This window comes from Furipterus horrens, unplaced genomic scaffold (genome assembly GCF_987537825.1).
Source record: "Furipterus horrens unplaced genomic scaffold, mFurHor1.1.pri manual_scaffold_6, whole genome shotgun sequence".
Taxonomy (NCBI): Eukaryota; Metazoa; Chordata; class Mammalia; order Chiroptera; family Furipteridae; genus Furipterus; species Furipterus horrens.
In genome coordinates, this window is record NW_028327176.1 from 46,626,978 (window position 1) to 46,699,066 (window position 72,089).

The 72,089-nt window shown below is 40.2% G+C and overlaps 1 pseudogene; it reads right to left on the reverse strand.

The window, feature by feature from the left end:
* Positions 1-17,800: 17,800 nt before the first annotated feature.
* On the reverse strand, positions 17,801-19,195 carry LOC150006084 (large ribosomal subunit protein uL4 pseudogene; annotated as a pseudogene).
* Positions 19,196-72,089: the final 52,894 nt, after the last annotated feature.

Consider the following 72,089-nt stretch of genomic DNA (forward strand, 5'->3'; position numbering starts at 1 on the left):
GGGGGTGGGGAAAAATAAAGCTTTAGTTATGATTAATCAATGTTTAAGAGGCTAGGGAAATTATTCTATCTTTTGGCTCTTTAATCACTGGATCACAGCATTTAAGTGAAGAAAAGTATGGATATTTACTTTATTCTAGAGAGGAAAAATATTTCAATGTCAGATGTTTTTGTTTGGTAGCTTGTTATTTGTTTGTTCTTACCACAAAAATCCATGAGTTGAACTAAATGAACTACTGGCTTGCTTTAGACTTATTTCAGAGTGTTCTGTTGTGCCATATTTGTCTAGTTCAATAATATGAGGAAAATATATAGGTTAATACCAACTGAACCAAGACAGGGCCGAGTCTAGATTTTTTGGGAAAAAATACTTTGTGGTTGGTCACTTCACTAAAATGTATTTGCTGCATTTTACCCTAGTTTTGTCTACCTACTTTGGTAGATTTAAGTTTCTCATAGGAAATAACCAGAATATTGAAAATATAAATACAGAGCTATAAAATATCTTTAATTTATGATAGCCTTATAAAATTATTTTATTTTTGTAGCTATTTATTTAAGCATGCGTAGTGCCTCTCAGCCTTTTTCTGCACTTTACCACATGATGGTTTGTAGTCCTAGATTTATTTGACTCATGAGCCCCTCTCTTGCTGACAAATGAGAACCTGAGATACAGAATGTCAGTGCCTGGCTCACTAGCAGTCGCCTTCTTCAGGGGGCAGCAGAGTCAGATTCACAAATTCTGTCTACAAATCAAGCATGGATTTATCATCTAGAACTAATATGGGTACTGATTTGTTACGTTGTAAGAACCTACCATGCTTTTGGCCTGGAGTAGCTTTCACATAATTACCCACAGTAAAGTGAAAACCTGAAAAGTCTCCGTCTGGTCATCTTCTGAGGTAGGCATTGTGCCTCAGTGACAAATGTCCTCTAAATGGAAGAAAAATGTAATTACGTGGAGCCAGCCTTGTCTTTAAACCCTGACCTCAACCCTCTTCTGCCTTTTTAAAGGGTGGCATAATTTGTACCAGCGGAACCAAGAATATTGACACTGTGTCCCTTCCCCTAGCAGATCCTTCCAGAGAACCAGAAAGTATGAGGCCTGGAACAGATAATGCAGGGTATGAAGAAGGCTTTGGGTGTGGCAAGAGTCTAGCCTGGGGGGGTGGAGATTGTAGAAGTGGAATTATTCTACAAAATGAAATAAAATGGAAGAAAAAAAATTTTTTTGAACTATATGTCAGGAAGACTGGGAGGAGAGAAAAGAGTAATGCAGCATGACGTAATGACAAAAAAAAAATACCTCCAAGAGAAATAGGAATTTAATATTAAAATATATATTATTTGCAACACTGTGCTGCAAACTTTATTCCACATAAATACAGATCTTCAGTAAAATCCTCAATGCATACGCATTCTTTGTGACAGTGGCCTTTGTGTTTTGTTTTAGTGTTGTAGTGATTAAGAATGGTGTTGAGTTTTCAACCAGGAACGATACAAAGCATGTAGAAATGGGACAGTCATGCAGACGGGACTGCCTGAGATTGAACATGATCATCTCATAGCAGCTGGCACCCAGATTAGAAGTGGCTGTGTAAACACCAGGAAATGTGTGGACATCTTAAGGAGGACAGGAAATAGAAGCCCTGAGTCTCAAGTTTACATAGGTAGGTAGGTAGGTAGGCAGGCAGGCAGGCATGCAGGCAGGCAAATAGATAGATAGATAGATAGATAAATTTCCACCAGTGTGACTGCCATGTGTTGAGAACCCTCGCTGTCCTTGTTTCATGTTAGTTACTATGCAGTGATTGAAAAAGAATAACACTTGTGCCTTCCCCCAAAGAGTTCATAAAACAAGTTGGGAAAACCAGTGTATCATAAGATATGATAACAGCATTTCTTGATATATTTTTTTTTATATTTTCTAATATAATAAACATAGAAAGTGCTGAAGCAGAAGCACCTTGGAAAGAATTTAGTGTTCATAGTTTTGATCTTCTTTTTCTTAAGTAAGTCCCTTTAACATTTCATATAATAATGAACTCTTTTAGCTTCACCTTGTCTGGGAAGCACTTCATCTGCCCTTCCATTCTAAATGATAGCTTTGCTGGATAGAGTAATCTTGGTTGTAGGTTCTTGCTTTTCATCACACAGAATACTTCTTGCCAGTTCGTTCTTGCCTACAAAGTTTCTTTTGAGAAATCAGCTGATAGTCTTATAAGCACCTCTTTGTAGGCAACTCTCTGCTTTTCTCTTGCTGCTTTTAAGATTCTCTCTTTACCTTGAACTTTTGGCATTTTAATTATGATGTGACTTGGTATGGTCCTCTTTTGGTCTAGCTTTTTTGGAACTGTTTGTGCTTCCTGAACTTGTATGTACATTTCCTTTGCCAAATCTGGGAAGTTTTCCTTCATTATTTTTTCACATAACTTTTCAACTTCTTGCTCTTCCTCTTCTCCTTCTGGCACCCTTATGATTCAGATGTTGGCACGTTTAAAGTTGTCCGAGAGGTTCCTATGCCTCTCCTCATGTTTTTCAATTCTTATTTCCTCATTCTGTACTGGTTGACTGTTTTTTCCTTCCTTATGTTCCAAATCATTGATTCGAACCCCAGTTTCCTTCCCTTCACCATTGGTTTTATGTGGATTTTTCTTAGTTTCATTTAGCATAGCCTTCACTTCTTCCCTTATGCATTTGCCATACACAAGCATATCTGTCAACACTGTGAGCATCTTTATCACCAGTGTTTTGAATTCTGCATCTGTGAGGTTGGCTATCTCCTCATCACTTAGTTCTCCCACTGGAACCTTGACCCATTTCCCCTTTTGCACCATACTTTTCTGTCTCCTCATCTTGACAGACTCCTGTGTTTGTTTGTCTCTGTGTCTTAGGTGGAGTTGTTGCTCCTGTTACATTGTAAGCAGTGGAGTCTTAGGTATTCGTCAGTACAGGGCGACCTGTTTCACCACATTGTAGCGCTGTATGTGGGGGAGAGGTCAGAGAGGGAACAATGCCACTTGCTCAGCACTTGCCCCTTTTCCAGACACTCTTCCACTTTCATATGGGACTGGTGCCTCTCTAGCTGTAGCCCTGGCTGTTGCTCCCAGAGTGGGTGGGTCTGCGGACATTCTAGGACTGTGGGGCCCTTTAAACAAGTGGACTCTGCTGAGAGGCTGGCAATTTCTTCCTCCACCCCAGTCCCCACTGGTTTGCACAGTCAGAAGCAATGAGGCTTGATTTTCTCTGGCACTGGGACCATGAGCTGCGCAGTCTGGTCAGGAGCTGGGAACGCACTCCAGGTGTCCCTCCTCACTTTTTAAAATGTGTGACAGTGCTTTCTGCCAGCCTGCTGCTGCTGCCACCACCACACTGCATTCTCTCCACCCAGGCTCTGCCCCTCCTATCTGTCTGGATGAATATTTCTTCTTTATATCTTTGTTTGTTGGACTTCCATGCAGCTTGATTTTCTGGAACTTCTGGTTGTTTTGAGGTAGTTGTATTCCTTATCAGTTGTGGAGGGAGACCCAGTGTGTCTGTCTAGGCCTCCGTCTTGGCCAGAAGTCTACTAGGTATTTTATTCTTTTTGAAGCAACTATAGATGAGATTGTTTTCTTAATTTCCCATTCTGTTAGTTCATCATTGGCATATAAAAATGCAACTGATATCTGGATATTAATTTTATGTCTTTTATGGCTGTATTCATTTATCAGTTCTAGTAGTTTCTTGGTGGGATCTTTGGGGTTTTCTATGTACGGTATCATGTCATCTTCAAATAAAGGCAGTTCTATTTCTTCCTTTCCAATTTGGATGTCTTTTATTTCTTCTTCTTGTCTGATTGCTATGGTTAAGACTTCAAGTACTATGTTGAATAAAAGAAGTGAAAGCAGACATCCCTGTCTTGCTCCTGATCTTAAGGGGAATGCTTGTAGTTTTGCCTGTTGAGTATAATGCTGGCATTGGGTTTGTCAGATCTGGCCTTTATTATGTTTAGATATGTTCCCTCTATTCTCACTTCACTGAGAGTTTTGATATAAATGGGTGCTGGATTTTATCAAATGCTTTTTCTGCATGTATTGATATGTTATGTGGTTTTTATCCCTCATTTGCTTATGTGGTAAATCACATTTATTGATTTGTGAATGTTGTACTAACCTTGCATTCCCAGAATAAATCCTACTTAATCATGGTGTATGATAATTTTGATGTATTGCTGGATCCAATTTGCTAGTATTTTATGGAAGATTTTAGCATCTATGCTGATCAAGGATATTGGCCTATAATTTTCTTTCTTTTTATTGTCTTTATCTGGTTTGGAATTAGGATAATGCTGTCCTCATAAAATGAGTTTGAGACCTTTCTCTCCTCTTGAATTTTTTGAAATAGTTGAGAAGAAAAGGTGTTAGTTCTTCCAGAAATGTTTGGTAAAATTCACCTGTGAAGCCATCCAGGCCAGGCTTTGGTTTATTGGGAGATTTTTGATTACTGCTTCAATTTCATTAGGTGTAATCTCAATTCAGATTCTCTGATTCTTCCTGGTTTATTTTTGGGAGATTGTATGTTTCTAGGAATTTATCTGTTTCATCCAGATAGTTCGATTTATTGGCATATAATTGTTCATAATATTTTCTTACAATCCTTGTATTTCTTTGGTGTCAGTTGTTATTTCTTCTCTTTCCTTTCTGATTTTATTTATTTGCATCCTCTTTATTTATTTATTTTTTCCTTGATGAATCTGGTTAAAGGCTTGTAAATCTTGTTTATCTTTTCAAAGAACCAACTCTTGAATTCATTGATCTTTTGTATCTTTTTTTTTTTCACTCTATTTCATTTATTTCTGTTCTGATCTTTATTATTTCCTCCCTTCTATTCACCTTAGGCTTTGTTTGTTGTTCTTTTTCAAGTTACTTTAAGTGTGAAGTTAGACTATTTATTTGAGCTTTATTTTTTATTTATTTTTTTGAGATAGGCCTGTAATGCTATCAGGTTCCCTCTTGGGATTGCTTTCCCTGTGTCCCACAGATTTTGGATTGTTGCATTCTCATTTTCATTTGTTTCAAGGTACTTTTGCTATTTCTTGATTTTGTTGTTGACCAATTCACTGTTCAGTAACACGTTATATAGCATCCATATCCTTGTGTATATTTTAGTGTTCTTCTTGTGATTGGTTTCTAGTTTCATAGCATTGTGGTCAGAGAAGATGTTTGATGTGATTTCAGTCTTCTTAAATTTATTGAGACTTGTTTTGTGTATTAACATGTCGTCTATCCTAGAAAATGTTCTGATGCTTTGGGCTGAAATGCTCTGACGATATCAATTAAATCCATGTGACCTAGTATGTTATTGAAGGCCAATGTCTCCTCGTTGACTTTCTGTCTAGAAGACTTATCCACTAACATCAATGAGGTGTTAAAATCCCCAACTATGACTGTATTTATGTCAATCTCTCCTATTATGTCTATCAAGATTTGCTTTACATATTTAGGTGCTCCCATGTTGGATACATAATATTTACTAGAGCTATATTTTCTTGTTGGATTTTTCCTTTTATCATTAGTAGTGTCCTTCTGTTTCTCTTACTATGGCCTTGGTTTTAAAGTCTATTTTGTTGGATATAAGTATTGGTACTCCCCTTTCTATTTGCATAAAATATAATTTTCCATCCCTTTACTTTTAGTCTGTGTGTATCTTTCGATCTGAAGTAGGTCTCTTGGAGACAGCATATATATGGGTCTTATTTTCCTATCCATTCAGCTACCCTGGTTGCAAGCCTAGCTGGGGACAGCCTCTCCACCTGTTGGAATCTTGCCCAGATAATCAGACAGGCTTGGGTAGATTCTGTTCTGCTGGCTAAGGAGAGGCCTCGTTGGTGTGGTAACCAGCACCCCTGCTTCTCTAATAATAGAAGCTTAGTTAGCTTAGTCACCCCTGAGAGTACACACTCCACCCTGCTTGGAAGCATAGAAGAAGGGGAAAGCATACAGTTAGAGATCAAGTTAAAACCCCCTTCAGTAAACGCCCTTGCAGCTCCTCACATTGCATGGATCAGCCCTCTCTGACCAAGTCTGTAGACATGAAATTTTTAGAGTGAGCAAACTGTGTCTTCTCCTCACCGGTTTTAGGGCTTTAAAAAATAAGCACTTGATAGTATCTGTGGAAGGAATTAACGAACAAATAAACTTTTGTTAGCTCTCATTTACTCCATATATTCATTTCTTTACAGTTTCATTCGCTCACTCATTTATCCATCCAACAAAAATCTGCTAAACATTCACTCCATTCTGTGCTTGGGCACTGATTTAGCTGCTGGAGAAAGAGTGGTGGATAAGGTTTGTGCCCTCAGTTTGTGGAGGCAGACAAAGACCAGGAAGCAAATACACAGTCATGTACAGATAAGGTGTGGTACTCTTGAGAAAAATAAAATATGGGCTTTGGAGCAAATGACCAGAGATGGGGCTCATTTAGATTGGGCCATGTGGGAAGACTGCAGAGATGAAATGAGATTTGAGAAGATTTGAATAAAAAGGAGCCAAATTACTGCAATTCTCAGCAAATCACTGCGAATGCAATGGTAGGGGAGGAGCAACAGTAAGTGTCCTAAGGTAGGAGGTAAGTGGTGTGCCAAGGTAAGTGGTGTGCTCAAGGAACCAAAAGAAAGCAGGGAATCAGGGAGAGTGGGATAGGATGAAATGGGAAAGGCAATGGTGGGCCATGGGAAGGGTCTGATGTACTACAATTGTGGTAGGAAGCCAGTGGAGGGCTCCAAGCAGGGAATATTGTGATGGAGCTAGCCTTTCTTAAGGTAAGTCTTCTAGATATAAATGGATAAATTAATTGTGGCGTATTTATGCAATGGCATATACTACAAGAGAGAAAACAAATGAACTACAAGTCTGTACTGGGAACATGGATTAATCTCAAGAACCTAATGCTGAGTGAAAGAAGTAAGTCAAAGAAGAACATACATAGCATTATTTCATTTATGTGAAGTTAAAAAGCAGACAAAACTAAGCCATCAATGTTGGGGAAGCAATTTGGGTTCACTAAAACAAAAATAAATGGCATCTTTCTTTAGTACATCCATGTATATAAGTATATTTTTAAAAAAGACTAGACTGATTAAAAACCCAAAACTTATGACAGTGATACTCCAGATGAGGGAAATATAATGGGTGGGAGGAGAAGTGATAATCAAGAAGAAATACTTAAACATTATCTATAATTTTTGAACTTTACATTGATTGTGTATGTTATTAGTTTCCTATGGATGCTGTAATGAATTAGCACAAAATCGGTGGCAAAAAACTACATACATTTATTCTCTCATAGTTCTGGAATCCAGAAGATGGAAATTAGTTTCACAAGGCTCAAGTCAAGGTCCAGACAAAGCTGTATCTAAGGAGTGTCTCTTCCTGTCTCTTCCAGCTTCTGGTGGCTGCTGGATTTTTTGGCTCATCTGCATCACTCCAGCTTCTGCCTCCATGGTCACATCACCTTCTCCTCTTCTGTATCTGTCTAATCTCTCTCCACTTTTTTCTTATAAGAACACTAGTGATGCTATTTAAGGCCCAACTGGATAACACAGGATGCTCTCCTCTTATGTCACATTTACAGTCCCAGGATGAAGAAGTGGATCACTTTGGTGGGTGGGGCATTTTCACTCCCCCACAGTGCATTTATGTACTTGCTGCATAAATTTTTAAAAAGAGAATTTTCTGAAGGGTGGGTGGAAAATAATGCCCTCTGGCTGCTGTGTAAAGACCAGGTAGGAAGTGGTTGGATTTATCTGGGTGAGAGGTGACAGAATTCTGGATTTGGGAGATGGTGATGGAGATGAGAAGAAGGGAAGGATTTGAGATATAACCTGGATATAGTTTTTAGGAGTGGCTAGTGGGTCAGATGCAGAGGAAGAGGGACAGAGGAAGAACCAAGGATGATATACTCTATGGATTGAGAAGCTGAGAGGGGGCATGTGCTGAGATGGGGAAAACATGGAGAGGGCCAGGTTTGGAAGGACATTTTAGACCTTACATTATAGCATAGTTGTAATATGCTAAATATATTTCAGCCTTTTGAAAAATGACCAGAATTACTGAGTTAAGAGAGTTTAATGTTTTAATAAATTGAGTGGTTTTTCATTGTGGGCTAATAACGCCTGGGAAAAAGGTCTGATAAGATCCCTGGGTAGGCAGAAAATTTAGTAGATGGTTTGCAGAGAGCATCTGGTTCCTTCAGCAGATTGAGTGACACAAGGAAGAATTATAGACAATGGCTGCTCAAATGACAGCAAATGGAACCAAGCAGGGTTTGTGTTCTGAGGTTTGTAGGTGTAGCTTCCCTGAACCTGACCTCTGGCATTTGCTCCCCACTCTTATTATATAGCTTCCACCTGTGTACATAATGACAGGACAAAGGAATTTCCATTTGCATCTTCTCACCTTTCCCCCCAATAGCAACTATACATCATAGAGAACAAATTGTTTTATTTTGCAAATTCTGTCTTTCTGGCCTATCAGGGGCTTTGGAGTCAGACACATACAGGTTGCAGGTCTAGAGAACAGCCTTGCCGCCTACCATGTGCCTCTGAACTTGTTACCCAGTTTCCTTATGAGGTTGTTGTGAAGGTCAGATATGTGTTCAGTAAATGTTTGATGTTATTATCATTACCAGCTCAGCTTCCTAGCCTTTGGATGTCTCCCTGTAGTTTACTTTTGTTTGGAAGTGCTAAAATATATTATTTCCTTCCTAATAAAAACAAGCCAAAGACAATTCAGTTACCTTTTTTTCTCTACTCTGTGCAAAGGTTACTTTTAAAGGTTTTTCATAAATGAACAATTGTAATATTCCTTCAAATGGCTTCAACATTTTCTGTTCTAATAGGTATTCTTTTTCTACTCTGTCCAGGTAGACTCAGCTGCAGTTACCTGGAAAATTATTGCAAAATAACCCACCTGCTTTAGCTTGAGTTCTCTAGATCCCTGAGGCAAAAATGGGGATAATTACTGAGGGAGATTATCAGGGAACAGTGATATCATCACCTAACCCTTCTCTAGGATTCCTTAGAGCAGGCTTTGCAAACAAATCAGCAGAAAGCCTGTGAAATTTCATCTGATTGGAACTTTCTTTGTTTCTAAAGCTAAATAATGTCCCGATAATCTCTTTGGCCCCTACTCTTTCCTCTCACTTCCTTTTTTTTTAAACAGCAAATATAGCAAATAAATTCCATGCAATCATTGCTGTAATATGAATTACCAAACAAGGTCTGGCCTGAGTTTGAGGATGAAGACAACCCAAAGTGAATTTGGAAATGACTTACTTGTAAACATTAGGTAGCTGAAATATACAACAGTTGTTTAAGGATAAAACACAGTTACAGAAAAGGAGCAGCCTTAACCATCATAAACTGTTATTCCTCTTTTTTTTTTCTTCTTTTTCTTGCTCTCCTAATGAGTATGGTGACTTTAACAATTAGGCACCTTGGACTACTGGCCAAGATGAAGGCTTAGACTGACATGCTCGGTCTCCCTCTACAACTAAGAAGGAATACAACTACCTCAAAACAAAAGATAACTACATGGAAGCCCAATGTATGAAGCTATAAACCAGTGGTACTCATCTGGATGGGTAGGAGAGGCGAGATCAGAATTGGGACATAAGGGTCAGCGCCTAGCTGTCTGTGGTAGCAGTGGGAATAGAGGCAGGATTGCGAGAAATGCCAGGGGAGCAATCCCGGCTGCAGTCCAGACCGGCAGCTCGCGATTCCAACGCTGGGGAAGGAAGACCGCCCCATTGCCTTGGATGGTGAGGCTGTGGGGAAAGAGCCTCCCAGTCTCTTGGCAGAGAGTAATGGCAGGAATCCATCTTGGACTCCCATCCCCACACATAGCCGCAGAGTGGCAAAAAAGGTCACCGATCACCACCGGTTGCTGATCGCTGCCTATCGCTGGGCAGTGATGAGTGCATGGGGCTCCGCCCCCTATAGCCTGCCCAGAAAGAAAACTAAACACAAATCTGTTAGAATGAAACAGACAACGATTGAAACCCCAGTGACACAGCTCACCAGGCAGCAGATGAGAGAACTGACAGAGGAACAAATAAAAAACCTTTCGGAGGCTCAGTTCAGAGCTATAGTGATAAGGTGGCTTACAGAATTAACAAAAGATTTGGAATAAGACAGGGAAGGAAAGAAAGCCACTCATACTGAAATGAACGAAAACATATACGAGACAAGTGGTGAGAAAATAAAATCCAGAGATCAAATCAACAAACCAGAACAAAGGGAAGGAACAAACAGACAACCAGTGCAGAAAGAGGAAACAAAAAGTAAGGAAAGTGAAGAGAGGATCAGAAACCTCTGGGACAGCTATAAGCAATCGAACATTTGGATAATAGGATTGCCAGAGGGCGAAGAAGAAGAACTAGAAATTGAAAAATTATGTGGAAAAATAATCAAGCAGAACTTCCCGAACTTGGGGAAGGAAATAGACTTAAAGATCCAGGAAGCACAGAGAGTTCCAGAAAAACTGGACCCAGGGAGAACCACTCCAAGACACATTATAATCAAATTATCAAAAATTAAAGCTAAAGAGAGAATCTGAAAAGCAGCAAGAGAGAAGAAAAGAATCATGTACAAAGGGGTCCCAATTAGACTATCAGCGGATTTCTCAAAAGAGACCCTGCAGGCAAGAAGGAACTGGCAAGAAATATTCAAAGTAATGAAAATCAAAAACCTACAACCACAAATACTCTATCCACCGAAGCTGTCACTCATATTAGAAGGGCAGAGAAAGTGCTTCCAGGACAAAGTAAAACTGAAGGAGTTCATCAGATCCAAACCACTATTATATAAGATGTTAAAGGGACTGGTTTAGAAGAAGGAGGATCAAAACTATGAACATTAAAATGAAAACTGCATCACATCAACCAACAACAGAAGCTAGGGAATCGAAACAAAGGCAAACTAATAGGCAACAAGAGTGGAAAAAGAACTATAGGTATGGGGAACATATTGGGGGGAGGTCAGGAGGGAGGGGGAAGGGAGAAAGGGAGGGAGATGGTACATGAATTAAGAAGCATAGTAGGAGGGAGTGGAGGAGACAGGAAGATGTTGAGAAGAACTATATGCACAACCAATGGAAATGGACTAAAAGGGGGGGGTAACTGGAGGGAGGGGGGGCACTGGGTGGAGGGGAGCAGAGGGAAAAGGCATTGGGACAACTGTAACAGCATAATCAATAAAACATATTTTTTAAAAAGAGAGAGAAAACAAAAACAAAAACAAGCAGGCACCTTTTCTTCCAGATGCTAAAACTTCTCAGTTCCCACTGCGTCCCTTCCAGGTAAAGAACACTATCCTCATGGAGGCTGGGGGTTCATTGTGAAGACAGAGGGCCTTCCTAAGAAGGGATTGCTTTCTTAAAGCAAGCTTTAGATTTGGTCTTGGGGGACCTAGGTTTGCCCTTTTTCTCTCTCACACTTATTTCCTGGGACAGCTATGATGAAGTCTAAGAGCTCAGCATCCTTCAGGTCACAATTTAACTGTGTCTAAGGAAACAGAAGCCATAGGTTTAGCTCATGGATTTTCTAAAAGCAGTGCCAGGACCAGCAACATCAGTATCACCTGGGAACTCGCCAGAAAGGCAAATTCCTGGGCCCCACCCCAGAGTTCCTGAATCAGAAACTCCAGGGCTGGAGCCAGACTATCTCTGCTTTAACAAGCCCTGCAGGTGATTCTGACACATGCTGAAATTTGAGAGCCATGGGTCTAGTTCTTGCAAAAATTCAGATTAATTTAATTTAATTTAAAGTTATTTATTCTCTCACCTCCTCCCAGTTATAGTTTTAGAGATATACAAATTGGAAAAGCAGAGTCCATGCCAGGCGAAGTGTTTGATTTTGGCATGTCCCCTAAAGCTGGCAGAAATGCCCCTCCTGGGGTCCAACCTCTCAAGACAAACATCTGGAAACTTTATTTCTGTATCATCATCCTCGGTGAGTGGGTGGTAGATGGGAAACTAACTATTCCTCTTCTGTTTGAAAATATTTAGCTTGAGTGATGTGAAGATTTCAGTAGATCTGTGACAAGATCAAAGACCATAAATTATTTAACAGTGAAATTACTTTTGTGGAATTACTTAAAGTATCATAATTGCAGTTCAGCTTCCATCCTTCATTTTCGAGTCTGCAATTCTGTTGGGAGTTTTCACAATTACTCAGGAGTATAATATTACAGTCTGGGTATAAAAATATATTTTTAATGACTAGCAAATTAGTGAAATGTCTTGACCTGAATGGAGACCAAATAAAAGATAGTGTTTTTATGAAGGGCAGGGTGAGGGAGGAGACTAAATTGTCACCACATTGTTATTCTTGTTGAATTTTCCACTCCTTAAAATGTCAGTTGATTAGGTGTAATTTGTAACACAGTGCATCAATATGTGATGAGGGACTGTGTGGCCTACAGAGGGGTCTTAGAACTTCTGTACTTTTGTTCTGATTTTAATTTTAGCATGCAGAAGCTGAAAGTCAGTCTCAGGTGATTCATTACATCAATCCCATATGGACAGTTCTGAGGGCTCTTCTCACCTGACCAGGATGGTAAAACCAGGGCTCAGAGACCCATTCCTCACTCCCCAAAAAGCTTTCTAAAACTCCAGGCAAATGGGCCCCTTTGCAATTTCCCCCTGTAAGTCAAATAATTACTTGCTACACATATTTTCCAGTTTGTTATAACTTCTCTAACATTTAACCTAAGGAGTCATAAATTGAGTGTGGATTTATGTTTCAAAATAGCATGTGTTCTATTTACAGCAAAGGCAGATCAGGTTTTGCCAAGTTTATAACCTCACAGGTTCAGAGTTTTGAACCAAAAACTTGAAATTCTTGTGGTGTCAAGACTATTTACAAAATCAGAGTCTAAAAGATATGTCTCTTGACATCAATTAACTCTTTCTGAACCAGGATCTTAATGAGTTGATTTTAAACCAATCAACTTCAGATACATTGGAGTTGCCTTGGAATACTCATGCATTTAAAGTGAAGGGTCAAATACATCTAATTAACTCAGGCATCTGAGCCTTTATTGATTTTGTATGTACTTTCTTAAAAATTAAAAATAATTAACACAAAAAATGTCTCATATTCAGTGGGTCAAGGACAAGAAAGTAAGAATTTATTGTATAGCTTATAAAATGCTCTTTGCATTGTCTTTTAATCCTTTGTGTCTGTGCCTTGTGCAAATTTATTCATGGAAGATATGCTTTACTTAAAGCTGGAACACTTTGTTCAATTTTCCCCAAATGGTTTGTCATTGTGGTGCAAATGGCTAGTTGTGTCTTTCAGAGGACTGCCCTATACTCCCCTGGACCTACAGATGTCTGGCTCTGAGGGTGAAGAAAGGCCACTCCTGCCTATATTCTCTGTAGCCCTGTCACTCTTCCTTATCTGTCTGTGACTCCTCTGTTAGCCATAGGTGACCTCAGGAATCCATGGCCTGTGGGTCTTGTTCATCCTGAGGCAGTCAGAGTCAGAGCCATGATTCTCACACCCATGTGTGATCATCACAGGCTCCCAGGAGAGGAGGGACCTGGGAGTTCACCCAGTTCATTTGGTCCATTTAAACTAGCTCAGAAAGACTATCCAGAGACTCTAAGAAAGCCTTTGGTGATTCATTTTCCAGGAAGGGCTTGTTTTTTTTTCCCCTCCCATGCTACTACAGTAGCTTTGTACTAAGACATCTTAACCCACATCATCTCAATTAATCCCTCTGTTTACATATTTCAATTGGCTAATGGAGCCCAGATTTAGAACTAGGACTTTGATTCTAAGTTTAACTTCCCACTATGCTCTGCTGCCTCTTAAGTTCTAAATACATAGCAACTACTATTTTGAGGGTGCCTCCCAGTTCAGGGGCATTCCTATATAGAACCTGATGGATGTAACCCTCACAAGAGTCCCATGAGGTGTGTGTACTAATTCTGTTTCACAGATTAGGAATTTGAGGCTTGAGAGAGTATAAACTACTTGTGTAAACTTACCCCGCTTTGAGGTGAAGTTAGGATTTGAACTCAGGTTATTCTTATGGCCATTGCAAAATCCATTTCCTTTCATGTTTATATAGAGTTTTTTTGTTTTTTTTTTAAGGTTTTATGTATTTATTTTTAGAGAGAGGGGAAGGGAGGGAGAAAGAGAGGGACAGAAACATCGATATATGAGAGAAACATGGATCAGTTACCTCTCGAATGCCCCCAACTGGAGACGTGGTGCACAACCCAGGCATGTGCCCCGAGTGAAAATCGAACCAGCAACCTTTCGGTTTGTAGCATGACTCCCAACCAACTGAGTCACACAGGGCTATATAGATTTCTTAATGCCTAATCCAAAGCTCATCTGTCATCATTGTTTATTCTTATCCTTTCTTCTACAAACCCAAAACACACTCAGGGTAGAACGTCTGGGAGCTGAAAATGTACACTATTTGGTTATTTACTAAATTAATGAATTGCATATATTTAATTATGGGTATCGATTCATTAAATATATCACATGTATAAAATGAATGAAGATATTTGCATGCTTAGAAGGGTACCTAGTACATAGAACACCTGAATAAATATTAGTTAACTTTCATTCATTTATTTACTTATCATTTATTGATTTCTTGCTCTATGCCCATTACTGAGAAGTCTCTACTGGGGAAATCAAAGTAAATGATGTGTTACCTTCTACTTCCCTAACATTCCACTTGTCTCTCTTACCTCTAAATTAAAGTATTGATGGGGTCAGAGACATATCTGTATCATCCCTCTTTATATTTCCAATGCCTAGCATGGGGCCTAGTCGTCGTCGTCATCGGCAGCCGTCCGTCTCGAGAGACGATGGTGTAGCTTCTTAAGAGTCTATCTGCACCGCTGAGAATGGCTGTGCAGTCCGACTCAGGAGTGACACGGTATCTGTCTCCTCCTGTGTTGAATCGACATCTTGCGATGACGCTGGAGTGTCCTCTCCAGTGAAGCTGAAGCTACAGAGCCTGGGCAGGGTGATATGGAGGGTCTGCTGTTGCCCATGCAGCAGACCCCCCCTCTCTTCGCAGCTGAAGGGTCCAAGGGAAAGACGGAGTCAATACAGCTTGGTTTCAGGTGCGCCGCAGGAGTTGCCGGTGTTGACTACAACGTCAAACCGCCTTAGGGACTCCGGCTCCGGATTTTCTGTCGGGGTTTACTCCCTTAGCCTTTCCCCTGAAGAGGTATGCCGCAAGGCAGCGGAGGTTTTTTGGAGTCAGAGTTTTCCTTCTCTGATGGGGCCTAGTACATAAAAAATATTTGTGGAACAAATAAATTAATGCTTGGACATTGGAATTTGGTAAAGTTTTTAAATCATCTCAATCTAGAAACCGTCATATCATTCAGAATGGGTCATCATGATTATTTTCTTTGTGTTGTTGGCTGTCTGAATGGTACGTGTTCACGATGCATCTGGTAAACATCCTCTACCTTCTGTGCTGTGGAGATACACATTCCTCTTTGGCAATGCAAGGAGTGGTGGCCTCCAGGCCTAAATCTCTAAAGTCACTAATAGCCATAGGAAACCCAGGGTGGGGCCAAGTGTAATTGGGGCTTAAGGAAGTCTACTCAGGGCTGGAGAGGCATGCTTGGGAGTGATCTGTTTGTAGGTTTCAATCACTCCTTAAAGCGACAGTCCATGACTAAGCCTCCCCAGTCCTGAGATATGAACTTCATTCTGAAATGCTTCCAATAGTTTCTTGGCAAACTCCCTCCACCCTCTAGCAGTTCCCCCACTTCTCAGTTTGCCCTAGCTGGAGGGGTTGTTGTGCTTCTGCCTTTATAGGTTGGGGGACATGGAGCATGTAGGGCAAAGAGGTATTTCTAAATGCTTTGACATACTTTGCAACATTAGTTCCAAATAAACTGAGTATTAAGGGTGCAGGGTTCATTGCAGTTGCTGCCTGAGTGCTGTAAAGGCTGGGGTCCAACCCCAGCTTGTGTGCCTGCTTTTGTGTGCTTCAGTCCTTGCCAGTAGGACATCAACTTGCATAAATTTGCTGTGTTACCTTACTTTCACTGAACAAGGATTGCAAAGGCAGAAATTTGCCCAGGGGTTCCTCCCCTCCCCTTTCAATCCCACTCATGTCCCTGCCCCACCTCTGGCCCAAGTGTAGCAGGAAATAACAAACACGGTATAAGAGGGTAAAGAAGGTACTAGCTGCATCTTACAATCAAAACATGTGGCACAGAGAGAGAAAGTGGCTAGTCCACTCTGGCTTAGACCTGAGAGGAGGCCAAGGAACATAGTCTCTAACCTCATCACCATACCAGCTGCCATTTTGGGCATGTCATGCCCTTTACATAAATGTGTCATTTAAACTCTTTTTTCCCCCAGTTCTATGGAGTTTGAATTGTGAACCCTTCCCGCCTGTGTACATTAAAAAAATAAATAAATAAGTCAATTAAACTCTAGTGTGGGTAAATATTTCCCCTGTGGATTATAATGAAGAGCTGATACATGAACTAAGTTTTGACTCCAAAGCGCTGTGCTGAACCACTTTGCTTCATTTACCACCCAGCTCCTGATTAGAGCACCACTTTGAAAGCTAATATAAGAGCTGAGGACAGGTGTCTTTCTTCCTGTGGAAACTGATGCTGGGCCACGCAGTCAGAGCTGCACAACTGATCAATGTTTCTCTCTCACATTAATGTCTCTGTCTCTCTCTGTCTCTGTCTGTCTGTCTGTCTCTTGCTCTGTTAAAGGATAACACTTCTAGAGTATATTAGTTTGCTAGGGCTGCTGTAACAAAATTCTGGAGACTTAAAGTCCAAGATTGAGGTACTGACAAGGTTTGTTTTCTTCCAGGGCTGGAAGGAAGTTCCATGCCTATCCCCTAGTTTCTGGTAGTTTGCTGGCAATCTGGCATTCTTTGGCTTATGGAAGTATCACCTCAAACTCTGCCTTCATCTTTACATAATATTCTCCCTGTGTGTCTGTCTCCAAACTTCCTTTTTTTTAAAAAAAAAAGATTTTTATTTATTTGTTCTTAGAGAGGGGAGGGGAGGGAGAAAGAGATGGGGAGAAACATTGATGTGTAAGAAAAACATCTATCAGTTACCGCTCGCACATGCCCTCACTGGGGACCAGATCTGCAACCCAGGCATGTGCCCTAACCAGGAGTTGAACTGGCAACTTTTCGCTTTGTGGGACAATGTCCAACCAACTGAGCTACACTGGTCAGGGCCCCAATTTTTTCTTTTTATAAGAACACCAGTTATATTGAATTAGGGCCCACCAAAATGACTATTTTAATTTAATAACCTCTGTAAAGATCCTGTCTCCAAATATGGTCACATTCTGAAGTACTGAAGGTTAGAACTCTATGAATTTGGAGAGGACATAATTCAACCCATAACACAGGGCAAGTGGACATGGCACTGGTTGGAGAAGTAGCAGTATAATGGATTGGAATTTGAATGTTCATCTGGGGATTTTGTCTATGTTAGCTGCAGGCTGATTTAGCTACATAGTGATTTCCTTTATATCATGGCCCCTTTGGGAAAAATGGAGTTACTGCAACAACAGCAGGAAATAAATTTCTAGTAAGCCACAGGGACAAGCCTCATTCCTATAAGAATTAATGCTGACTTTACACACACCTTTAAGACAGGGCAGCCAGAATGAATATCATGGTTGAAGGTAGGCAGTTAGACCTACAGAAGGCAAAGGCATTGTAAATAATTGGTTTTGCTATACATTTTTGGTTAACATCATCTAACCCCTTTCTTTTTTTTTTTTTTTTTTCTCACTGCCTTTAACGTTTTTTATTCAAAACTAGCTGTCCACAGTGATCTGACAGTTATGGAATAAACAAATTTAAATTTATGCCACAGGCTTCTTTTCTTCTGTGGTGGGTTTCTTTTCTGCAGGCTTCTTCTGAGCTGCTGGTTTCTTGGCTGCAGCCTTTTTTCCCACCAAAGGCTTCTTTGGCTTCTTCAGCTTCGTCACATGAACATCCTTCTTTCCTTTCTTCCCTACCACAGGCTTCTTGCCTTGAACCCCCTTCTCATCTGATTTGGCTTCTAGCGCCGCTGCTGCTCTATCCACCCGGAGCTTGTGGTTCTTGGCCTGGCGAAGAATGGTGTTCCGGCGCATGCTCTTTGCATATGGGTTTAACTTCAACATGATTCTCAGGTTTTTCAGTGGATTCTTCTTCAGAACTCTGTGATGAATCTTCTTGCGTGGTGCTCGGAGGGCTCTTTGGATCTCTGGGCTTTTCAAGATTCTGCTAAGGTCTGTATTGAGCATCTTGTGCATGGGAAGATTGTAGTGACTCTTGAGGGAGACTGCTTTACGCCAAGTGCCATACAGATCATCTAACTTGCGGAAAGCACTTTCAGTACAAATGCAGAAACGGCCCACATGCCCACCAGGAGCAAGTTTCAAAATGTTCAGTTTGCTTACATTAAGCAGAGTAATTCCAGGGATGTTTCTGAAGGCTTTGATGATACCGTTGTCCTCATTATAGATGATGCAGGGCCCTCTGCGCTGGATACGACGACGGTTTCTCACCTTGCCCTTGCCAGCCCTCATTCGCTGAGAGGCATAGACCTTTTTTATATCATTCCAAGCCTTAAGCTTCTTAAGAAGCAAAACAGCTTCCTTGGTTTTCTTGTAGCTTTCAACTTTATCTTCAACCACCAAAGGAAGTTCAGGAACTTCCTCAATACGATGACCTTTAGACATGACCAGTGCTGGTAAGGCTGAGGCAGCTAGGGCAGAGCAGATGGCATATTGCTTCTGTGTAGTGTTCACTCTGCGATGCCAACGGCGCCAGGTTTTGCTTGGTGCAAACATGCGGCCCCCACGACACATATTTCCAAAAGCACCCTGGCCAGAACGATGAGTTCTACCACCTTGAACTCTGGGAATTCGAGACACAGCTCTGCCAGTACCCCAAGACTCAGCACTGGTTTGATGTCCTGCCAATTCACTGACAGCATAAGGCTGTCTATTGTTTTTACACAAGTTGGTGTGAACAAAGTTCACAATATCTGGTCGAATGGGAGCCTTGAACACAGTAGGCAAAGTGACATTTTTGCCAGACGATTCCCCCTTTTCGGAATACACCGATATCAATGGACGAGCACATGCCATGGCGTGGAGAGAGGAAGCCACACTCCTCTCAGGCCGGTGGCTCCCGCAGGAAAAAAGGCATCTAACCCCTTTCAATTCAATCATAAGATCATGGCCTTTTATAGGTGACACTTTTAATTGCTCAGCATGTAACAGGAACATTAATGTTATCTTGTTTGATCCCTAAAACAAGATATCTTTTTACAAATAAGGAAACTGAGGCACAGAGAGGTTAAGAGACTTATAGGTTGTGGGTCCTTTGCCTTTAAGTGCTCTTTTTATACCACAGTTGCCCCCAGTGAGGGGCTTTCCCTGGGTAAGTGACCAAGGAAGACATGTCCAGATACAGTAGCTAGCGCTGGCATTTAGCAAGCATCTCTGCTTTGACAAAAATTACAAGGCCTTTTGCATGTCACAGTATAGTCCATGAGAGACTATTCCAATTGTAACTAAGCCAATCTTATCATCCATGGTTTGTCTGCACAGTAGCACAATTGGCAGGAACACAGGAGTGCTGGTTACTCTGATTACAGTGACTTTGGGGACCATGACTGATCAGTTTAGACCAAAATTCCAGCCACAATAGTTCTGGAAACTTGTACCACCGTGGTGAATGTAGAAATAGTCACAGTTAGAAATTTCATTCATCACACATTCATATTGTTTACTATTGGAACCTGAATGGACTCATGGTTTTGACTTTCCACAGTTATCGTTACACCTAAGATGAGTTCCATCCTGCCGCGGAGTGAAACCAACTCTCTGACTGCCTTCAGGTCATGGCTTACTTTTGAATAAGATCATCAGTGACAGGCTTGGTACATGATGACCTTTGGATTTCTAATTGAGGTGGCAGAGAAAGGCATCTCATCTCCCTTGTTTAACATCTATGGACAGTGTTGCTATTGAAGACTCTTCTTGTGTTACTTTCTAGAGCTTTCTGGATATAAGACTTAATAAAACAGACTCAAAATCATTTTTTCTTTCTTATATTTTAAGCTTCAATGGGAACAAAGGATCTTAAAATTGGATAGAGCCACTTATTCCATGCCACAAGGGCAAGTTTTTATTGTTCTCTTCCCAAACATGGCAATTTGGTATTTTCTGACATTGAGATATCTCTGGTGCATATTATATCCTGTGAGATTTGGGTATGAGGTAAAGGTGGTCACATGGGATGTCTCAGGTACCGCACAGACTCCTGCCATTTCTCCTTTCCTTGACTCAGTCTCAGATTTAAGCTGACATTCCTAGCCACATGGGGTCCTTGTGGCAGCTGCAAAGCCCAGATGTCCAGCTGGGGAAATGCAGCCCATATCCTGTTCATCTGACAGACGTGTGAGCCTGGGATGAGGCAAGTTGGCAGCTGAGTCGTCGCTCCTTGTATTCCTTTGAGTTGGTCATGAGTGGGTATGTTGGGAGTTTCCAGTCTGGTTCTTTCACATGCAGAAATACACAATAACAAAAAATAGAATGAATTGTCTGTTCAAACCTAAAAATATTTTTTCATTGAGATAATGGTCAATGGTGACAACCCGATTTGAAGTAACTTTGTCCAAATGAGAAAGAATAGCTTTTAAATTAATAGGAATACTAAACCTAACTAATAAATATAATGTGAGCCAAAAAGGAGACTATGGGTTGTAAATATGAATATTTAGAACTGACCAGTGATTTAAAAGATTGATGCACTAAGTCAAAAGCTTGAACTCTAGTTCATGCACAAGGAGATTCACAGCCCTTTCTACCAGAGTCTCCAGAACAGTGAAAATGTCTTCAACATTGAAACTAAATATCATTCTTTCACTCTGCCAGGTTCCACTGCCTTTACAACTTAATTTTTTTTTAAAGATTTTATTTATTTGTTTTTGAGAGAGAAGGGGAGGGAGGGAGAAAGAGAGGGAGAGAAACATTGGTGTGTGTGTAGTTGCTTGCAACTATTAATAACAGGTAAATAAATAGATGTATCTGTTTTCTAATAAAACTTGATTGACAGAAATTGGGGCAGGGAGTGATAGTTTGCCCACACCTGTCCTATAATACTTTTTATACTCCTTGTCCTAGAATTTGTTCAAGAGTGTAATTAATATATTGCTTGAGACTAACCAATGCTTGCTCACGAACTCTCACTCTGGTACTGTGATTACAATGTAGGCAGCCATCTGTTTTGAGCTTGCCTTCTTTGAGAGTCTGCCCAGGTAATACATATAGTTAGTCCCCCTACAATGTCTGTCTTTGACATTATATAAATTGTTTTATTTTTAGTTCTATATATCTTAGAGTGCCAACCTCATGGAGAATGTGCATGAGTGTTAGGATGATATTTTTTTGTTTGGTTGGCTTTTGTTGTTATATCAAGGCCTACATTGCATGAACATGGCATATAAGCTAGTAAGACTAATTCTGCTTCGAGATGCTTTTGAAAGAGATGAGCTGCTACCCTGCAACAGCCACTTCTGTGCTTTTCCTCATCCCCACAGTGTACCAGCATCAGATGATTCTGGGAGTCATCCGAGGAGGCCCAGCCTAGCACCTGCTCCTTCTGCCCACCCAGTGATCATGAAAGACCCTCATTCCCTGTTTTAAGTCTCTTCCTGCTTAAAATTCCTAGAGTCTCTCTTTCCTACCCTGAGTCAACAGTGTATAATATTTTTATTAAATCTAAAAGTGTCTAAATTTATCATCTTTTTTAGAACGTTGTATCTCTTGATGAGTCTCCAGTTTCATTTTTCTGAACCCTAGGTTTACCTTTTCACAGTCTATTGGAAGTGTCTCTGATGGTACTCTTCACTCACTTCATGGATGGGGAATTCTTCACTGAGGGATGGGAGCCTGAATGCCAAATGACACTTGAGAGTGTTAGGAACGATTACATTCTATTCATATAAGCCTTGAACTAGATAGGAATGATGAAACCGAGTACTAAGGTCATGTGCTATAAGGCCACCATTAAAACTCATTTGAAGTAAACACCTATCAATCTTCGGTAACGTGTGTCCAGTACAGTCCTGTGACATAATTATGTGGTGAACTTCAAAGCCTTTGCTATGTTTGCAAAATGCATTAAAGAGACAACTCATCACCTGACTTTTATGTTTTCAAATTAGATTGTTTCTATACCCTGGGATCCAGTCAGCTCGTATGGATCTTTCCTTTGATCTGCTTACCATTTCCCGAAATGCCATCTTGACCCTCTTAGATCCCTGAAAGAGCAGAGGTTTTTCGTGTGCTCCTTGTGCTTGTCCAGAAAGGATTCCCAGTCTGAGCATTCAAATGATATTCACAATGCATCACAGATAGCCTTTTCTTTTTAATTGTGATTCAGTGGAATGCCAACCAGAAGTTAAAAAAAAAATACAAAAAGCCACATTACAAAGCATAAAGCTTTATGATTAATCACCTTGAGTTCAGATATAATTTAAATGTATTGACTTGTCTGAAATAAGTGCCAGACAGAGGAGCTGGGGAGACAGGAAGTGCCTGGGTGAGACTGCTGAAACAGGCTGGAAGAGAAGTCAAAGGGAGGTAAGGACATCATCATTTAACTGTTCTCCACAGCCGGGCAGAAAATGGCCACAACTGCTGATGGTCAGTGGAATCAAAGGGATAAATTATGGCTGAGCCCTGTCTTTGAAATTAACAGAAAGTGAGTCGATACTTCAGCTTTGCACAAACATAAAAAATTGTTTCTGAGACAATCTATTACAAATGATTTCCCTCCTCCCCTTTCATATACATGATCTGTGCAGAGATTTCTCTGAGGGGCTGGAGCTGCTTTGCTCATTTGCTCCTCTGTCTGAACTGGTGGGGTTTCAGAGTTCCTGCTTGGCCAAGGCCCCCAGGCTGCAGGTAGAATGGCACTGGTAGTGGAGATGGGATGAACATGATTGAAGCCTTTAAGATTGGCATGATGGCCCTTCATTTGGGGAATCAGGCTGTGCCCAGTGCTTTCCATAGCTGGTCTGTGAGAAAGAACAAAACTGAATTCTTTGCAGCAAACTGGGACCAGATGTATTTTTCTGTGTAGCAAGTTTAGAACTCCAAGCAGCTGCTTTCAGTTTTTAATAATGGATTACGGTGTTGAGGGGCCTGCACTAACTTTGATACCCACGCCTCGGAAAGCAGAATGGGAGTGTTTAGACTAACTTTACCAATGGGTTTTTAACACACCTGGGGCACATGTGATTCTGAGTTCCCTTGAAGCCAAGTGTAATTTTTTTTTTTTTTTTTTTTTTCCAAGTGTAATTTTTAATGCTGTCTGGACAAGAGCAATATCATCCAAGGATGCCTGGTCACAGTCTCCTGCTCATACCTTAGCCTGGCTCCATGGTGCTCGTAGAAGGTCTTCTATTCACCACTGAGAGCTCACTGAATTCTGATTCATGTCCCGGAAGTTTCTGGAGAGTTGGGGATCCAGCCTGCTGCTCTTCTCCCTCTCATCGAGGCTCCCTTGAAGCCTGCAGCTGTGCAAAAATTTCACACATATAGTGAGAGTAGTGGCATTTGCCTTTGGCTAGCTTTTCAAATCAACTCCTTATCTGTGATACTGAAATTCAAGTTCCAGGCAGTGGGGGAGAAGGCATGTCTGTAGGTGAATTCACTCTTTGTGAGGGACCTGGCAAAGGGAAGGAAGGAAGGGGCCCATTCAGCTTCTTGAAATCTCTGGCCAAGGCTGAGTGGAAAGGTGGGCTTCTGAATACAACTTTAAGTTAAACCAGAGAACCTAGAAACCTATACAGAACTTAGAGATTAGATTCCAGAAGAACTTCATCACTGATTAGATAATAATAAAATAAAATTTGGCCATCTTATTGTACAAAATTTTGGGTAAAAGACTGGTTTTAGTGTGTGTATCTATGTGTGTGTGTGTATTTAACTGGAGATTTATTAAGAGATTTATTTTAAGAAATCAGCACATGTGATTTTGGAAGCTGGCAAGTTTAAAATCTACAGGATAAGACAGTAGGTTGGAGATCCAGGGGAGAGAAAATGTTATAACTCAAGGTGGAAGGCAGACAGTTGACAAAATGCCTCTTCCTCAGGGGGCCTCCGTCTATTTCTTTTAAGGTCTTTAACTGATTGAACAAGGCTCACCCACACTACGTAGGATAATCTAATTTATTCAAAGTCTACTGATTTTCCATGGCAACCTCTAGCTGGTATTTAACCAAATATCTGAGTACTGTGAACTAGCAAAGTTGACATAAAATTAACCATCAAGTCCTAAATATAAGAATATTTATATTTGTTTATTTTCCCCTGAATACCAAAGGAACTGGAGTGCAAAGGAAGAAGTCTCCATATCACATGAACTGATAGAATCAAATGTATTCACATCTATATACGTACATGCACATATGTATACTCACACATGCACACATACATGCATACACACTCCCTTAGGCGACTCAAGCTCATCCATGTAAAAACATAAATGAGTTTCAGGGCAAAAGTAATCAGTAAAGAAAGAAAATCAGAGGTACACAGCCCCCTGTGTCCCATACATTTCCTCTGTCTGGATAAGAAATGAAAAAATTGGCTCTGGAAACTCTCCACAACCTTCACTGTTTCCTGTTGGAATTTCCTAAGGTGAAAGTCTGATTTTTCTAAACTGTTATAACTCAAAACCTTTACACAGTGATACTCCTTTTTGTTTTTGAAAGCCTTTAAGGATGATGGATCACCCTAATGAGAATTTTCTTCAAAGAATTCCAACTTAATTTTGAAGTGCAACAGTGATCCTCATTCCAATGGGGAAACTTTGTCTGAGAAATGACCAAGATTGTGTTTTTTGAAGATACATACATTTGTGTGTGCATGCATGTGTGTGTAATTAGATATACTTTTGTAGTGAAACTGAGTAGTGAACAAAAAGCTTTCTTTTTTCCCCTAAGTATTTAGAAGAATATATAGCAAACATTTGGTAACATTGAAAAAAGCTACCGGACAGTTTTCTTTTTTTCCTCTGACTTTTGGTGAAGATTTGGGCTGGTATTCTGTAGAACTAGCCTCTGAGTATTTCTTTATGTCTAGGAGTCCAGGGACCTATGGCCAGCCTTTTATGCAATGATGTTTTTAAATCTGGTTATAATTGATTAGTTTGGCCATTTCTATAAGATTTCTGCAGGGAGTGGGACTAGATGGCTTGTAAGGTTACCTCCCAGGCCCAAAGCCATTGCTTCTGTTCTCAGTAAGTACACTTCAGCCTCCTTGCATTTTTAATGGCTGTAGTATCCACTTAAATCAGGCCACTGAATGGAGCATCAAATATGGGAAATGACCACTAGTTCTTCACCTTCACATTAGGAAAAAATTAAATCTACAGGGTGCCACCAAGCCACTGGCTAGTTGTTCCCTGAGTAGGGTTGCTAGATTTTCCAACTTAAAATCTGTAACATCCAGTGAAATCTGAGTTTCAGATAAATACCAAGTAATTTCTTAATATAACTGTGTCCTATGCAATACTTGGTACATTTTTATGCTTAAAAAGTGTATTTAAAATTCATCTGTAATTCAAGTTTAATTAGAAATTCTGTATTTTATCTGGCAATCTTACCCTTGAGGTGTTCTTTTTGACTGTACATGGATAGCATGGATCTCATTTTATTGCCTGTGGATTTGTCTCCCAAGTCATTTTCCATGACAAAATTTCTGGTCCCTATTATTCCACAGAGTTTCCTGGAGTCTCTGATGTTTTACTATCTTGACATATCTTCCTTGCTTCCCAGTCATTGCATTGGCTTTATCTCCATTTGGAATATTTAAATTATCACTTTACATTCTTTGTTATGTTTTCCTGAGATGCCAAGAGAACTTGAAATCTGCAGGGATTCTGTGTTGTGAAAAGGGGTTGTAAATGCAAATCCATTCAGGAGCCATTAGGTGATATAAATGTTTGAAGCAGGACAGGTGCCATCCAATAGATAATAGTGGAGTTTGTGTCCAACAGCAGAGTGCAAGCCCTTCCTAAAGACATTTCCAAAAGCTTTATAAATCATTGTGCTAGCCAAACCAAGCATATTTGCTTAGCTAATGTGCTGCAATCTTGCATCTCATGGTTTAAGGCAAAGTACTTACCAGAGTCTTTCCCTTGGAACATTTTGTCTTGCAAAATATTAAAATAAGTCTGAAAAACATTGTATGACCCCTCTTGAGTATCAAAGCAAAGCTCACTAACTAGACCTAATTTCCAAGAAGCAGAAATGACATCTGTCATATTCTTCGCTTTAACCCCAGAACTTAGCATATAGAAGTCTCTCAATAAATGTGTTGAATGAATAAATGAAGAATGAAGTCTTAGTTTATCCTCCCCTGTCTCATTCGTTGTGAGAAACCAATATTTTAAATATAAACTTTGGATGAAAACCAAGCTATACAAGATTGTTAAAGATTCTTGTGGTTCAGAAATTAATTGAATTTAACATATGATACCTAAACTTTGAACCGTGGTCTTGCTAGCTGAATCTGGCCCTGGAATGTATTTTATTTGGCCAATGTAGTGGTTTAGAGAAATGTCAACTTTTATGCCTGGAGACAGACATGAGTTTATGGCTCACCAATGTCCTCACTATTCCCTATTGTCTCATTTGCTCCCTCCCCTTACATCACTTAGTTGGCCTCTGGAGGCATTTGCATCTCAATGTCTGTTAGGGGATGATTTGTCAACTTCAAGAACACAGATTTTGATGTAAGACAGTTTTAGGTTTAGAGTTGCAGATCTTTCATTCACTAATTGTATGACTTTGGATAAGTTATTTACCTAAGCCCAAGAGTCCTCCTCATTTGCAAAACGATGCTAATGATAACAGTACTTACTATAGAGTTGTTAAGACTACTAAATGATACAATAAATGTAAACTCACCACATATCTGGCATACAGTAAATGTCCTACAAATATTATTGTTATTTATATAATAATAATAGCTGTTGTTATTGTTGTTTTGGTTTCACATGCATAAAGGCTAGGGTCTAGAATTAACAGAATGACTTTCAAGAAGCCCAGAAATCAGAAGCTATCAATTTCTTCTTTTCAAAGTCTAGAAAGAAGACAGATAATGAGTGAATACACTTGCCTGCCTGTTGTTGAGTTTTGCTCACTGACATACAGTAGTCCCTCGCTATATCACGGTTCACTTGTTGCGGCCTCACTGTACCATGGGATTTTTAAAAGTATTATATTTAATTATTTATCGTGGATTTTTTGCTATATCGCAGGATTTTGTGGTACTATATATGTATGTTGTTAAAGTTACATAGGTTTAAGAGTGTAGAATAAATGTAAGGTTCCCACTTCGTGCGTGAGTCTGGAATGTAATACTGTGATAAGTGAGGGAATACTGTATTCCAATAGAAATGTGCCTAGCGTATAGTAAATGCTCAACAAGTATTTAGTGAAATAAATGAACAGTAGACTTCTAGATGGATCTGATTAAGATCGCAAAACCTCATGAATTTCAGTGGCTTGGCTTCTTCTAACTAAGCCTTAGTCTTGGACAATCAGGTGTCTAGGTGAAGACAGTACACTGCCTCACAATGGGAATTGGAGCCAAGGTCTGCCTATAAAATACCCAAGGAAGCTGCTAAGATCTCCATTGATCCTTGTAACTTCTTTTGTAACCCCTCACACTTTTGAATCAGGACTGGTCTATGACCAATAGAATACAGCAAAAGTGATAGTATTTGACTTTCAAGGCTCAAAAACATGTATTGCAGCTTAAGTTTTGGTCTCTTTTATCATATGCTGTGGGGGAAGCCAGCCTCCCTGCTGTGAAGTTATCTGTGAAGCTCTGGGGAGAGGCCTTCTCTTTTCTTTTTTAAATATATTTTAAATTTTATTTTATTATATTATTTTTAATTGAATTCATTGGGGTGACATTGGTTAATAAAATCATGTAGGTTTCAAGTGTACAATTCTATAATAAATCATCTGTATATTGCATTGTGTGTCCACCACTCAAAGTAAAATATTTTGTTTTCTTTGGTTAAATACCCAGAAGTGGAATTGCTGGATTAGATGTCAGCTGTATGTTTAATCAAACATTTTTTGATTGATTGATTGATTGATTGATTTTAGGGAGAGAGAGGAAGGGAGGTAGATGGGGGGGTAGAGATATCAACTTTTTGTTGTTCCACTTATTTATGTATTCATTGGTTGATTTCTTGTATGTGCCCTGACTGGGAATCAAACCTGCAACCTTGGCATGTTGGAATGACACTTCAACCAACTAAACTACTTGGTCAGGACAGAAATATTTGTTGAATTGAATAAAAACATCTTAATATTTAGGGGTATGTTATATACGAAGGCACAAATACACAGTCATGCATATGTGTTTTGGTCATGGAGAAGTTGATGTGCTCCATCTGTTCCAAAGTACTGGGGAAAAAACTAATTCTTCTGTCAGTTTAGCCTGTTTTTCCTTCTGAAGACCCTACAATTATTTGCTTTAGTCTCAAATGCTGTAGTCCCCCAAGGCTGGAGAAAGCAGAAAGTTAGGTTTGATAGAATCATGTACAAAGGTAGAATGATACGTCTTCTCATTAGTTTAAGAGTTTTAAGAGCCTTAACACATTAAAGACAATTAGCAGCTTTGGAAAACCACCTTTTGAATCATGCTGCTCTTAAACTCTCTTTTACCCTGCCTATTCATGTGTGCATATGCGAGTATTTAATGTTTAGTATTTATATTTGCCTGTTTACTAGGGCTATTTATATGAACACAGGAGCTTTGCTGCTTATGAACACATTAGCCCTATTCACCTGTGGTCTTGATTCTAAGTTTGTGAAATCATCAATTGCCATGGGGATAATCATGTCTTCTCAAGCTGAGCACAAGTTCGGGTGTGTAATCAACTGGAGGATCAGCTGGACTTGTAAGACCCTATTATCATGAAAATGTTCTTAGCAACCAAAACCACAGAAGGAGAGACATACAGTGTAAAGACTGTCACACCAGCCTTTACTGCATTGCTCAACGTGAGCCTTCTTAAAGCTTTGCATAAAGGACTGTGTCTTGTTAACACAGTTGGTAAGAGGTAGAAGAGAAAACCGCAACTTGATCCTTCTCTTTTGAACAGCAGAATCCAAACACTCTGCTTTAAAGGGTCTGATTAGTGAGTTTGTAAAATATTCAAACCTCTTGAATTGTTAAGTTTTAACACTTGATTTTGTTTGCCCACCTTTCCTTTTTGAAGTACCTGAAATCAGTGCTTCTCAAACTAAATGTACATGCGGGTCCCCTGGTGGGGGGTGTTAAAATAGGGGCTCTGAGGAGCAGTCTGGGATGGAGCAGGACTCTGCATTTCTAATAAGCTCCCAGTTGATGCTGATACTCTTGCTCCTCAGACCACAGAGTGATGAGGCCTTTGAAGTCAGTATCCAAACTTTAAGTTGAAATAAGGGTCTCATGGCTGAAAACCTTTGTGGAGCACTTACCCTCTGGTTACTGAAAATATTACTGTCTTTCCCAAATTCTAAGCCACATGTTTCTTCACATTTTAACTTTTCTGAAATTGGTATGTGGAAATCATATCAAAAAATTTTACAGCTACTGAGCAGACAAGTAAGTTGTGACATATGGGTTGTTATCTGAATATGTGTGAAATTTGTGGTTGTTAAAGCTTGTTCATCCATTTGTCACCTCAGTTATCTGCCTTGGTAGCACCACATGGGGGTCAAATTTTAACTTACGTTTGTTCCCTAATACTTTCATAAAACACTTGGTTCCACATTGAATTCATCTGGAAAACTTAAAAAAATATGGATGCCTGGGTCCCAGACCCAGAGATTCTGAGGCATTGGCTCTCCCCAGATGATTCTAATATGCAGCAATCTTTGAGGATCATTGTGTTAAAATATCTTCACAATGATCATACATTTACAGACCACTGAAGCAATATGTTATTGTGTACATGTCAAGCCATGTAAAGCAGGAGAAATTGCCACATATCATAGTAGAGATCATAGACTTCTCAAATATTAGAGAGGCTGGTTATGGGTTGAGCAGGACTCAGCCAAGTGGCGATCACCTCTTGATGGGAGCTTCCTGACTTTGTTGCAGAGATGTTGTTTCATAACTAGTGATGTATCAAAAACTGGTACTTTACCCAAATCAAAAATGCAGATGAAATCCTGGTTTCATTTATTATGCCTCAAAATCATGCCCACCCCAAGGAGGCAGAAGTAAAAAAAGCTGCATGTTGTGACACTAAACATGACTACATATGGCCAAAAAGGACCCCAAAATTTCTTTCATCCCTACTGTGAAGAAAGCTTGGACTTAAACTTAGATTGTAATAATAAAAAAGAAGGAGCCCTTGTTACAAGAGGGATGTTTCACAGGTCAGCTAAAGACAGGTTCCAGCTGCTGTCGATGGAGTAGCTGAGGCCTTCAAGCCCCGCCCTTCTGTCCCTGTGCCACCCTCTTTGACAGCCTTGCCTCCATCCTCCAGAGAATAAATGAGAAAGGGGGAGCATAGGATGATACTTAAATGAGGTAACATTCAAAACTGGAGACCCTGACCTCATAATCACAATTTCTTGCTTTGGTTTGGTTTTTAGTTCTTACAGAATTGGGATGGCAGACACTTAAATGCCTCCTAGCCACTGATTCTGCAGTCAGTCTGAGCCTGCGATCCAGCTGCCCTGCCAGTCATTAGACTATTGCATATGCTAGGAGGAAACAAACTAGCTGTTTTTAGCATCTTTCTTCACACACACACTTGGAAGATGAGATAGCTCTTGAGGGGAAGGGGTCAGAGTGAACTTGATTGCAAGCTTGGTTCTGGGAGCAATACAAGTAGTTTGGGAGTAGGAGATTTGGCCTCATTGAGACCCACGGTTAGCAACCCCACCCTGATTAAAACCCAGGGCTGGGCTGGACCTCTATGGAGCACTGGTGCCTAGAGAGACTAGCAAGGCTGAACCATAGATGCAGGGTTCCTGGCCTCAGCAAAGACCTTGTGTTGTTGATGAGCTGCCCCATATGCCTTTGGCCACATCCGGGCTACATCAAATAGTTCACATAAACGCTGACAACTTCCCATCGCAGGTGTCTGACCTTTTTTATCTAAGGCCAGCTTCTCTTGTGCTTTACTTATCACCCACCTTCTCAGAGACTTCAATTCTGTAATCATTACTATTCTCTTCCCAATCATCAATTTCTCCCTCTCTGTTTAAATATTCTTATTTGCTTATAGAAAACTTTGATAGCATCTCTTTAAAAAACAACAATAAAAGTCCTTTTTTTCATCAAAACCTTCCAAAACTGCTTCCTAAAGTTACTTTATTACCTCTAATTCTTCCAACTACCCAAACATTCCACTCTTTTCCTGAAATGGCTGTTAATTGGGGTCAACAATGTGTTACTTTTTATTAATCATCTCTTGTCTGTTCTCATTTTACTTTTAACAGTGTTTGGATGTGGTGGGCCACATACTCCTTTTGTGAAATCTCTTCTCTAGATTACCCTCATCCCACATTTACCTAGTTTTCCTTCTGTCTCGATGGTCTCCTATACTCATCATTTCTCTCAAATTCTAAACCTCTGTTGAAATGCCCAAGAGCTGTGTCCTTAGCCCTTTTCTCTTTTCATTCTCTTTTTGCTGATCTTATCAAGTCCCTGGAATAGAAATCCAAACCATACCAGACTGAAATCCCTGAGCTTCTATCTCCCATATCTAATGGCCCACTCACTCTCTCCACTTGAATATCTAGGAGGCATCACAAAATTAATATGGCCAAGAACAACTCTTGTTTACTCTCAATTCCAAAGCTACGCCACCATCCCCACCTCTAGTCTTTTTCATCTTTCTTTATTGGATTACCAGAGTCCCAGTAGCTCAGGAATAAAGTCTTAGTTAATTCCTTTCTTCTCTCACACCTTCCATCAGTAAGTCCATCAAAATATCTACCAAATCAGAACATATCTCATCACCTTCTCTCTTGGAATTATGGTCTAAGACACCTTCAGCCTCAACAATTCCAGTGCTTAATGGTTGGTCTTCCTGCTTCCCTCTCCTTTTATAGGGCAGCCAGAAGGATCTTTCTAAGACATAAATCAGATCACAGCATTCCTTTCCTTAAAACCCTTCACTGCCTTCTATGGCCTCAAGCTCTGTACAATGCAAACTCCTTGCCATCATTTAGAAGACTTTACATAACTTGGTTTTTAATTAACCTTTCAGTTTTTGTTTTGTCATTGTATTTGTAGAGTATTTGTCTAGAAAGTCTTCTAATATTCTTCTACTTGTTTTTGCGACATATTTTAGGTGAGTATCTTGAGGATGACATATGACTGGGTTTTTTTTCTTTAAATTCAATCTGCTAAATGCTGTTAAAACTGGTTAGTTTATTATATTTCTTGCCATTATAAATATATTTGGATTTATACAGCCTTATATTTTGCTTCTATCTGTTCAAATTTTTCTATGCATATTTTTCTTCTTATATTTATTGAGTTCCCCATCCTCACCCCCTTTTCTTTTTTGCAAGCTATCTATTCTCTGTCTGGTCACATTAACATTTTTCAAAAGTGCTCTTACTGGGGAAAAATTTATCCTTCTAGGTATATAATTCTATTAATTTGGATAAATGTAAACAGTTATATAACCATACCACATCAAGATGTAGAATATTCCCATCATCCCTACAAGTTACCTCATCACCTTTTGTAGTCAGTTCTCTTGTTTACATTCATCCTCTAGTTACTACTGATCTGTTTCTTGTGCCTATAATTTGGCCTATTCCAAAATGTTACTTAAATGAGCATGTGATCCTTTGAGTCTGGCTTCTTTTATATAATGTCATACACTTGGGATTAATGCATATTGTTGCATGTACCGGTAGTTTGTTTTGTTGTTGTTGTTGAGTAGTGTTCCATCATGTAGTTGTACTACTGCTCTTCATCCATTCACCAGCTGATGAACATTTAGCTTGCTTCCAGTTTTGGTGATTATGAAAAAAAGCTGATATAAATATTTGTGTACAGATTTATATGCATAATATGATTTTCTTCCTCTTGGGTAAATACCTAGAGATTAGATTACCGGGTTGTATAATAAGTGCATATTTGAGAACATAAGGAACTCTCGAACTGTTTTCCGAAGTGGCTGTACTATTTTGTATTCCCACTTCCAGTGAATGAGCATTTCCAATGTTCAGCATTCTTGCCAGCACTTCATATTTTTCAGGATTTTATTTTCAGCCACTCTAATAGGTGAGAAATACATTTTATTATGGTCTAATTTGCATATCACTGGTGACTGGTGATACTGAGCATCTCTTCATGTGCTTAGCCACCATCCCTATATCTTTTCTTGGTAAAGTGCATCTCACAAATTTTAGTACATTATGTTTTTATTTAATTCAATTCTGTATATTTTCTAATTTCCCTTGTGACTTGCACTTTTGAAGCATGAGTTATTTAGAAATCTATTATTTAATGTTCAAATATTTGTGAATTTCCAAGATATATTTTCCTATTGGTCTAGTTTAATTTCACTGTGGTTAGAAAACATACATTCTACAATTTCAGTTGTACAATTAAATTTGTTGAGTTTTGTCTTAATGCCCAAAGTATGGTCTGTTTTGGTGAATGTTCCATATTTACTTGAATATTCTGCTTCTTACACTTTATGATTCATTTCTGCCATCAATCCTAGAGAATTCTCTCTTTAAAAATGTTTTTTCTCACACTCACTAGGAGGATTATAATCAAAAACTGATAATAATATGTACAGAAAAGAGTTTGGAGAAACCGGGACCCTCATACACTGCTGGGGCGGGGGAGGTAAAGTTGCACAGCCACTTTGGAAAATAGTCTGGCGATTCCTCAAATGATTCAACATAGAATTACCATGTGGCTCAGCAATTTTACTTCTACTTATATATCAGGAGAAACTAAAAGATTTGTACATAAATGTATCTAGCAGCATTATTCATAATAACCAAAAAATGAAAACAACTGAAATGGCCATCAACTGATGTACAAACTGTGGTATATCTGTACAATGGAATATTATTTGGCCATAAAAAAAGAAATGAAATACTGATACATAATGTTATATGGATTACCCTTGAAAACATGCTAATTTGTAGAGATGGAAAAGTAGGTTAGTGGATGCTTAGGTCTGGGAATAGGTGGAGTGAGAGAATAAGGAGGTGATAGCTAAAGGGTATTGAGTGTTTTTTTTCAAGTGGTGAAAATGTCCTAAAAATGACTGTGATACTTACATATATCTATATCTATATCTATACACTAAAAAATGTTGATTATATACTTTAAATTGGTGAATTTTATGGTATGTGCATTATATTTCAATAAAGGTGTTGAAGAAAAAAGTTTTCCTCCTTTCTCTCTAGTCTCACCTTCTGGGACTATGAATACATACATAGAGAATTAGTTACTACATCCTACTGGTTATACCTTTTTAAAAAGATTAATAATATTTTAATATACTAACCTAACTCATAGTTTGTGTTCATATTTCCACAATTTTCTGTAAATTATCTTTTATAGTATTTTTTTTAAACCAGGCCCAATCAAGGTTTACACATTTCATTTGGCTATTATGTCTTTTTAGGCTCTTAACCTGAAATAATTCCTTATTTTATTATTTTTTTGTGATATGACCTTTTAAAACAATCCAGGCCATGTTTAATAGAAAATGATTCATTGAGATTTTAATATTAACTATTATTTTTTTAATTTCCAAAAATTCCGTTCGCTCCCTTTTTTCAAATTCTCATTTGAAATGCTTGCTCCTTTGCTCATATTTTTCTATTTTATTTTTAACTTGTTTAATATTTTATATATAGGCATTCTTTCTATCTATAGGAATTCCATCATCTGAAGTTCTTGGAAGTCTAAATGTTTGTTGTTTCTGGTGGCTCTTTCAATAGCTTGGTTGCTTAGTAATTTTTAATCACTGAAGTAGGATCCTGGGGATCTAAATAGAAGGTATATTACTCTAAGAAAATGTTATATTTCTTTTTAAAGGGATCCAAGGGGACAGATATAGATAGGGCCATTTTTAATTTAATTTTTCAGTTTGAGATTTCCTTATTATCCAAGATAAGATAAATTTGAACCCCAGACTGTTTTTTTTCTCCAAACGGAATTGCAATTGAGAGACACAAGTTTCTATTATAAATGCTTTTTCCTAGCCCTTTTCCCCACTGGCCTCTTCTTTCACTGAGGATTAGGGCCTCATCATCTTCTCCCCATCTGTGTGTACCCAGTCTGGCCTCCTGTTCCCTTATGTGATCATTAATCCCCAAAGCTCTAGACTCCTAATAACATGTGCCCCAGGCGGGCCCAGCTTCCCCATTAGCTCACCACTCTGGTTTCAGTTCACTTTTCACCCATGTGGATCTACCTTACTTTCATGACATTTCAGCTATGCATTAAGGGTTGTGCAGCAGTAGGATTTTCTAGAGTAGATGATCTGCCACACTGCTGGAAGCAAAATTCGCTTCCTGATTCTGTGATCTCATCTTCCTCAAGTCTTACCTTCCTCCCTCTGCTTCAGCCACGTTGACTTTCTTTCTATAATTCAGAGATATAAAGCTCACAGCTGTTTCAGAGCCTTTTCACCTGTTATTTGTTTTATTTTCTGGAATGTAAACTTTAGGTAATCCTTTTCTGGAAAATTACTTGGCACACATAGACACTGTAAAAGTAGATATTTGTTGACCAGTTGGGTAGTATCTGTGTTCTTTCTCTTCTACCAAGATACCTTCCTATGGTCTCTTCTAGGTTAGAAATCAGGGCTATTTTCATAGCCACAATAGTCAATTTACTATAGCAGGGTCATCATGGAAGTGCCATCCTGTGTATTCCAAGGGGCAAATACTCAAACCGTGTGTGTGTGTGTATGCACGCATGCCTATAAATGTGTTGTAAGTGTAGAAAATGTATTTACCTGCACAATGCACACCCACAACCCCTTGAACCATCAAAGACCTCGCCAAACTGTAATTTAATCTTTGCCTTAGCAGCCAGGGAAGCCTAATGTAAGGGATACAGTGAAATATTCTCTCCTTTAATTCATAGTTCAGTGCTGTTAGATAGATTTAAGAGTTCTGCAGCTATGGCTACAAGGGAATATCCAAATTTATCCCAGTATTCAAAACCCTGAAAGGGTCTTTCTGGTTATGGGCAAGCAATGAACTCACTTATGGAAGTCTCTTTGAAAGTTACATGTTTGATTTTTTTTTTGACTGTGAGTAAACGATTATGCTTTCACTGAAAGTGCTAAATATTTTTGTAGGTGTAATATGATATCAATAATGTTGACCATCAAAAGACCTTTACAGACCCAAGAATTCTGAGTCAGGATAGATGGGTTACTCATATCACATACAGGGGTGATATTAAAACTATTTAACAACCATCATGGTGTAGATGCTGGCCATAGCACAGGAGCAGGAAGTCTCCTGCCGTGGGAGGTCAGGTTGGTGGGGAAGCATCAGTGGGTTCAAAGCAACAGCTGTTCAACATCTGATATGGAAGTGTTTCAATATTTTAACAACTAGTAGGTACTGGCCTAATATTAGCCTTCATCTTATGGGATCATGGCTGGTCTGAGCTTCCAAGGACCTTAGAAAGCATCTAGTCCTGAGGTGTTCATATTTATTCTTAAATTATGGAAATTAATAAACTATAGTTGATTTGTAAACTATTCTTAAACTTTTTCAAGCAATACCTCTTAGGTTCTTTTTCATACATTAGGATTGGTTTCATGGATGTACGGTAATGAATTTTAGAGAGCTTAGGCTATCTGCTTTCAAAAACCTTTTTAAAATGACCGGCCATGGAGAATTATCTTTGCAGAGAATCTCTCATATATTAAGTAAACATATATAATCTTTCTATTTTCCCATTATTGGTGAACATAAGCACAGTTAGTCCGGAAACCTTGATTTAGCCATAATGTTAGTTTAGCCTTCTGCTTCTTCAAGTCTTTTACCAGAACAACACGGAAATTTATATGAGGTTTATCCTTTTTCTTTCTCCTGAGCACCTGGGATGGCGGGTGCTGTCATATAATGTAAAAAGCCTGACTTTTAGAGTCTGACGACTTTTGGAGAAGACAAACAAAGCAGTTCCTAACAAGTATTTGTTATATACAGTAGTTGTTAGTAAATGTTCATTGAACCCAAGGTACAAGTAGTCAAGAAAAATCAGTCAGGAGGAAATAAAAGAAGTCAGACACTTTTAATTCACATCCCAGAAAACCAGACTCTGTACTCAGTGTCCACGAATTCACCAGTCTTCTGATGGACCCCAAGGACATGGTGGGCTCACTGTCGTACTGTGCACATCTCATCCAGATACGAAGTCCCAATGCCTTCCCTGGGATCGTCTCAAAACACGATTAAGATTCTAATGATAGTTTTTCCAAAAATTTTCCCAATATGGGTGAGTTGTTTAAAACCATATCAAGGAGGAATAGAAATAACTTTTATAATTTAACTGGACCTTCAGTTAAAAATAGAAAGTAACTTTTTATTTCCTCAAGTACAGAACGTATCATGAGAAAAGGAGATAAGGATGAACTGGGCATTTTTCAGCAGGAAAGAAATGATTAACAGAAATCCTCCATTTGCAGTAAGAGGAGCAGCAGTTGAAGTTTTGGAGGGGGTATGCTAAGAAAAGGGCAAGAAAGAAAAACTGTTTTACAAATGAGGTTTCTTTAGCTTCCAGAAATAGAGAAAGTAGTTTGCATACTCGTGCACATCTGTGTAGGCTTGCAGAATGTGCTTTGCCTAATTCTTAGGTTGCACTGTTAATGCTATTGATATGCAGAACACCAGTGCACTTTTAATATTTATGTTGTTAAGAAACTCCTCCCATCCCAGCCTCTGCTTATAATAGAGGATCAGGACAAACATTAGAATTTCAAAGATCATTGAATTTAAAGTCAGAAGGGACACTAAATATCAGCTCCTTTAGAAGAAATAAATATCTCTTTTCCAGCATCAGTGGAAAATGCTTTTCACAAACCATATCCAAAGAAAAATTCCTTGTTAGAAACTACAGAACTCTGTGTTGAATGTTGGGCTTAGATATTCAGATCTAAATTCACTACCAGGTTATCACAAGTAGGTTCTGCAGAAGAAAAGACTCCTCCCATATAAACTGTTCTTCCTGGATTTTCCCTACATTGTTTTTGTTGTTGCACTTTACAAAGAATTCAAATACTGCAGCAATTTCGAGTTCTTACCTCATTTTCCCCCTCCCCTCAGGATGTCTTGATCACATTCCCATGTTCAGTTAGTTGTGGCTATTTATCTGTCCTCAGCTCCTGCTCGGTGGAGAGCGCATAGCTTCATCTCTTTCCTGCAGGTCATCAAAATCCTTTCCCTTGACCGAGAGTTTCAGTGACAGCAAAGCCCGATGATCTGCCCACCTCTGCAGCTTTGTATCCCATAGCCCTCTCTAGGTCCATCCTGATCCCCGTCTCCATGGCCATCCTACCACTAACCATTCAACCAGCCAGTCACCTCTCTAAATGTAGGATGACACATGGGCAAGGTTGTCTTTATTCAGAAGGATGGCTTTGCTTACTCTCAGAGTTCTGTGATTGCTTAGGTGTAGCTAGAGCTCCAGTTTCTTTTGAAAATAACTTCTCTTATGAAGGAAAATACACTTAGGGGATTTACCAGTCCATTTCACTTTTGATCCAACAATTATCTAGAACAATATAATGAGCCCATATTACCTATTCATAATGGAGTATGTGTGCGGTGAAGGACTATCTTTGGGAGTAAATACATTGGTGAGTGTTGAACTCTGTGACCATTCAGCCTCCGCTCACCACTCATCAACTCACCCTGTGTTGGGGGCTGGGAGGACTGTGCTCTGCCCCACGTGCATGGCTGGACTTCTAGTTCACACATGTGTGAGGGGCACACATTTCCACAGAGCTCCTCTCCAGCCCTGATTTTCTTCTTCCCCATGATCCCTCGATAGTGCTAGATCTGAGAATAATTTTAAAATGAATGAGAATAGCAGCAAGGCAGATGGGTGTTTCTTTTTCCTTTTCTTTCTACTTCACTCTCTTGTTTTCTGTTCCCTTTGTTTTCACCTTCTCTTATGTCTCAACTCCCCTCTTTGTTCAAAATGGCAAGCTCTGTGATATAGCTAAAACCCATCCCAGGAGGGCTGAGAGGGAAGCAGGGCACCAAGGTAAGAAGGTCATTTTTTGCTGGCTCTGCATGTGCATAGGGATCAGACTCAGAAGTTATCTCTGAACACGGCCCTAGACACAGCCTCAGAGAGACACACAAGGACTGAAAAAAGGTACAAATGTATGTCCTGCCCTAGGTGTGTTGTGCCTTAATATTTTTTAAAAATCCCTAATTATCTTGCAAAGAGCAGTTTTAGTTGTTAAATACAAATATATAAAATATGTTAAAAATGTTAAACTTATTGAATATTTTGATATTTCTTACTTTAATTTATTATATTCTAAGCCCCTTTCCACACCCTTCCCCCCAAAAAAGAAAAGGAAGGAAAGCAAAAAGGAAGGAGAGAAAGGAAAAAGTGGGCATAGGCTGGCGCTCTCTTCATTTTGAGTGGCCCTGGCTGTGGAGTAACAGCAACACGGAAGGCTCGGCTGACTTAGGTGATTCCCAGCTCCAACACCGATCATCTTGGGACCTGGAAAATGTTCCTCTCTCAGCCTTGCCATACTCAGGTCTGGATTGAGGTGATGAATTGGAGATCTTTATGGTCTCCTCCAGCTGTGGCAACTTTCCATGATTCTGATAGACCCTTTGAAGAAGTGATGTATTTAGAGCTAGAGCTTCACACTTCAGATTTTTGTGCAAAAGGAAGAAAAAACCTGATTGTTTTTCCCCACCTTGCCCTGGAGGCCCTTATAGAAAATGTACTTGTCAGACATGACTTGGAGCAGCTAGGTTAGCAACATGGCTAGATCAGGTGACCAGGAGCAAAGCCAAGCATGGGATTGAGGACTTAAATAAATTCTCCAGCAGAAGCCTGGGAGACTTGGTCTTTGAGAAGTACTGACTATATCTGGAATTGAAATGAGCTGGAGAGGCTGGTGAAAGTAGGATTTCCCATGACAAATGCAGATGTGACCAACAAGGGATTAGCCTACAGGCAGAATACACAAGGAGGTCCTTGGAGGGACAGCCATCCTACACACAAATACTTCCTTAAAAACTGCCTTTAAATAATAGAAAATTCATGTTAATGTTTTAGACAATGGAAACCTGAGGCCTCCTATTGTAAAGTATGTAGAGTAATAACTGAGCCTTAGTGTCCTTGGAGAGGCCAGCTGTCTGCAGAGACTGAAGCTGACTGTGAAATCCAAGCCCGCTTCTCACTTTGTCCATCACAACAATTCTGACTGAATAATTTCCCATATCCCCTTCGGGATTTTCAAGTTCTACACCCTTTATACATTCAGTAGTGGTTTCAACATTCTGGTAAGTACTCCTTGCTATTGAAGTGCATTAGCTGACATGCTCTGGGATCCAGGCTGTGGGAGGTGAGCAGGTTCGGGCATGGGATGTAGCAGTAGCTGGCATGGTATCATCTGAAATCCAAAACTTTGTGCAGCACATTCCAGTACAATGTATATTGATGTTCTCCTAAATTAGGTTGTCCATCCAGAAATCTGAAAGTGAGGACAAAATGTTGATAAAATGAAAAGATGAACTCAATACCAAAAAACCTCAAACAGTCCAATTAAAAATGGGCAGAGGACCTGAATAGACACTTCTCCAAAGAAGAGAGACAGATGGCCAATAGACATATGAAAAGATGCTCAACATTACAAATCATCAGAGAAATGCAAAATAAAACTACAATAAAATATCACCTCACACTTGTCAGAATGGGTACCATCAATAAATCATCAAACAACATGGTTAATGAGGATGTGGATAAAAGAGAACCCTTCATGCACCTTTGGAGGAAATGCATATTGGTGTAGCCACTATGGAAAACAGTATGGAGGCTTCTCGAAAAATTTAAAATGGAACTGCCTTATGAACCAGTGATTTCACATCTGCGAATATATCCAAAGAAACCAGAAACATTAATTGAAAAAATATATGTATTTCTATGTTTACTGTAGCACTATTTATAAGTCAAGATATGAAAGCAACCCAACTATCCATCAATAGATGAATGGATAAAGAAGAAACCATAGTACATAAACATGATGGAATATTACTTGGCCATAAAAAATAAAATTTTGTTTTTTTTAACAGCATGGATGGATGTAGAGGGCATCATTTTAAGTGAAATAAGCCAGTCAGAGAATGACAAATGCCATGCGATTTCATTTATTTGTGAAATTTAAAGAAGAAACTAAATGAACAAACAAAATTAAAACAGACTCATAGATGGAGAAGAGATTGATGGTTGCCAGAGAGGAGGGGGTTGGGGAATTGGGTGAAAAAGATGAAGGGCTTAAAAAGTACAGATTGGTACTTACAAAAATGTCATGAGGTTGTAAAGTACAGCATAGGAAATATAATCAATAATATTGTAATAAATCTGTATGGTACCAGGTGGTTACCGGAAATATCAGGGAGAACACTTTGTAAAGTATATAATTGTCTAACCCACAGGCCCCCAACCCCCACGTGGCAAGTGAAGCTCATTTGAGCTCTGCCTCCTGTCTGTTCCCCCTACCCCTAGCTTTGACTTTCACGCAACTGGTCCCTGATGCCAAAAATGTTGGGGACCACTGGTCTAAACTGCTATACATCTGAAACTAATACAAAATAATATTGAATGTAAATTATAATTAAAAAATAAAATTAGGGACTTCTGGTCAAGATGGAGGCATATGCAGACACGTCACTTCCTCATACAACTCCAAGAAGAATTACAACTAACCTCAAAACAAAAAACACCCAGAACTGCCAAAAAATTGAACTGCATGGAAGTCCAACAACCAGGGATTTAAAGAAGACATATTCATCTGGATGGGTAGGAGGGGCGCAGTCATGGAGTTGGAGTGGAGAGGACGCAGTGTGGTGTGAGAGGTGATGGCAGTGGCAACTAAACTGGCAGTCCCACATTCATACATGGTGGATAAAAACCAGGAGGAATACCTTAGGAGTGAGTGATCCTAGGCCCAGGCCAGACTGCAAAGCATGGAGTTCCAGCACTGGGAAGATAAAACCTCATATCTTCTGGCTGTAAAAACTAGTGGGGGTTAGGGTGGCAGAGGAAACTGCTGGTTTCTCAGGAGAATCCATGTAAAGGGCCCACAGGGACTTAAAACATACAAAAACCCACCCACTTTGGAAATCACCACCAGGGCAATAACTAGAAGGTGCCAGTTGTATATGGGAAGTGATTGGAAATGGGTTGAGTGCCGGGCAAACCTCCACAATCCAGACCCCAAAGTGGTGAAGTGGGTTGCCTTGCCCTGGTGAATACCTAAGTCTCCACCTCATACAGGAGCACTAAGACAGCTCTACCTAATAAACAGAAACAAACACTGGGAGGCTGCCAAATTGAGGAGACAAGAAATATGATCCAAATAAAAGAACTGAACAAAACCCCAGAAAAAGATCTAAATGAAACAGAGATAGTCACCCTATCAAATGCAGAGTTCAACAAAATACTGGTGATCAGAATACTCAGAGAAATCACAGAGTCAGCAAAAACATAGAGGAAGAAATGAAGGTTACACTAAATAAAAACAAAAAAAATCCACAGGAAATCAATAGCGAAGGGAAGGAAGCCAGGATTCAAATCTATGATTTGTAACATAAGGAAGAAATATACCCTCAACCAGAATAGAAAGAAGAAACAAGAAAAGAAAAGAAAAAGGAGAATATAAGAAGACTCTGAGACATCTCCTAAAGTGCCAACATCTGAATCATAGTGGTGCCAGAAGGAGAATAGGAAGAGCAAGAAGTTGAAAACTTATTTGAAAAAATAATGGAAGAAAACTTCCCTAGTTTGGTCAAGAAAACAGACATACAAGTCCAGGAAGCACTGAGAGTACCAAACAAATTGGACCTAAAGAGGACCACACTAAGACACATCGTAATTAAAATGCCAAAGATTAAAGATAAAGATAGAATCTTAAAAGCAGCAAGAGAAGAGAAGAGAGTCACCTACAAAGGAGTTCCCATAAGACTATCAGATGATTTCTCAAAAGAAACATTGCAGGCAAGAAGGGGCTGGCAAGAAATATTCAAAGTGATGAAAAGCAAAGACCTACAACCAAGATTACTCTATCCAGCAAAGCTATCATTTAGAATGGAAGGGCAGATAAAGTGCTTCCCAGACAAGGTAAAGCTGAAGGAGTTCCTCATCATCAAGCCATTATTACATGAAATGTTAAAGGGACTTATTCAAGAAAAAGAAGATAAAACTATGAACATTAAAATGACAATGAACTCACAACTCCTAACAACTAAATCTAAAAAACAGACAAACAAACAAACAAAAACCTAAGCTAACAGCCAGAACAGGAACAGAATCATAGGTGTGGAGGTCATTTGGAGGGTTATCAGCATGGAGGGGGAAGGGGGCAAATGGGGGAAAAGTTTCAGAGATTAAGAAACATAATTGATAGGAACAAACAAGAAAGGAGAATGTTAAGAATAGTATAGGAAATGGAGAAGCCAAAGAATTTACATGCGTAACCCATGGATATGAACTAAGGCAGGAGGATTGCTGGAGGGAAAGAAGGTACTGGGCAGAGGGGGCAAAGAGGGAAAAATTGGGACAACTGTAATAGCATAATCAATAATATATACTTAAAAAAGGAAACATAATAAAATTGAAATAAATGGATAAATATAAAAAATGGGGTTGTAAGCATGGGCCTTAATCCAATATGACTGGTGTCCATATAAGAAGAAATTTGGATACACAGAGTGACACTGGGGTACAGATGCACAGTGGGGACACAGAGAGTAGACACCCATCTGTAAGCCAGGAGGCCTAAGAAGGAACCAGCCCTGCAATTCCACAAAGACAGAAAGTGGATTTGTGGTTGGGGGAGGGACATGTGGAGACTGACTGCTGATGAGGATGGGGCTTCTTTTGAGGAAAAGATAAAATACTCTAAAATTAATTGCAGTTGATGGTTGCACAACCCTGTTAATACAAAAAAAAAAAAAAATTTAAGTGTACACATTAAATAAATAAATGGTATGATATGTCAATACTATTTTGATATATCTGTCTAAAAATCCTTTTAAGAAAAAAATAAAATAAAAAGATTAACACCTGAGCAGGAATGACTGATATAGTCTCTGTATCATTGTGGTCACATGAAGGAATGTGTCCTACCTGCTGGAAAGCAGGAGATGAACTTGAGATCTAGTATGTGTCCTTTTAGGGTGACGATTTAAACATTAAGTTTTGTTCCTTAGGCTGACCAAGGCAAACAGAAGGAAAAATGATATCTATGTTTCATTTATCTAGGGCTTACCGAGTGCTAGGCATCTTACCCACTTTATCCCCTTTGTTCCTCAAAATAACTCAGTAAGGTATACACAGTTATAGTCTCCATCTGGCAGATGAGAATCCTGAAGGTTTCTCACACAGCTAGGAAGGGGCAGAATCAGGCCTCGGATTCTAGCCTGACTGCAGAACACGCTCCAACCATTACATGCTACTCCCCCAAGAGAGGAAAAGGAATCTCCTAAACAGATTAGATGGCCAGAGCCCAGGGTTATCATTGAGGACCCACCTGAAATTTCATCTCCAGGATATCTGAGAAGGATTTAAAATAGCTTGTTGGTCACTTGTTATTCAGTTCTCCAGAGACTCTGTTTTTGAGAAGGATATTGACCAGACCATCAGCCATCTTGAGTGACACAATTAGTCACTAAAGTGGCCAGTCAAATCGGCTGTCCCTGCTGGGCCCATAGTGAGGTAACAGCATCAGACATTAGAAAAGCCCGTGGCCATCACTCATCTGGATTCAGTCCACGCGAAGGAGAGGATTTGAGTAGATGGTAAGAAGGACTTCTTGGGTAGAATGCTGGTCTGAATAGCCAACAAAGAATGTGGACTTCCACCTTAGGGCCTTTAAGAAGGGGCGGGATGCCATCTGTTTGGCATGAGACTGAAGGCAGTCACATTCCCTTCCAGTTCTAGAATGTCTTATAAAAAACCTCTCAGTTGTGAAATCCCTTAGTAATGTTTTACTCTTGCTAAACACCTCCTCAACATGACACTCATTATTTTAGAACTACCAGTGGCTGCTCATAACTGCCTCATTTGTTGTGACATTTTGTTGTCTACTTGCCTGGCTGTATTTTTGGCTTAACATATATTGTAAGGTACTAGAGGGTAGGTGCCATTTCTTGAAATCTTCTATAGTTGTTTTTCCCTGGTGCCTACCATTCATTCATTTAACAAATAATTTATTGAATACCAACTCTGTGTTAGGCACTGGATTTAGAAAACAGAATATGGTTCAGCTCTAATTACGGAGAGCTCCCACCTAAAACACATAGCAAATAAATGGGATGCTTTGTGTATAGAGAGTTCTTAGGGAGGAAAAGGAGTTTTATATTATGCACAAAATAGAGGCTCAATGCAATATTTCTTGAATGAGTGAAATATATGCTTGTGGAGTAGGACCAGCAGTGAAAGATGTGCTATGCTAAGGATTATTGTAACAGAAAGTGTTTATCTTAGGTAGAAGACAGAAGGCCACAGGCTCATTTCCTACTTACCCTGTGCTCTATAGGATCCTGTGATTTTAGGTGAAAAGGGTCTTTATTTCATTTAACTGGACCTCCACATTTGTACTAAAGAGAAAAGTAAGACCCAAAGAGGTTGGCTTGCCTCAGATTACCATATCATCACAGCAGAAGCTGCGTTTTCTCCTTCCTCACCAGCTCTTTCCTCCAGACAACATGAACTAAAAGGACTACAGCTAACACAGCATCCTTAATAACCCTAGTTATTGCCTTGATTGAGCTCTCCCTAATCAAAGCACAGCCCTTGTAGAAGGGAATTTCCAAAAAGCTGCCTGAGGCTGCTGATCAACAATTCATTTTTAGCATTTCTTTTTAAGTCGCTCTAAGTCGTTGCACCTGGGTCACAGTGACAGCTGAATAAGGGGGCTGAGCTGCAACGTTGGGGCACCAGGTTGGTGAGCCCCCTTTGCCATGTATATGCATGAGCTTGCTATTTGCATAAAGTGAAAAAGCATTGCTCCCATTAATCACTGCATTCATCTTAATAATTAGTGGCAATAATGTTGAAGAGTGGTGGTCTCCACATCGATCTCTGAGGCACCATGGGCTATTTCTGTGGCAGATGAATGATCATCAAGAGTGACAAGTTGATGTCTTTGGATCGACCACTCCAGTTCCATGTGCTTTACAGCCTGGCAGCTGGTCAGGAAGCTCGGGTGATCTGTGGGGCTGTCCCTCTAACAAGATCAGTAAAAAGGAGTGATGTGACACCTGGGAGGGGGCTTGAGAAAAAGTCCCTGACCACTTTAAGAGGCCCTCTCTCAGCCATATGCATAGTAAACTAGCTGTAACTGCAAAGCAAGAGGCTATTTGTCATAAAGATTATGACTCTATGGTTAAGCACTTGAAAGGCTACCACTTGCTCTCAGACCTTTTCCATAAAAGATTGGCTTAGGGTCTGTAATTTGCCAATACTTCTGGGTCAAGAGAAAGCCATTTCAGATCAGAAATGTAATAGAATGTTTTAAGGCCCATAGTGCAGTGCCAGAAAGGAAGGAAGCATTCATAATTTTCATGGTTTTTTAAAAAAGGCCCTATCAGGTAAAAAAACAGAAGTCACAAAGGAATCCACTTGAAGATTTGAAGAGAAACTACAAAGGACTTCATTAATACAAAAGGGGAGATTAGTCCGAGAACAAAAGAATAAGGAAGGAGGCAGTGAGTGGAGAGAAGTGAGGAATTACAATAGCGTGAGCTGGGGATGAGGGTGAGCAAAAATAGGGAGCAGATTAAAACAAAGACTCCTCAACTTATTAGATCCACGAGATCATCCTGGATATTTCCCCTCTGTGACCAGATGAAGACAAACTGTGAATGTCAGGGAAATCTGGGTTTCAGATGTAAATGCTTTAAGAATGTACCAAGTTTCTCCTGCCACCCAGGCTATCAGAGAACCATCAGCACAGCATTAGGGTTGACTTGAAAATTTGATAAAACTTATTCTTCTGCTTTCTCAGCCTATTTTTACAAGGAAAGGTTTGAACCCATTTTTATGAACCCTTATTTTGCCTTTATTAGAAGGGGATGTTTACATTATCTACAAAAGAAAGTTAATAAAGGTAGCTCCTAACAAGAGTGAAGGTATTTGGGTTGGCCAAAAAGTTCATATAGTTTTTTCCCTACAGTGGCTCTAGTAGTGCTTAGTTGTCTTTAACTTCATTTGGAACAATTTTGTTAGATTGTATTGTCGTCGTCGTTGGCAGCCGTCCGTCTTGAGAGACGATGGTGTAGCTTCCCAAGAGTCTATCTGCACCGCCGAGAATGGCTGTGCAGTCCGACTCGGGAGTGACATGGTATCTGTCTCCTCCCGTGTTGAATCGACATCTTGTGATGACGCTGAAGCTACAGAGCCTGGGCAGGGTAATATGGAGGGTCCGCTGTTGCCCATGCAGCAGACCCCCCCTCTCTTCGCAGCTGAAGGGTCCAAGGGAAAGACGGAGTCGATACAGCTTGGGTTCAGGTGCGCCGCAGGAGTTGCCGGTGTTGACTACAACGTCAAACCGCCTTAGGGACTCCGGCTCCGGATTTTCTGTCGGGGTTTACTCCCTTAGCCTTCCCCCTGAAGAGGTATGCCGCAAGGCAGCGGAGGTTTTTTGGAGTCAGAGTTTTCCTTCTCTGATGTACCCTGACTGGAAGATCGAACCAGCGACACTTAGCTCGCAGGCCGACGCTCAATCCACTGAGCTAAACCAGCCAGGGCAAGATTGTATTGTAAAAGCTGTCATATCAGCGTGCAATAAAAAAAAGAAAACGCAAAAATTAGTAAATTTTTGTACAGCCATTTTAATATTGAAGATGGAAGAAGATATGCAACATTTTCAGCACATTATGCTTTATTATTTCAAGAAAGGTAAAAACACAACTGAAACTCAAACAAAAAAATAGATTTGTGCAGTTTATGGAGACGGTGCTGTGACTGATTGAATATGTCAGGAGTGGTTTGTGAAGTTTCTTGCCACTATTGACATTCTGGTCAAATAATTCTTTGCTGTGGGGCTGTCTCATGCATTGGGAGATGTTTGGCAGCACCTCTGGCCTCTACCCACTGGAAGCCAAGAGTGGGAGACAGCCAACATACTCAAAATATCCCAATCAATAAAGTTATTTGTAAATGAAAAACGTGTCTTCTATTTTATGGAAAAAACTAAACAGACTTTTTGGCCAATCCAATATTGCTAATGGCTACTTGTTTTCTTAGGGATTTTTTTCAAATGCAGTGATCTTCCTCCATCTCCCCAATAACATAAAGTCCTCTACAGCTCCTTCACTGCTTATGGGGTCTCTGCTCTTTCACATTTTGCTATGAGAGGGACAATACATTGAATCTGGTCAGTATGTGCACATAAATCATCCTATAGAAAGAAAAGGCTTAATTTATTCAAGCAACTGGCTATTTTGTACATAACTGGTTGACCTCAGTAATTCTTTTTCCAAGGGGTGTGTGTGTGCGTGGGTGTGTGTGTGTGTGCGTGTGCGTGTGCGCGTGTATGTGTGGTATTAGGAATAACTTGGTATGAAACACAGCCAACTCAACTTTTAAGACAAGATAGATGCCTCTCATAACTGAGTATTTGAGAATTTGTGTTTGTTGCTGCACATCCTTTTCTCCCCTTCACAGCATTATCTGGCTTTGGTATCTAGAGTTAGGCTTTGTTACAGCTCTGTGCTGGGTTTTGAAAGGAAAGGAATGGTTCGGTTGTAAAACATCTAATAAACACGTGTGTGAATAAATACCAGGGCTGACACTTGTCCTCCTAAATGAAGTCCATAAAGATTGGGTCTTACATAATCATTCGAACCAATTCCCATTCCTCCTTAGAAATAAAGGATGCTCAAAAGAAAGTGTCTCTTATATGCAGGTTTGGAAACAGGACAAGGATGCTGGGATGTGAACAATGGCATTCTTCAAGGGGCTTTACTGTGTGGTGGCAGGAGGGGAAAGGAGGGGTGCTAACTGATGGCAGGATCTGGCAGCTTTGACCCCAAGAGTCACACCAGTTGAGCCACGAAAGGAGGAACACAATGGGGGTCATTGGTCTTTCCATTTTGACCTTGGAGTAGGTTGATACTCTTCAACCAAAATGGCCACATTCCTAGGGCACAAAGTACTTAGCTGTGTCTTCTGGGTTAGCTGTGGGCATTTTGCAAGGCTAGATTTTCCCTCCAAATCCTCCTGCCCAGTATGTCTTTCAGTGCTTAGTTCCTTTGCCCTACTGCTCAGTGTCTGGAGTGTGCATGGGTGTTTTTAATTGGATTCTCTGAGATGCATTTCTGACACTGATTTGGTTACATTATATTCTATTCTGTTATCAAACAAATTTGCTGTCAAACAAAAGATCAATGTTATTGTAATGTCCTACTTGATGGATTAAATAGGGTATTATTCAACTCTTATTAAACAATCAAGAAAAACACATTGGGACATGCTTTCATTCGCAGCTGCTGACAAATACAGTGTATGTGATCTGTGATTAAGAAACAAAGCAGGAGCAGCGATTTTCAGATTAATTAAACAAACAAGTAGGATTTAGGGACCAGGATTTTTAAAACCCAGTACAATTCTTTGGAACATGTTTGGAAAAGGACATAATTTACTTTAACTACATGAGTGAACACTTAAGAATATAAAATCTTTCAGTGATGCAATTCTAGGTTAATTGCCCAGAACTATCTCAGTGCCATAAACAAAACTGTTCCAGGGATGGACCTTTCAGAGGAATTTTTTTCCTTGTGAGTAAATGTCCATTTAGAGAGCTTTTCTAAATTTAGAAGCAATGTTCATCAATCATTTATAATAAGCACCAAATAACTCCACTCAGCCGCCCGCCTGAGATGCACCCTCCTTGCAGGGAGGCTCCCCTCTGAGTGCCTGCATTGCTCTGCTGGCATTCACTCCATTACCGGGGCCTGACCTTTGTGTTTCTCAGACTTTACTCTCAAGATGCCCAGAGAAAGCAAATATTAAATCAGTAGAAATCTCTCTCTTATCTCAGCCTGCCCGGCTCTATATTATCTTTAAACTCCCTACCACAAGCACCCCCATCACCGGTTTTACATACAGTTGGCTACATTTTGGCTCCTTCTGTCTGATGCTGTTTCCGCTAATGGCTGAAGAAATGGAACATTACACCATTTAACGTGTGTGGGTCACATTAATCACAGAAAATTCTTTTAATGTCTCAGAAGTAACTGTCAAACTGGACATACTGAATCTATTTAAACTAAAGCATGCCATTTTTTATCTACAGTGATCTTTAATTCCCATAAAAGGGTCAAGAAAATGTGATTAAGTGACAGTTTTAAAATGTACTATAATATTAAATAGCTTGATTAAGTGACAACTATAAAATGTAATACAATATTAAGTATCTGGCTATGTCCCAAAAGAACTTTAAAGTATTTTTGAACGGTTTGGGAATTCACTAACCCATAATGGGTTACTAAGGAATTTTTTTTTTATTTAGTGGGGACATAAAAATAGTTGAACTTAAAATACACACTGAAAAAAAAGCAACAACAAAAGCTTGAAACATTTATAGATAACACAGAGTAACAGAGACTCTCTGGAGCACCAATGACTGGGTTTTGGCAATATGGAGTGATCGTTTTAGGATTCTGAATTTACCAGTGCTTAACTAGAATTGTAATGCCTATAACACAAAGAATAGAATAAAAAATAGTTGTGATAGAGAAACCTCACGGCTGGATGGAAAAGCTCCAGGTTTGTCAATGTCCTCTCAGGTTACCTCCAAAGGGCTGGTAGGTCTTCAATTCCCCTGGTCCTGGCTTAGCCTATATATTATGTCTCAGCTCCTATGGGGTGTGGGTGGGGGGAGATAGAGTAGGAAACATCAAACTGGCTGAGCTCACGTCCTCCAGTTTACCAGCCTTCTCAAGTAAAGTAAGCCAGTAGAGACGTTGAAATATAAGATGGGGCCCATACAGGGATCCTTGCTCTGTATGGATTTGAATGGAAGCACCATCAGGGATATTGAGGTTGGAAGGGGAAAATTCTGTGCAATGCCTAGGATGAATGTCCAGACCAGGTGCACAGGCAAAATGATTAAAGAAGGGTATGCCATTATTCACACAGTTTAGTAACTCTTGTGCCCCAATTATTTGATCATATCTTAGCCTGGATTCGCCTAGAAATCAGAACTCGAGGCAAAGGCTTTTGTGCTATCATCCTGTTAGGGGTACAACCCAGGGAGCAGGAGTGAGGGGAAAGGAGAGTGAGGCTGGGAGAGCCAATACGAGGATGCTTGATTCTGTTGGCTGCTGTTACATCTGACTGCTTGCTCAGTCTTGCAGGACTGCTCCCCAGGAAACCCTAACCATATAGTACATCTGGGAGTAAAAAGGAGGAGGACTATATCTGCCAGCTCCCATCTTTTGTGGGTCAAACGTTTCCCCCACTGTACATCAACCCATCACTTCCAGTTGCATTTGAATGGGTGTGTGCTGGGCTGCTGGGACATCCTGCACCTCTGTAGAACAGGGAATCCCCGAGGCAGGAGACAAGGCAGGCCAGGTGAAGCCTCTGTGTTGTCAGCTGACCTTACACAAAGCTGGTCTGTACAGTGGCATCTGGAACAGGAGAATCTGAGAGGATCTGAAGAGGCACCTCAGAGGGCCCCTGTCTAGGTCAGAATCAGATAGAGGCTCTCTGCAGGTAGTAGGCTCACCAGCACGACTCCATGTGCTCCTGCTCAGAGGATTTCAATTGAATTTTGCAGTGACTTTCTGGCATCTGACCCAAACATAAGCTCCCCTCTATCCCCAGGGAGGTTCTGGGCTGTGTACCATGGAAAAGTAAAACTGTAAAGTATATAGTAAGCTTTGGTGATAGTTAGCAAGTGACTATGCCTTACAATTGTGGCTGTGAGCTACATGTCCCTTAAGAGCCTCCCAGTGTCCCATAGAGAAAAGGATTGATTGTGACTTTTCAGGACACTTGAAGAGAAAGATGGAAAGCCGTGCTAGATATCATTAAAGGTCCCGTAGTGACAGAGACAAATGGCCATGACACATTCATGTAGGCTCACTCACTCTTTCTTGGGGTGATGATGAAGCTTCATTTGGAAGATTTGCTCATCTGTCTAATAAATCAGCGAGGAAAGTTTCCCTGATATTTACTCAGACTTCCTTTCCCGTCTTCATTTCACTTCACTCTGCCAATTGCTCACCCTCGTACCAGGCTCCATAAATCTCTTCTCTTTCTTCTGCCCCTTTGTCAACCATTAGCCTGCTCCCCCTCTGTCATTGTTTCGCCAGACCATAGATGTAATTCTTGTAATCTTCCCTGATAAATCAGGCTCTCGGAATCACTGCTTGTTGCTCCCTCAAGCTCTCTGGAGCTGGGATATGGGGCTCTGAGCAGCGGGTGCAGACGTTTCTTTTATAATGGGCCCTGAAAGGCTGTCAGCTGCAGATAATTAGGATCTCACTTCCCGCCACCGAGCTGCATATATCTTCCATGCAAAGGACCCCCATCACCTTCAAAAGAATTAACACATGGAGAGGAGATATATGAGGGGGCTGGGTGACCACCAGAGGATGGGGCCAGCCTTTCTGAAGGCCAGAACTGGTTCATGTTTCCTGTGAGAGAGAGGCACTTTCTCTCTGGAGGAGAGCCTGACTGACCCTTCTCACACTATTTCATGGTGAAAATCATATGCCTGGAGTCTGGATTGTATGCAACAAAAAGTAGTGAGAGTGTCTTTTAAATGAAATTACTTCATAATAGTCTGTGCCTTCACTCTCTCCTGTGCTCTCTATCTCTCTCCCTGTTGAGCTAGAATTTAGTCTTGCAATGAAAACCCCAGCATATTTTTTTCTGTGGTTTTTATGTTCTACTTGATGATAACTGGCCCACATCACTGTTAGACACACTGTTCAGTTTTTCTTTAGTAGTTGTTGCTGAGGAATATCAGGGATACAGCTTCAGGAAAGCTGGGTAGGCTGTCAAATGGGTCTGATATCAGAGTGCAGCGTTGGCCCCACATGCGGCCTGGTACAGAGGAAATGGTTCTCTGGCTGGTGATCCATTAGACCCCAGGGCCTGCCATAGTTGGAGGTTGGACTAATATTCAGAGGGATGAGAAAAATCTAAGTGGGGTGTGTCTGAGACTCTCTCCCCATACTTCTGTCAGAGCAGATTTATTTTTATTCATGTTTTATGTTCATATTCCATGTAAGGTTTTGTATTTTAAAAGAGGGAAAATAAGCTTGAAAGCTTCTGATTTTATCACCTTGTACATGAGGAAAGAGACCCAGAGATGTTAATGTCACATTGCTTGTTAATGCTAAACCAAAATTAGAATACAGGACACCTAATTTCTGTTTTTTTTTTTTTTTTCCATCTTTCTCTACCAATTGGCTGCATCATAATCTTCATAATAATGTTCTTGAGTATTAAATTAGGATCTTTAGGAAATAGTCCTAATATTCCTAGGGACTAAAGTTGCTGATAAAGTGCCATTTGTGACCTGGGGTTCTCCCACTGACCTATGCACTTGGAGTGATTTTTCTGGTGGTGGGGACAGATACACGCTGAGTCACCCTCACAATCACCATCATCTGAGATGACTGGTGAGTCTCAGAGTGTGATCTCTGACTATGAACCCCAGCAAAGGGAACTGATGTCTTGAGGGAGAAAGCAAGTTGACCTGGGCCTCATCAGAGTCACTGCTGGGACTAACCATAGCATTTCAGAGCTCGACTGGATCATAGCCATCTCCTAGCCCAACGCACTCCATTTTAAGCTGAGGCCAGTGAGGCTCAGAAAGGTCATATCATTTTCCCACCTGGAGCAGGAGGAGTTCAGAACTGGTGGGCAGCAGCTACTGATTCTTGTGTCTTGGCTGGATCAAGCTCTGTTGGTCTGTTTTCCTCCTTCCCTTCCCTTTGGGAACAGTAACGTGGGTAAAAGGTCTGATCTGCAGACTAAACTTAACCTTGAGCATGCTGTTCCAGGGTCTAGAAGAGAGAGATACAGGGGCATGAAGAAGGTTATCATTTCTGCTTTATGTCCTTGACCTAGATATTATCTTCGATAAAGATGGTGGTTTAGCCTCAATATGTTAAATCATTTTTTTCCTATTTCCTTTCATTCAGAACTTGCGTGAAGAAGAGGGGTGTTATTTATTGGGTGCGCTCAAACCCCAAATCTCAATGTCCTACTTTCTAGCATTTATATTACCAGCTGCCTGCTGGCTGTCACCTCCATGAATCTACACTAACTCCCCTGTGGAGAACAGAGTCAGCTGGAATCGTTCTTCATAGAGGCCCAGTGGTTGGCATCGTTTGTTGAACTGGGTGAAGACCAAAGCCATAGATTCCTTTTCTAAGCAGGGTTTTAGAAAACATTTCTTTAGAGTAAAACTTAAAACAAATGGGAGGCCTTGTTCCCACCAGGACTTAAAATACCAACATATGTATCAAAGAATCTATTCAATTTGATAAGTCAGTTTAAAGTGACCAGGAAATGACAACAGGAAGCCAGGCATGGAAGCCAGTATTTGGTGTTTGGAGAACATTAAATACCATCTGTACATGGGTTGGTCTCCAAAACCCTCAAGTTCTGAAACATTCCTCCTCCCTTCTGTTTTTTCTTTCTTGTCAGACATTCACTTATTTTTAGAAATTCAGAGGCCTCTCTCTGATTAGGTCAAGGTGTCACATTAAAAAGCAAAAAAAAAAAAAAAAAAAAAAAAAAATAGAAGAAGAAGTCCACTTAACAAGGAATCATCTTGGCCAAAGATAGGAAGGACAAGGGAAGAAAGCTCTGAAGGACATGAGAAGAGAGAGCAGTTAATTAGGTTAAAGGTATCTCTGAAAAGTCATGCTGCCGTGGAAAGAGTCACTTATTATTGAGAAAGGCAATGACTTTTAATAAGTTTTCTCTTCTGGAAGGATACTAATAACACCTACCTCACTGAGTTGATGTCAGGGTAGCATGAGGTAATCACGATTAACACTTCATGAACTGGAAAATGCTGTAAAAATGTAACAGAATTAAGAGAGGTTGTTCAAAACTCTGAAAACACCACAGCTTCTTCAAAGAGTGGGAAGTAGATGTTGGCATGTAGGATATTCTGTGAACCGATTCAACTGAGATTTCTTGGCCTGCCTTCCTCTTTATAATTCCATGGAAAATAGAAAGCACATGTACAGCTCCCTCTGAGGAATTTTTTGCCTATAGACCAACTTGGTGTTGATTATAATTGAATTAAAATATTGTTGGCATTTAACAAAGATAGGGTATCTCCCAGAGGCCCAGTGCTTATTTACTTCATATATTTTTATTGAGCACCTAGTATGTGTTGGTCTCTAGATAGGAGTTGGGAAGATGCAGCCCTAAAGGAGGCAAGAGTCCCCAAGAACTTCATTTCCTAATAGGACGACAAGGAGGCAGACACAGTCTCAAGCCAGGACATGATTTGCCTCCTCCACAAACCCTTGTGGCTCCCCTTAAGTAGCACAATCTGTATGGCTTGGTTCTGACATCTAAGGCAGGTAAGATTTTTCACATTTTCGCCCCCAAAATCTCATTTGTTCTTTATGCTTTTTTTTTTTTCCCAAAGAAAATTGTTTACTTTCCAGTGCCATTTTAGCTTGTTACTACAGAGCATCTGGCCTGGGTGTTTTCTATTAGCATGAAAATTCAGGAGGCTACAGAAGGCAATACCTACAACTGCACAGTGAGAGAGCCACTTCATTCCCTCACCAGACAATGTGTCTTGCATTTCTCTAGTGTAAATAAAATGATGATTCAAAGAATGTTCCCATTAATGAGTATCTGATTTAGAATAAAATAAAATCCATGCTGGGAAGTTAATGAGCTTGATTTTGCTGAATTGCTTCTAGCATGCGACTCATATTTATTGGTCCTTTTCCTTTGACAATTGTCACCAATCGTCTGCTGTTCTTTCTGCTGAGTGGAAAGGGAGAGGGCTTGCAGGTTGATTTTAGTTCCCTATAAGTGGAGGTGACATTTGAAAGCTCAAAGCTATTGAAAAGGTAGGTGATTATTAAAATGTAATGTGTTTCTGCTTTCCTGAGTATGACCTCCGGGTCTTGCAATTTGCTGCCAAGCACATACCAAAGCTGGAACACAGGTGGTGATGCGTCTTCCCAGCATTGGGAGAGTTTTAGACCATATTAACCACATACTTGTTCCTCTTTCCTAATTGTTTTCAACAGTACATAAGCTGAAAAATTAGATACAAGAAGAGAGAGACAGATAAAGGCATCTATAGTGCCTTTAATGAAGAAGGAGGAAGAAATAGGGGGAGAGAAAGACAGAGAGAGAGAAAGGAAAGTCGGGGGAAAGTAACATGTAATTAATCAGAAATAACACTTAAAAACAGTTTCTGTAGAAGGCTGTTTCCAGAAAAACAGTAAGCGTCCAATCTGAGCACATGTTCCACTTGCATTAACAACACATTAAAATTAGTGGCAACTTGCTTTTGCACATTCTCTGTTTCTCATTTGGCTTCAATTTGCCACACTCCTTTATGTTCAGATGAGAATGAATGGATGTCGTATGGAGAGCAGGAATCATGGTCAAGTGGGAAACCAGTTATACTGGAGATAAATGATGGGTGTCCTGCACAGAGGACTGGGACCCATGATCATTAAGACACAGAGCACGGTGCCTTCTGAAAGACCTGATGGAAACGACCACTTAATTGTCCTGACTAGGCTGTTGGAATTGGGCAAGCTGTGGCAATTAAAAGAGCAGGAGCTCTGTAGCTTGTTTGCTGTGTTGTTTCTTTGCCTGTGGAAGCCTCTGTTTTCCTATCTATAAAGTGGATTTAATGCCTATGTCAAAGGAATAAATAAATAATGTTCCTAAGCACTTACAGTAATTCCTGGCACAGTGTGCATGCCAGGTATAGAAAACTGGTTCTATTAGTTATGAGGCTCTGGCCAAGGGACGTTTTAAAAATTGCCCTTTAGTATTTCATCAACAGAATTCAAAAATTTAAATTTAAGTGGACTCCAAGAGAGAACATTTTCTGCTACATGTAGGTTCTGTCTGGAGAAACAAGGCAAAATAATTCATACCTCAAGCCTCCTGCCTTTATGGCTATTCTCTGTTCTTATTTTTGTGGCCCATTCAGCTGATGATTGATTTATGTCCATAATTTCAGACCCATCACCCCTTCCTACCCTCTGCAAAGCAATATCACATTAAAAGCTACCAAGTCATTATCCCTTCTGAACTGAGGAATACACAGAGCTGGGCCCTCCACTAACATGCAGATAGATTAGGGCTAACTGACTGTTGACTTAGAGAACCCCCATCATTCCCTCCAGTTTCACATCAGATGTCTATCTCATATACTAGGACACTGTCAGGTCCCTAAAGAGGATCTTTTGCAGATATGGGTGGGAGTGTGGGGTTCTTGTGGGTTTCAGCTCCCTGGATCACTCAGCCCTCCCCTGCTCTATACCATAACTGTGCCCCAGGCCAGTCATGTCCCATGAAAAGGGCATCACACAGGCTCCAGGAGGGAACCCACACACAACAAGAGCCACCACCTCCATGAAATTGGATCCATCTCTGCCCCTGTGGGGCCAAGTGGCAGTTGAACGTGGCTGTAAATGACATAAGCCGCTTGCAGAACCTCAAGAAACTATTACCTCAGGTTGAAAATAGATGCTAAGATTTCACCTCCTTGCATGTTTACACCCCTTTACTTCAGCTTTTAGTTTTAAAAAAGGGAGGATTAAAATTGTTTTGAGGACTGAATTGTAAGGAAGGGGCAGTTAGCTGTGGCATCTGTTTCACATTCCATGCAATCTGAATACTCACAGCTTTGCCTTCTTAAAATAAAGATATACCAAAAACCACACACATCCCTCAAAATAAATAAATAAATAAATAAATAAATAAATAAGAAAGAAAAGAGAAGAAAACCAGAAATTGATGCCTCTGAGACATCAACCTAGCAGTGTAGGGTGAGTTAATGGGTTTCAATATAGAGAAGAGGGTAGATAAATGAAAGCCTCAAGAGAATTTTCTAGAAAGAAACCAAGCTAGCAACAAAGACTTCCCATGTTTCCTTAGATCTGTCACAACTCTGTGGGTCATTCACTTTACATATGATGAGGCATCAATCACTCAGCCATTATGGAGCACAGGAAGAGCTCAGGAAAATGCTGAGGACCAGAGAATGTTTCAAAGAACTATGCTAAGAGCTGTTGCTTTTTTTTGAGAGAGTAATTTATTTTTTTAATGATAAAAACAGTGTAAGTTCATGGAAGAAATCTCGGAAAATACAAAATATTTGAAAATGTTCAAATCCTCTCTAGCTCCACTCTGCGACATTTTGATGCATTTCTTTCCAGCTGGGGAAACCTCACACACAACCACAGTGGAGAGGGAATAGAAAGTGGGTCACAGTTTTTGGAGTACTGGACGAGGACTCAGGATTCCAAGGCCTTGCTTCCTATCAACCAGCTGAGACTTCGCAAGACTGGAGCCCCTGGGGCTCTCTGCTCTGTCCATTTCTCCATCCAGAGGAGGATGGTTAGACCCCATTCTTTCCAGAATGCTGCTTCTTAAGTTCTTAAGGTCTTCATAAGCAGCTATGATTGTCCCAGTGGCAGGAGAAGGCCAACCCAATATCTAATCTGTTTTTGTTCTTTTTTTTTTTTTTTTTCTTATTGAAATCCTGCAGGATGCTCTCTTTCTATATTATTTATTCTCAGTTTGGCATCAGCTGAAAGCCCTTTTCTTACAATGGGAAGAATGCCTTGGTAGAAACAACACAGAACTGGGGAGCAGGGGTCTTGGGTTCTTCCCTCCCTGTACCTCCCTATGTGATCTTGGGCAACTGCTTTATCTCTCTGGTGGCAGGAGTTGGGGTGGCAAATAGAAATGAGGTCAATGGCTCATATATGTGGACGGGAGGACAAAAGCACATCACAGTCACCTGGGGAACTTTTTCAAATTAGTAAGATAAGACTCTAAATGTTCACCTGAGGCAAGCCCTTTGTGATTCTCTGGGAATGTGGAGGGAGTGGAGAGGGGAGGCTGCAGCAGATGGAAACATGGCCATGGGACTGGGACACCACAACTTCAGGGGAGGACATTCTTACTCCTTTCTTTTCCCATGGAACAGCCACGTCACCTATACAGGCCTCAGTGCCAGCCATCTGAGAGACTACTCCAGAGCCAAAAATGCTGCTGTGAATCGAGGAGGTGGGAGAGAAGCCAGCTCAAGTCTGCTTTGCCTAGAGACACTAACCATAAGGGAAGGAATGTATCTTGTTCCCTCTTCGCTGGCTCAAGACAAACTATTTCTTGACTCTGGTTTTTGAACTTTCTGAAAGAGAAAGTAAAGGATGTCTCTGTAGTTATGTTAGTGTTGCGTTTATTTTCCTGTGCTCTTTTAAATTATCCATCTTTTCTCCGTATTCGATAGGTTTGGTAGGAGCTAAGTTTTAGAGACCCTCCATACTAAGCCAGGTAAAACAGGGATGCAAGAAAGCCAGGAACCATGTGTACCTTTGCCAACATTATTTTGGGGCCCAGTTATAAAAGTCTAGGTCAGCATGACTTCAGCAGTTAGTTTTCCAATTAAAGATATAAAATGCCTTCTCTACTTACATGACTTAACCTTACTACTTCCACTAAAAATAAGCTTGTGTTGAATAACTTTACCATTTAGGAGGTTGGTGATGAGAAGGAGAAGAAAACTTTTAGAACCTAACACAATTTATTGGATTATATGCAGGAAAGAATGACTGGAGATAGAGTATTATGGGAACTCTTAGTTCATAGGCATTTGTACTTATTCTTCTCTGAGCAAGAAGAGTTATTGTTCTTTGGCCTCAGCAATGAAGAATTTCATACCTAGTGGCTGCTTAGTGATATTTATATCCTGAAGTTTCATATTTAAGTAGGAGATCTTGGATGTAGTTGCTCAGTTACATGGCATGCTGTTGAAAACCCCAAACCAGCAGTTGGCAGCACCAATGGTACAGGTCTGGACATTGCATTGAGATGGGAGCCTCTGAGTGACTTCAAGCTCACCCTGAGCCAATGTACTAAGGTAACATGAATGCCAGTGAGTGAATGAATGAATGATGTCTTGACTTTGGATTCAACAGAGAATGGACATGAAAAACATTATTAGCAAATTCTTCCTCATGCATAGCATTGATAGTCCAAAAAAGGGAAAGGGATGTGTCTTAGTCTATTCAAGCTGCTATTACACAGTACCATAGACTGGGTGGCTTAAACAATAAAAATTTATTTCTCATGGTTCTGGAGGCTGGGAAGTCCAAGATCAAGATATCAAAGTGCTGGAAAATTCAGTGTCTGGTGAGGCCTGCTTCCTGGCCTCTTGTAGACAGCTGCCTTCTCATTGTGTGCTCACATGGCCTTTCCTCAGTGTGTGCTTGTGGAGGGTGGAGATCTCTCTCTCTCTCTCTTTCTCCCTCTCCTTATAAGAACACAAATTCAATTATGAGCATCCCAGCCTTAAGACATAATCTAAACCTAATTACCTTTCAAAGGCCCTACATTGGGCTAGGACTTCATAATGAATTTTGGGTGGACACAAACATTCAGCCCACAACAGGGTATAATGAATCAAAGGACTGTCAGTAGAATATTGGGGTCCAATTCCCATGTGTATGAGCAGATTACCTAACTTCCTTGAGACTTTTATGTTCATCTGTAAGTAGTAATACCTTAAGGATTGTCCTGACAGTGTTTGCACTTGATATCAAGACTGGTCAACAGGTACTCAATCAAGATGACTACTGTTCTTTTGTTGCTATTACTGATACCAGTGTTTCTGTCATTTCTCATTCCCAAAGGAAGATAACTAATAATCATGATAGACTTACTGCACTTCAGAGAACCTTAAGACTTTCAAGGCTTTCCTAGAGTGATAGTTTCCAGTTTGTGTTTTTATTTACAAAATGCACCTGTTCCAAAGAGTGCTAAAAACCACTGTAAATTCCAGATGCTGTTCTTTAAAAAAAAAAAAGAAAGAAAAAATATTTTATTTATTTATTTTTAGAGAGGGGAAAAGGAAAGAAAAAGAGAGGGAGAGAAATATCGACTTGTGAGTGAAACATCGATGGGTTGTCTCTCACACGCCTCCAAATGGGGACCTGGCCTCCAACCCAAGCACATACCCTGACTGGGAATCAGCTGATGACCTTTCAGTCTGCAGATGACATACACCCATTGAGCCACACCAGCCAGGGCCCAGGTGCTGTTCTTTTCAGCAGGCGTGCACTTCCTGGAATGTCAAGTATTGACTTCTGAGTCAGCGTTATGCATTACAGCAAGCCCGAACCCCTTGTTCTCACTCACTTTATTTTACAGGATGAGAGTAGGACATGGGCCCCAAGTGGAAGACAACATTTGAGTCTGGTTGCTTACTACTCAGAATGTCATTTGCAAAAGGAAGCTATGCAGAGAGCAATAAAAGAGCCCTTCCTGTTTTTATGAGGTGAACCTCCATAGTAGGTTTTTATTTTTGTTTTTGTTTGTTTTTATTTCTCACTTTGTTTTGGTGTTTTTGCCTTAAGAGAAACTTGTCCTTTTAATTATGACTACCAGGTACTAGATGGTTGGAGCTCTCTTAATTATAAATACACTTTACCTCAGTTATATCTGTCCTTAATTGGAATTGACACAATGATTGATCTTATAGACTTAACAGGAATGGCTAGGATTCATATAAATTTTTCAAGGCATACTGAGGAAAATATTTTTTACTGTGACAGAGTTCCTTCACAAAATGGCTTAAATAACTTCTAGTTTTATCCTATTGAAACTATAAAGACTTGCTCACAATACACTTACATTTATATAATTGGATCGAGGGAATTTGTAGATAGGAAACTTACCTGAGTTGTCACCACCATACTTCATAACCCTTAAGAAATGGCCAATTTGAGGGGGAAATAAAAAATATTCCAACAATTAAGTCCCGAAGTAGAGAGAAGCTGTCTAAAACCCTTGCTGAGTTTCTTGTTACTCGGTATCTTCAGGTTCCATGAAAGTAATCAGTTGTGTTGAATTAACACTGAAGGCATATTTTGTGACTTCCCTTGACCATCTCTCACCAGATGAGAACTTACATAACCAGAAAACCATTTTTAGTATACTCTTTTGACTGTGTGTGTGTATGCACTTGTGTGTGCACATGCACTTTTTTAAAACCATAGATTTGTCAGACCAAGTTGACCTGTACAGTTGACCAAGGTGACAGATGACTGAGGCATTCCAGGTTAGGAGAGCAGGTTGGGCTGTGAGACATGTTCCCATCAGTCACTGACTAATTTCTCCCAAGGTGATGGGGTAACTACACAGCCATTAAACCACCTCTCTAGAGCCAACTGGCATTGGTTATTCACTGTAGCTCCTACCAAGTCTCCAGGGTCCTGAAGGAGAGGAAACAGGACCCAAATGTTGAAGTGCCATCACTTGCTATTTCAACACCAATTTGTCAAGTTGTTCATCAGAATCACTGGGGTGACATGTTTAAAAGGAGATTCTCATGCTCCCCCACCAGAGGTGTTGATTTAGCAAGTCTGGGGTGGGGGCCAGAAATTTGCAATTTTAATAAGAACTTGGAGTGTTTTTGATGCATGCAGTACATGGATCATACTTTTGGAAACACCAGCCTAGCACAGTGGCTCTGAAACCTGACTGTACATCAGAAGCAGTCGATGAGTTTGTTAAAACTGATTACTGGATCCAACCCCCCAGAGCCTCAAATTCAGTAGTTCTGCCTTGAAGCCCTAGCACAAGCAATTCCAACAAGTTTTCAGGTGACACTCTTGCTGCTGCTGCTAGGGACCACGCTTAGACTGTCAATGGCCTACGAAAACAAAGAAAGTAACTTTTCCAAAAACTGTTCACTAAGAAAGCAGGTTCTCTTTGAGAAAAGAAAATAAAGGGACATTTACTTGTTATCTACTAGGAGAAAGTATCTGGCAGAGTGAAATGATATTTATTTTATCCTACTAGTGGTAACTTTTTGTGTCATTTATGATTTTTACAGATGAGAACTCCAAAGGTTGGAGCAATTATTACCTTGTTAAAGGTCACACAGACAGCTAAAGTATTTTAAAATAGTTTCTTTTTTCTTTGAGTTTCTGTGGTGATGCATGCAGCAATTTAGAGTAGCCTTTGGTTTCATTACTTCCCAACACAGCCCAGACTTACCCAGCCTTGTCCAGTGGAAGGAAATGACACTTATGCTACACATTTCCTGTGCTTACAGAACATCTTGCCTGGAAAGATGGCTGAATTACATTGACCATTTCAGAAACCAAGAAGTTCCCCTAAGAAAGAGCCATCGTACAATTAGCAGGTCTTTATCAGGCATTGATTTCATTAGTTCATTCATTCATTCATTCATTCATTCATTATTTCACTTAAATATTTACTGAGAATGACTGCATTTGTTGAGTATTGTGCAAGGCACTGATATAGTAGGAAGTTCCACAGTGAAGCCAATAAATCGTAATCTGTGTGCCTCCCACCCCATTTACAGAGCTCAAGTTTCTGGGTAAGTCCTTCCAGTTCTCTGGGTCTCAGTCTTCCTATTGGCAAAGTTTCGGAGTGAGACTAGGTGGTCTCCAAGTTTCCTTTACTTTGGAGCACTCCTGAATTAATACCTAAACCCTCACAGTATGCCTCACCCTTGAGATGTGGGATGCGTGTGTTTCGGAGGAACATGGTAGAAGTAGAAAGAAGATGTTTATCTTTGAGAACTGAAAAAAATTGAAATGTGCCCACATGGCATCATTGGAGAAAATAGCAACTTGGCATTAACTCCAAGTTTAAGTCGGGTAGTCCATCTCTGTGGGAGAAGTGGTCAGGGTGAGGGATATGAACTAAGGACTGAGGAATGGAGAAGATTGTGTTGGTGGAATGGAAAGGAGAGCAAATCCAGCAAGTGTGTTTCTTCAGAAGCAGAAGAGTGTTCATGATTTCACACACCCTCATGGTCCAGAGTCCTCTTTTCTGGGCTGGTCACATCATCACATGCCTCTGCAGCTGGGTGAGCCATCTGCTTGTGAGTAGTACTGCAAGGATTAGCAAATAAAAATGTAAGGCCCCCAGTGAATTTTGAATTTCAGATCAACAACGCAATCTTTAAAAGTATAAGCATGTCTCCAAAATTGCATGGAACTTATACTGAAAAATTATGCATTGTGCATCTGAAATTCTAATTTCACTGCCTCTCCTGAATTGTATCTGGCCACCCTGTGCAGTGGGGTATCTCTCAGAGCCTGGGCATGCCCATGAAGAGTGAGGGGAGAGCAATCTCTGCTGTTTTTAACACTCTGGCTGTTTCTAACTCCTTGACTGACAGCTCACTCAGAATGCCTAAAGAAAGTTCTCTCTGGCCACAGAGAACAGAAGAAATCCAGCTTCCCTTCCCTCTGCTGCCCACACTCTCCTCTCACTGCAGTTGAAAGAAAGCAGAGCAGCCCTTGGAATCCTCTTCTCTCATGAGTCTGCTTATCACCAGGATTAACGTAGAGCAGTGTGGCAGAATTAGATTCCTCTCGATCTCCCTTCCCCACGGCCTTGGAGGGTCCGAGACACATGTGAAAATCTCTCTGTTTGCTTTGCCTCACCTCACTCTTATTCCCATTGTTCTGCAGCTCAGCCGTAAGAGTGAGAGTGGCTGAATGAGGAACTTTCTGACACTAGTTTTAGGGGCTGGCTGAGCTATTTTTTGAGTTAATTTTGTTTCTTTAAGAAAGGGTTCCAGACTTCCCGGTCCTTCTGACGCTGCACATCGGGTCATTGGGTTGGGGCGAAATTTTGTTTACTTCCCAGTCTCCCTGAGCACCTATCTCTGGCCTCACCTCCAGGTCCTTGAGGCCAACACCTGGGTGAGTTTGGCTTGTCTGTTAGGTGGATGGTTCTCAAGGATACCTGCAATGTGGAGGCTGATTGAGCAGCCTGAGCAGTACAATTCCTGTCCATACACTGGGTTATCTATTCTGTGTAATGCAAGCTGAAGGATTCCTTTGAGACACAGTAATATCTGAGCTTTTTTTTTTTAATTTTTAAATTTTTTTCAATTGTAGTTTACAGTCAATATTATTTTGTATTAGTTTCAGGAGTACAGCATAGCAAGTAGACAACCATATACTGTACAAAGTCTTCCCCCCTATATTTCCAGTACCCACCTGGCTTCCTTAAGTAATCAATAGTCTCTCATGGGCAAATGAGTTCCATTCATTAATTTACTCCTCCAGCATCTCTTCAGGGCCTACATTGTACCATAGCAAATCCCATCAAAAAGAAGCTTTGTCCATGACTGCTCAGGAGGCATATAACATTCAAGTCTATACTGTCCTGTTTTAGAGTATGATGGGGTATGACCCATTTTACAGCAGTCAGATAGGGCAGCCTGGAAGAGGCCAGGGCTGAACTTTGACCTGTCTACTGGAATGGACCAACTGCTAGGAATTCCAGGTTGGTGGGTAAAATATGGCATCAGAGGGAGGAGGCAACAACGGGTTGTGACTGATATGGCAAGGTGTCGAGTGGAGAAGGTCCCATAATCCAGGGAAGTCTTTTAGAAACTGGGGCCCTCCTGGACTCAGGTTCAGCAGCAGGACCACTGCTGAGGAAGAAGAAAAGCACTAGGGGTGGATGGGCAGGGCCTAAAGGGCCTGGGGAACAACTTCAGGCAGAGTACCTGATATAGGCATAGTAAGGCCTGGGTCTCAGAAATAAGAAAAATGCCCTACCTTGGACACAGGGGCACCAGATAGGAACCACAGTACAGATGAGTGATGTGGAGGTAATCAGAGTCTTGTGTGAGAATACTGCTTACATTATGGTTTCCTGAAATCAAAATTGTTCCTTTGGGTTCCATGAAGCTGAAGCTGCAGGTGTGGGTGAAGTGGCTTAAGAAGGGGTCAGGTGGAATAGGTGGGAGCTGGGCAGGGCCTGCCATTGCTATCAGCCCCTCATGGGTTTCCATGATCACAGAAATTTAATGAGTGTTTCAGTCATCGAATAGGATTTTCATTGGATGAATCAGTCTAATCAGACTGGATTTCTCAAAATTCTATAAGGCATCAAATTTAAAACTTCATTCAGATTGGAGAAGCAGACAGATAAATAGTTCCTGTTTATAGACTCTCTAGCTTCACTTAGAAACAGGAACATTAGCTTGATCCCCTGGTAAAGGAAGAAAACTAGGAAATGACCCTACAGGAGGCCACTGAAGCCTGATGCAAGTTGAGTTAGGATACAGAGAGGTGTTTGCCAACCTGTAGTAGGATCTGCTCTCCCCAGAATGCAATGGTTTTTGCACAATCAAGGGCTGGCTAGAGAAACTGTGTGGGCAGGGACCCTGCAGAGGAGGGCTGGGGAAGTGATTTGGTCACAGTGGCCAAGCAGGCTGGGCCCTGAAGTAGTGATGAAGCAGAATGCCAGCAGGTGCTACTCCCATCCAAGCTCCCAGATCAGCATGCAGAGAAGTCAGCTGCGTCTCTGGTAGCAAGTGAATGTTCTCAAGCTCTCTGGAGCATGGAATCATCCAAGTAGAAAGGTCAGTCTATGGTTGAGTGCAGGTATAGCACTCAGCAAGAGCTTGAAGGGCTGGATGAAGGACACAAAGGAAGGACACCAGGCATCTGCTATTTCCCTGCAGAGGAGACAGGTGCTAGTGGTGCTGGAGGCAGCTCCGCAGCTTCCAAGGCCATGGATCGCAAGAGTGCTTGTCATCTTTACTCAGAGAGCAAAGATTTGTGGCAGCAACTGGTCTCCCTGGGCCTTCCCCTGCCTGCTCTGTCCTAGAAAAGTCGTATAGCCAGACCTGGATTGGAAGAGATCTCAACTAATTACATACTCCAAGGACTTGGTTATATACTTTTAAAGGCCCTTAAATAGACATTTACAAGTGAGGCTTCCCTGTACAGCTGTTACTATAACTTATCTGGTTTATCAAGATTCTAAAAATTGTATCTTAAGTGTTTCATATATTTTACTCACATCCTAGGCCAACCAGATACACCAGGTAGCCCCTCTGGCCTGGCTCACCCATGCTGATGACTGGGTTCTATAGCTTTGGGACTGCAAGCTAACCAACTTTGTGGTATGAAATTCTGGAATTCAGGGTTGCCATTCATCTTCTCATGCTGGACCATCTCAGTGCTCCAGACTGGAAGGAGTTACTGCAGTGTCAAAGGTGCTTAGAATGGGAGAGGATGTTATAATAATAATCCTTAACACTCACCTGAGACCTCTGACTTTTCAAATACACAGCCACATCTAATATCTCTGCTTGATTCTGACCCATTCCATGGACTGAGTCAGGTTATTGCTGTTATGTCAGTTGTTCCCACTTAGAAAACTGAAGCCCAGAGGTGTTGAGTGATTTGCCTGAGGCCACACAGCTAGGCCTGAGGTGGTTCAGTGCTCTTCTCAGCTTCTAGAAGCCAGGGCTGGATCCAGGCTTCTGGCAGGTTGCTTGTTCAAATTGTCCTTCACATTCTTTTCCACAGTTTTTTAGAACATATGAGCAGGATTATTGGCCTCATGTTCTAGATCGAAACCCCCACTGCAGCTGCTTCCTAAGGATTTTGTTTATTGAGCCTCCTCTTCACTCTCTCATTTCATTCACAGCTTTAATCCTGGACAAGAACCTTATTTTTACCTAAGCTCTTATTCTCTGTTAGACAATATTACTAATTCTTTACTAATTCTAACTCATTTATTTCTCATAATAATGCTGGGGAGGAAAAGCAATCATCTCCATTTAACAATTTTAAACCAAGGCCAGGGGCGCGAGTTAGTTGCCTAAGATCCCATAGCTAGGAAGTGGCAGAGGTGAGATTCAATTTGAGTTGATAGGCTTTCAGGTCTGTTGTCTTCATCACTATACTAGGTCACCTCTTTTAATCTAGATCAGTGATTCTCAAACCAGAGGGCCTCTAGAGAGTGTGTTAAAGACCAGATTCCTATCAGAGTCTGACTCAGTAGATTTGGAGTGGGGGCCTGAGAATTTGCATTTCTAATGAGTAATGATGCTGCTGCTACTGGTGGTGCTTCGTTAGATGGGCTCATTTTCCCATTTTATTTTCCAGCTGATCATTGCTGATCAGAAAATTTATTTATTTTGTAAATCTATCAGTTTTGAATACTGTTTTATAAGCAGTTAGTTACATCAGCTAAACTCTGTTAGAAGAAAATAGTTTTTCAGTAGATTCTCTTGGGCGTTATAAGCAGAAAACATTATATAATTTTCAAATAATGGTAGCTTTTTGCCCTTTCCACCAATTTAAACCATTTACTTTTTTTATTGCTTAATGTGTATACTCTTGTAGAATTTGAGACAATGAGGAAGTTGGCTTACGTTTACTTTTCATTGGCAAGATTAATATGCTCTGAAGATCGAGGCACATGAATGAAGTTAACCTTCATGTCTTGCAACAGTCTCTAAAATAAGAACTTTTGAAAGGTTCTTCTGCTTTGATAGGTTTCTTAATATGTGCGTAGGCATACTATATAAGCTTATTTGACATTAAATAGGAAATGAAGAGAATGTAATTTCCACATCTAAGTAGCCAGTCACTCACTGGCATGATTGAAGGAAAACACGCAACAGGAAAATTCACTGTCGAAAATAAATTTACTAACATTGAATATGATCAGGCTTACCTATTTTTTTTGCATTGATAATAATTGGTATGCTTTTTATACATTTAAAAAGAACATGATTGTATAGCACTTTGGTTTTTTTAAAAAAGATTTTATTAATTTATTTTAGAGAGGGGGAAGGGAGAAAGAAAGAGAGGGAGAGAAACATCGATGTGAGAGAGAAACATTGATGGGTTGCCTCTCGTACACATCCCAACAAAAATCGAACTGGCAACCTTTCACTTTGCAGGATGACACTTAACCAACTGAGTCATGCCAGTCAGGGCTAAGACTTTCTTTTTTACAGTCTTTCAGACAAGACTTATGATTGTAAAACTTAAAAAGAATTTATTTCTGTTGATAAGAAATATTTAAATATGTAAACACATCAAAACATAGGAGGTAGAACTTTGAAAATGTAAAGGAGGTGGAGAGTTTAAATGAGGAAACTGAGGCTCAGAGAGCTGAAATAACTTAAGGACGTTCACATATGTAGCAGTGATAGATGAGAACTAGAGGCCAGATTTCTTGAGTCTCTACATTTATCAATATTCAGACAACTTCTAAACCATACCTTATAGGTAATTACCATTTTGTTGATTCAGGTGGGCTGGGTGGCGGGGAGCAATGGGGAAAAAATGGGACAACTGTAACTGAAAAACCAAAAAATAAAATTAAAAAAAAATGATTAATTGCATTAATAGTCATTGATGATTCCCAGGCTTGCTGAATCTTCTTCATGTCAAGTAGCCAGTACTTTATAGATCATTGTAGTTTAAATGTAGACTTAAAGTTTCCAAAGTCACTCCTCCAGGAGTATATACCTCAGTCCAGGCCCTTTCAGATCATGCTAGTCTATATACACTCCTCTGAAGAGTGAAGATGCAAAAGGATTATCTCACTGGTCTATGCAGGGCACAGAATAATGGTAGAAGAGGAACCATGCTACTCCCCAGGTCACAGGCAGGGAGCCAGTCAGGTCAGTTCTACTTGCCTTTGCTTAGTGAAAACACAATAGTGTTACAAGCATGATTACAATATTAATCTTTGGAAACTCCTAACTAATCTCTGAAAAACAAACCAAAACCAAACCACGTCTACATTATTACATCAAAAAGCAGATGCTAGACCTCTCTTTATTTAAAAATCCTCATAGCAGACACAGTAGGTTGACTCCAACTTTCTTTTAGTTTTTCTTAGTTTTTCTTAGTTTTCTTAGGATGTACAGGCTGGAAAGCTAAAGACCACGTTTACCAGAATACAGACTAACAGCCTTGGTTCCTGCAGTTAGAGCCAGCCCATTTATGACTGGAAGAAATAAGAGGACGCAGCTATGTAAAGAGAAATTGGATCTTCTGGATATAAAGACTTTTTCTCGGATAGCAGTGGCTAGGATCTTGGATTCCAGTCTCAAAAGTAGATTAGATTGAAAGTGCTGTTTCACTGTAATGGTTCTGGAGTGTAGTTGGGTTTTATTTCTGGCTGCTTTGGTTCTGGCTATATAATGAACAAGGCAGGGTCCTTGATTATTTTGGAGATTGTGTGATCTTCTTAATATCTTCCAATATTTTGTTCTGCTTAAGTTGCTAGACTTGACTCTCTCAATTGCAGCTGAAAATCACAACTTATATAATCTTAACTACAATAATATTATTAATAATAATAACTAATAATTAAGGTAAATAGAGTGTATCTATGTAACACTATTATACCAAAGTAGTATTGGAATATATCTAGTCTATTATGTACCAGATACTCTTCTAGGTATTTACATGTATTACTTTATCAAATTCTCACCTGTGCCCCTACGAATTTGGTACATTATTTCCATTTTTTGGTGAGGAAACCACACATGTGGAGAAGATAAGATGCCTAGGGTCACAGAGGAAACAAGGGAGAAAAGTTCAGATTTAAACCATGGCTCTGCAGCTCTGACTCCTCAGGACTCTGCTCCTGGCCAATTTTATGAAACGGGTATTATTATTATTATTATTATTATTATTACTATTACTATTACCACCACCATTTTACAGAGGCACAGGTGAGGTACATTCTGAGAGGTTCAATGACAGCATTTACACAGCTGGTAAGTGACTGGCTATAGGTAAACCCAAGATCTCCAAACTCCACATCCAGGTGTCTTTGGGCTATGATCCACTGCTGGTCAGAATTCCACTCTCTTGCTTATTTGTCCATTCATTTATTCAGACTTTCAATTATTTATGCATATCTCCATTCATCCAGCTGTATTATTCCTGTGAAAGTACTGTGGTCTTTTCTATTTTTGAAAGGATATGGAGCTTGTGGTCTCAGGGTCTCTTCTTATAATGTGGTGAGACCCACACCTCATTTACTCTGGGGTCCTATAAAAGGTGTAGCATGGCCTATAAAAAATACCATCTCTGTGCATATCTCATGATTTTTTGCAAATTAATGATCTAAGTAAAATGGACCATTTCTTTAAAAGTATGCAATAAAAAATGATAATAAATGCCAGGCTGAGAATCATAATGGAAAAACAACTGTTGGGGTACTTTGCTATGGTACAGTTCCCCAGCCTGAGTGCTTTAAATGAAGCTGGCTGGATTTTATTTTTTATTTTTTGTTCAATGCCTTGAGTCTTTGCACTTGGCTGGATGCAGAATAAGAACTGCCTGTGAAGTCAGAAGAGGCTTACACCTGAGGCCTGCCAATAGGCATATCAGCTAGACAGTGACCCAGAAATTTGTGGAAGAGTGATTTTTGAGCTGCCTTCTATCTCCTTGAGCGCTCCTTCCCTTCCTTCCCGCCTTCTATGACTTCTTAGTAGAAACCTGGAAGAGCTGGGATTTTTGCCCAGAAAGGTTTAGGAAAACAAAAATTAACTGCTGTAGCTTTGAGAAATAAATTGCTCTGTGAGGCAAGGAAAAATCAAAGATCTTGAGAGAAAAAATGAAGCCACAGTTTCAATTATAACTGTTACCAGGTTTAGATCCAACTTTGGGCCAAAGTGTCATCCAGACAGATGTTCTTGCAATTTGGTTTCCATAATAAATGTTGTATTTGTGAAAATATTTTAATGAC